General features: G+C 38.4%; 2 protein-coding genes across 3 annotated transcripts; one reads left to right on the top strand and one right to left on the bottom strand.

Moving 5' to 3' along the window:
* Window positions 1-42,020: 42,020 nt before the first annotated feature.
* On the bottom strand, window positions 42,021-58,219 carry CUNH18orf54 (chromosome unknown C18orf54 homolog). 2 transcript variants are annotated; one of them, XM_054583868.1, is made up of 9 exons: window positions 58,033-58,219; window positions 57,273-57,363; window positions 54,525-54,853; window positions 53,214-53,501; window positions 52,274-52,424; window positions 50,012-50,114; window positions 47,362-47,493; window positions 45,137-45,207; window positions 42,021-42,093 (listed from the first exon to the last, which is right to left on the bottom strand). In XM_054583868.1, exons 3-9 carry the CDS (start codon window positions 54,805-54,807, stop codon window positions 42,021-42,023), a joined length of 1,101 nt encoding a protein of 366 aa, XP_054439843.1. In that variant the 5' UTR covers window positions 54,808-54,853; window positions 57,273-57,363; window positions 58,033-58,219. The 2 variants fall into 2 exon arrangements, with proteins under 2 accessions (XP_054439843.1, XP_054439842.1); XM_054583867.1 differs by lacking the exons at window positions 57,273-57,363; window positions 58,033-58,219 and having other exon boundaries at window positions 52,743-53,501; window positions 54,525-54,889.
* A 703-nt stretch (window positions 58,220-58,922) lies between these two features.
* Window positions 58,923-71,807, top strand: STARD6 (StAR related lipid transfer domain containing 6). The gene is given in 6 exon segments (XM_054583373.1): window positions 58,923-58,961; window positions 61,234-61,310; window positions 61,443-61,523; window positions 65,755-65,803; window positions 68,518-68,640; window positions 71,694-71,807. Coding segments are annotated over 6 exon segments (483 nt in total).
* The last annotated feature ends 282 nt before the right edge of the window (window positions 71,808-72,089 follow it).

Here is a 72,089-nt window from a genome sequence, read left to right as displayed (position 1 = left end):
GGAGAAAGTTCAAGCTATCTCACTAGAGGAAAGCTCAAGAGTTCTGTGCCAGCCCTGATCAAGTGATGAATTTTAAAACAAAAACTCAGCTCATAGTTTTACCTTTTGTTTTATGTGCTTTGAGCCTCTCTGTCTTGCACCTGTCTGTAAATTTAAGAGCCCCATCCTACACCTAAGCCAAGTGGGAGCTCCGTACTATAAACTTGTAAATCCATTTCCAGTGGCTTATTTTACAAGCTAGGAGAAAGTGTATTTGAGAGTACATTTCATTGTGGCCAACAGAATTGTTTTCATCTTAGCTATTACTACCAATAACTTCTTATGAACAGAGACAAAACCACCTCCAAGGATAATAATCATCTGGGTAGTGCTAATACTCAATAAAACTAGTAATTATTCCATTTTTTATTGAATTTCTTTGTGATGCTCCTAACACCTACGGCACACTGCATCCTTAACACCAAAACAAAACTTTAAAATCTTATCTCTTAATGACCCAATTTCCTGAATAGAGAGATTTTTTTTAAGTGGTTACTAAATGCTTTGCCATTTATTTGTTCTTGGTAATGATTTAAATTTTTTAAATCTCTGCATCGACCTGATGTTCAAAGTGGGAGTCTTAGATTGCTGATGGCTTGTCTGTTGCTCCCTCCCCCTCCAGCTGGTGTGGTACAACGTCCCATTTAACCTGCACATTGCAGCTTCCTTCCTTCCGGTGTGAGCTTTCTACACTCTGAACAGGGAAGACACTGAATAAAATAATAAAATGATAGATCTACTGCCAGCAGGATTAAGTAGATCTTAATCTGGACCAAGATAAGAGATGTGAAAGACACCTGTTGAGGCTATTTAGGGTCTCTTGTTAATATTTAAAATTTAAAAAAAAAAACCAACAGTTCAAACACACTTATCTGAATGTTTAAACTTTAGGGACTAGGATGAAGTTCCGCCCCAAGCAAAAGCACATTAAAAGAAATTTCTTGAGGGTTGTGAAACATGTGAGGACCAAGGGCTGTTAAGACCCTGGGATGGGAATCACCTAAGGGGCTGTGTGTTACCTTGTCTGGAAACAGGAGAGCTATTGTGACTATGGACATACTCTGAATGAAAAAAACATTCTTTAGAATCCTCACAATAAGGGCTGACTTCATCCTGAGAAGGGGGGAGGAGGGAAGAGAAATACAGAACCATTCACTTAAAGTTAAAATTCTCTGAGGCCACATCTTACGTTTGTTGCATATCCTAGCACAATGCTAAGCACATAGTAAAGGCATCATTTTTAAAAATGAGCAAGGACCTCATAAAAACAATGAGTAATGTTGTATGATTACCCTTACATGAAGTACCTAGAATAGACAAAATCTTAGAGACAGAAAGGAGAAGAGAGGTCACCAGGAGATGATGGGCAGCTAGCGTTCCATGGGTACAGAGTGTCAGTTTGGGATGAGGAAAAAGTTCTAGAGATGGATGATGAGGATGATGGCACAAGAATGTGAATGTACTTAATGCCACCAAATTGTACACTTAAAAATAGTTAAAATGGTAGATTTTGTTATATATATTTCATCACAATAAAAAATTGTGATTAAAAATGTACGAGAAAACACAAGCAGTGAGTACTCGACGAGGTAGGAATAATGACCTGGCTTCTGCTTCGCAGAAGCAGCTGGGATGTGGGTGTCCGGCTGTGGGAGGCCCAGCACAGGGGGAGCAGGCGTGGGCGGCTGCAGAGCTGTAGGTGACAGAAGCCACCTCTCCCACTCGGAGAGAATGCATCGTCTAGGATAGAGTTCTGCTACAAATGGAGGAGTCTTTCATACACTTGAAGACAGTCACCCAAAAAACGCTTCAAGGGAAAGGAGCGCCTCAATCTATCTGGACTTTGGTCTCAGAGAACTTACTTGCAACGTGGGCAACTTGCCTTTTTTGAGTCTCAGTTTCCATTTCTGCAAACTAAAACAATAAAACCAAGTAATACATGGCCTCTACCAGCTCTACAATTCCATGGTGCTACGGCGTCCCTTAACACCCGTTCTAACATAAGTACAATAAAGAAAACAGCCGATCTCACGAGCCATCGCTGTTCTCGGGACCCCCCAGGGTCTCCCTGTCCTTTTCAGAGGAGCCTGAAAAGTGAGCCTGCCAGTTTCACAAAGTTCTGGTGAGTGCAGGGGACGAGTGGGACATCACCTGTGACTTCTAAGTAGAGCATGAAATTGCTGTAGCTTTCTTTTCTTTCTTTTTTTTTTTTTTCGCTTTCTTGTTTTAATATTTTCAGCAATAATATTATACTACTGAATCATTTTCAAGGATTGGGTAAATAAGAGTCATTGGAAACCAAGTTATATAGTACCGGTAACTACATTTCTTTTCCTTATCCGTTGAGTGATAAAAAGGAGCATGATTAATCTTCAACAGGAAAGGATGAGTGTTTAAACAAAGAAACTTTTTATAATTACCTTCCACTACTTAGAAGCAGTAATGAAATCTCAAGGGTTGTTTTCCTACCCTGCAGTTCCTCTGTTCAAACTGATTCATCCTATTCAGTCATTCAAAACTGCTATTAAAAAGACAGTTCTTTTTAAAGATTTTTAAAAACATTTTACGTACCATTCATATCATTTCAAATGAATCAAATGTGGATGTTTTATGCTGTGTGTATAAAATGGTTCAGTTTTAAAGGAGGTTTTTAGTCAAATGTCTGGTGTTTGCCTGAATGAGGAGCAGTAAATAGTCAGTCTGATTGGCAATTCACTCTTCAATCTATTGATTTATTAATAAAAAAAAAAAGTAGATATACCAAAAAGCCAAAAAAACACTTGAGTATTATTAGTGGGTTACCCTAGAGAAAAAAAATGGAATAAAAGCCATAAATCAGCATCCCAAAAGAGAAAAAGGACTGAAATTAGTACAACCAAGTGAAGTTAAGAACATATCTTCCCATAAAATACCAACAATATTCCAATTACATTATCTTCATTAGATTTTTATTTTTAAGATTTTTAAAAAACATAATAACTGGACAAGCCATATTTCAGGGATGCACAGAGGAAGTCCAATAATGCATCAATACATAGAACTATAAGAATAGATTTCATTTAAAATTACAATAGTAAAAAACATATACAAAGATGCATAAAATCTTTATTAAATGACCACACAGTAATCTGATACAATACTTCCTGATACAAGAAAATAGATTCTGAACTGGTTTATAATATATGAAGAAATTCCCAAAGCAAAACTAAATTTGTAGATAAAAGCCTATCTGTACATTTACCTTTTATGACTATTTCCCTCGATCTCATACCTTCCTTCTACACACCCATTGCCCTGTGCTGTCCCTGCACCTTCTCATCCATGTTCCCCCTCCTGGCTGGTGGCCAATTCCCCATAAAGTGCCTTTAGAACAACGCCTCCATCTCCAAATTCCCGTGGCTACCATGCCCTGATCCCTCCTGGCTCTCCCAGAAAAGTGAAATAAAGTGAATACACAGCACAGCGGTTCCAAGAGATAACAGGCAGCTGGTGACGTGACTGTGTACATTCATTATGTAGGTGGCTCTGTCCCCATGCTAAAAGTGAGCCATTCCTGATATCCTCTGAGTTCTGTGCTGGTAGACAACAGAGCTAGAAAGAGAGAGAGGTGGAAAAGGAGAGGAGACAGAGGTGCACATGGATGTGAGACAGATGGAGAGACAGAGGGAGAAAGAGGGAGGGGGGAACATACAGATTATTTTTAGCGTAGGAGGAAACATCCTAAGGCGTCTAAAAAACCCCATTAAGTGTCAGGAGAAAAACTGAAAGGGAGTGGTGGTCAAAAGCATTAAAAATCAGCTATGCTGATTTTATAATTGTACATCGGGTAGCCCATAACTGATGGTAATACCCAAGCACAATGCAGGGGTACCAAACCTGTTAAATAAATTATAAACCAAAGCCAAACACAGGTTAGATATGAATGACTTCTTTTCTACTTAGATAATGATTCCCAAACTTGGAGGTCACCAACCCCTGCCAGTGTGTGAGTGGTAACAAGCAGTCCCCAAATCCATATGCACAGAGCAGTATTGCCAATAGACTAACTAAACCTCTCAAATACAGGGATGGCCATTCCTCAAATGTACAGTTAATGATATGACTAATAAAATCCAAATACATTCAAAGTAGGTACTGACTACATAATTAGTTTATCATTATTTTCTCAGCTAATATCCAGTAAGTAGACAAGTACTGATGTGAGTTAAGACCTTGAAAAATTTGGCATTATAAAAAGTCTCTTCATGCCAACCAAAGGGTTGGGAATCACCAGCCCAAGGCTCTATGATAAACTCTCCAAACAAGGTCTGATGTGCCCAAGTTCCAGTGCCTCAATACGCACACCTATGGGCTGACCTCCTTACTACCTTACACAGTGATGAATAACAAAAATGCATGCATGGTACTAAGATTACTGACATGAATGAAAACAATGGATTTTCATTTGGAGAAATAAATTTGGAGTAACAAAGAGAAAATAAACAAATAGATACACATATACTAAAATCCATACAAAAATATAGTCATTTGATTTAGTGGGTATCCTCTGTAGACCTACTAATCTACACAGAATCTGCTGGCACCTTCCCTCAGTACGAATGGCCCATGATTACTGTCTGCACAGCTAGCCAGACAGGCTTCTTGAAAAACAATAATAACAAATGAAGAAGGAAGAACAGATACGAACTGCTCAGCAAATCTAAGGCAGGTTGATTGCCTGGTCCTCCTTGAATGTGGGGATCTTCTTAAACTCGCTTTGCTTCTTGAAGAACAGCTGGGCCAGGATGTGGTCTGCTGTGGCTTGCATGTAGTCGTCCATGTCAAGAGTTTGTAGCTGACAATGGAAATGAAAGAAAGTATCAGCACTGAACTGCTCAGGTCCCTACAAGAATCTGACGGCCATGGGGACACTTACAGAATTGCAGGGTTCTTAGCTGCATGACTTGACACAGCTGCAAAGTCCTGTGAATGGCCACCTGTGTGGCTGGCCTTCCCTTGCCACGGGGACCTCCCCTTTTCGACTCTGAGAATCAGGCAGGTCTGACCAACAGCCAGGCGTGCTGGGGCATCGGAAGGTTCCCGTGGGAGGGACCTCTGTCCTACTGAGGGATGGTTCTCTTCCACGAGGAAACAGGACTGTCTGTCTTCCTGTCGGCGGGGACTAGTGACCAACAGCTTCCCAGAGCACCATGCCCGGAGGCACAGGAAGGAGGAAACGCCCTGCTCCCCGACCAGGTGAGTGGTTCTTCTGCTCCACGGCCAGACTGGCCTGTCTCTGCTGGGTCGATAATCTCTGCCTGCCTGGCATTCTGTCCTGTCAGCTGGATAGAACTGTCCTCGTCCATTCTCCCTTCCGCCGTCTTTCTTTCTTTCTCTCCCTCTTTCTCTCTCCATGTGCCTCTCTCAATTTCTTGGGGTGGTGTGTGCACGCGCACGGGTGTCTCTGTATCTCACTGTTGTGTTTCCGTCTCTCTCTGCGTCTGTGTGTATGAGTCTGTGCTTGCCTCTGAATCTTTCTCTTGTCTATGTGTATATGTTTATCTCTGTGCCTGTGTATGTATATGCATGTGTCTGTCTTTCTGTGTCCCTCTGTGTATAGACTGTCTGCCTGTGGGTATGTGTCTGTATGTCTCTCCTTTTGTGAGCCCCTCCCCTTCCACGCCTCTGCCTTTCTATGGGTGTCAGTCCTTCTTTATGTGTATATCTATGTGTCCTTTGTGTCTCTGTATTGTTTCTCTCCCCCTACGCTTGTCTCTCTCTCTTTGTAGATCTCTCTCCCTCCCTGCGTGTGTCTGTTTATGTTTCTGTATGTCTCTAAGCGTGTCTTTAGCTCTCTGGTCATCTCTCTTTGTATCTGCCTCTGTGTGCCTCTCTCAGGGTTTCTCCCCGAGCATGCATTTCCCGCTCGCTCTCTGCCTCACTCTCCATCCTTCCTTCCTCCTTCCCTTCACACACTTTATGCAAAACATAACCCCATTGGAAACATTTCTCATGACCACACTCTGATGGGATAGTGGGGGACTGATCCTGCTCAAGAGGATAATCGGACATTCCTCTAGGTGGAGTAGAGGTAAAAAAATTCCTCCCACCCAAAATTTTGATTCATTTCTTTTTTCTCATTGTGGATCACTCCCTTAAATTGTTTCTTTTAATTTTAAAAAAAAAGCACTTTTCATTTCTCTTCTCTTTTTAAAGATTTATATTCCTTAAGTTTTGGCGTGTATTTTGGCAATGTTTTCAATTATCATTTTTACCCTTCTTTCATATTTTAAGTTTTAATTTGTTGGGATTAGCTTTTCTTGTCACATTAACTCTTATTTCCTTTATCTTTCACATTTATTTAATTCTAATTTTTTACCTGTGGAATACTTTCACACTTATACAAAATTTATTTTGTGCTCATTTTTTAAATTCCATTTTCTTATTCTTAACTTTTTAAACTCTAACTTGCTATTTATGACTTGAGGAGGGGTCCTCCTTTTCCTATTTATATTTTACTTGATTTGATTTTGTGCTACGATTCGTTCTTATAATGGCCATAGAGAATGGTGACCCAGGGGGCGGCATATCCGTGAGACCCACACCCAAAGCAGGAGACCCTGGACTCCTTCTCCACCCCACAACAACGTCTGCAGCTGCCGTTCAACTCCATCACGTCCTTGCACTGCTCCCCACAAACCTCACCCCAGGCACCCCCAGGAAGGTCTGGAGCCCCAGGGAAGGAGAGGCTGGACTTTTCCAATCTCTCAAAGAAGGTGTGTGGGTCATCATGGAAACGCGCATGGCTGATCACGCCCCAGGGCAGGCCCTGCCAAGCTCACGCAGCACTGTCCGCTGGAGATCTTGCTGGGTCTCCTTGTGGGAAGAGCCAGGGCCAGGAGGAACATCTGTTGGCTCCTGGACTTGCCCCAAGTTCTGTGCCCAGTCACACTGCTACAGGCCTTGCTGCTGCATGTCTCAGGAGGGGGCCCAGTCCTGAGGGTCTTGGCAAATCTACATTTCAGTGTCTGTTCCTGTTCCTCAAACACATTATATCACCTAATTAAATAATTCCCCTTCACTTATAAATTAACGTATTCATATTAATTTTATAACACAGATCATTATATGTTAGATTTGCTTAAAATAAAGAATGATTAAAAAATACCATTTCTACACAGCAGAACTGTTCAATCATAATGTTACTTAAGTACCCCCAAGGTTTCCTTTCATAGACAAGAGTCAGCCCCTCTCTCTCTCTCCCCCAACCCCCAGGTAAATTCTGGAAAAATAAACTAGACATGCCCAGTTCAGCTTATTCCTCTCTGTCTGAGCTGGCAAAGCTTCAAAGAGCATGGTCTGTTTCTTTATGCCCTAGGACATACAGGGCCTGTCCCAACAGGGAGAGGCCAGCCCAGTTCTGGGGACTGCTATTAGAAACCCATCTGCCCACAGATAGTAGTCACATTCTCTAATATCTGCTTTCTTAGCAAGAACATTGTTTCATGGATCTCTATATATTACTCTTTGGTCTTTTTTTCTCAGTCGGTTTAGAACTTGGTGGATTAAGAGGGACTATGATATATCTATTGGATCTCTTTATAACCAAACGAAAAGATTGTTTGATTCTCCTCTTCACATATTGGTCCTGCCAGTTCACTTATTCATTCATTCAACACCCATGGACGGGGGGCTCCCTCTGGCCCAGAGGCACTGGTTGGCAGAGTATTCTGCACATCGCCGGCACTCGGCAGCCTCTCTGAAGTGAGCTTATTCTCACCTGGTCTCCAGTGCTGAAGGCGAGAATGAAAAGCAAATCCTCATCGCACGCGCTCTTAATGTAATGTTGGGTTCCAACGGGGAAAAATATCACATCTCCAGCATGAATACTAAACTCCAGGGCGCCCTGAGTATTAATAATGCCCACCTAAGGAAGAAAAAAATATCTTGAAGCAAATAAAATCAAATAGTCATTAGCATAAGTATTAATAGTGAAGAAAAGGTGAATAAAAGCGCAAGGTTTTAAAGGGACTTCTTAGTAACGGTAAATAGCAGAAGACAGGAGCCATCCTTCGCCTAAAATTTTCTGTTTCTAAGACACAGTCCCACAAAAATCAAAAGGTATTTTAAGACAGTGTTCCTCAGAACATCATGCAAAAAGAGCCTCGATCACCTTGTCCTAATTAAGGGTTATATATTACCCTTACATAATTACTAATTAGGCAACGGATTTAATTTGGAGTGTTTTGCTCTTCGCATGCCCTCCTCTCTGCTTGTTCGGGAGAATGCAGCCTTCCAGCACAGCAGTATCTGAGGCATCTTCCTTAAAATAGTTGGAGATTAAATGTGCATACACATGTGCACACACAAGCACACCAAAAAAAAAAAAAAAGTGCTCTTGAAATATAATTTGTCAAAGATTACAATGCCTTTTTCCAACTGATTTAAGACTTCACCTCGAGAAACATCAAACAGAACTGTTGCCATGGATGACGCAATAGGTGAAGTTTGAGTCTTTCTGCCAAGACTGAGACAGGTACAGGGTAGAAAAGCCCATTTTCCCGGGGTGTACCATTGTAGATTTCCTATGAAAGTCCAGAACCAAATCACTATGGTAACGTGCTATTCAGTTTGGCTTTTCTTATGGTAACTATATAATGGATCACCCAAGCCAAGACTCTCCAAAGAGTCACAGGGAGTGTTGTTAATAATTTCACCATGACGACAAGTATACATCAGGACGATCCTGAGTAAATGGGGGTATGTGGCCACTCTGCTGGCATTTCTCGCCTCCCCAGCCACCCTGACTCACATTACACTGAGAGGCAAACAGTGACTTCACATTCTCCAGAGGGCAGCACATGAAACCCCTGCACTACCTGAGAATGCAAAACCCTGAAGATGTAAGCAGGGGTTCCAGACCCTCCACCGAGAGCAGTAACCCTTTACCATTCCAGAAATGCTCTCAGCTTCCTTTCATGCTCAGACCAAACTCGGAAGCTATTAAACAGAGCCTGCATCGCGTCCTCTGGAGACTGTGCCCAGAAAGCCATTAGCACCAAGTCCTTTTATGTTGTTACCAACAACTGAACCAAATAAATACCTTCAACTCACTTCTTTCTGCACTAAAAAGGAAAGTGTGAAAAATCGTGCACAGAAAAATTACCTTTGCACATCCACTTATTACATATCCCATTTCATTTGCATTAAAATGAAAGTGTGGCTGTCGCAATCCATTGTTGTAAATTCTGAGTGTACTCAAAGTGAGGGCATTTTGATGCTTCAAAAAAGAGAAAAATGAAATTCAGTTATTTAGCCAACATCCTACTCAGCAAATTACAATTAACTCAATTATAACTGATATTTATGAAGCCCCCACTGAGACATGCCATTTTTATGTCCTTTACATTTATTAGGATGTTACTTGTTCCTTGTGACAGTTGTCTAAGGTTGATAATATTACTCTCCTATTCGCAGGCGATGAAACTAAAATCTAGGTTGGTTGAGTGATTTACCTAGCGTCACACAGTGACAGATCTGGGATTTGAATCAGGGAATTTGACACCATAGCTGTGATATTGGTCATTATGCAATACAGCACTGAACACAAATGAAAAGAGATATGTCCCAAGCATCCAGTCCTTTCATTAATGTAACCATCCGTGCCAAAAAATTAAGTTCCCAAATCCACACTAAGTCTTCAAATAATAGTTTACATTGATCAAATCAACCAGTGTTTGACAAGATCTTTTTTTTTTTCTCCAAAAGAAGGCTAAATCTGATCTAAATTTCAGGTTTCATCCATCTTAATAATCTTCAAAACACTTTCTCAATTACCTGATTCAGGAATTTACTAAAAATTTTCTCATTGTCGCTCAGCCCACTTTCATTTTTCCAATATTGTGCCAGCTGTATTATTCCTCCTGGAAATCGATATTCCTTTGAACCTGCATCAGGTGAAGTTTGAAAAACAAAACATGATAAAATACTCAAAACTGTACTACAAAGGACTTAGCTCTTCTATAGGCACAAAAAATTTATGAGGGGGGAAACTGATCCTATGTACCCCGAAGATATTGACCTGATATGGTCAAATACTATCCTACCTTCCAAGCTCTCCTGAAATCTCTGACAAAGCACTGCCTCTTTAAGATAAACCCTTAGCTCAGGAGACCTGGCTAGGAAACTCGTGAGTCATCCTGAATACCAATCTTACCCTCCGCGCCAGCCCACTAAGTCCTCCCTCTTTAAATCCCCTTTGCTCTGTAACAGTCTTCTCCCTCTCCTGACTGTCACGGTGCAGGCCAGCACCCTCCCCTGTTTCAGTGCCTTTGACAGTCCCTGACTCATCTCTCTGCCTCCCGTTTGACCCCTTTCAATCCATTCTCCACAACTTGGCAGGCTCGGTCATCGCTTCAAAAAACAAAACTAACACTAACTCAGAAAGACATCTGCAGCCCCATGTTCACTGCAGCATTGTTTACAACAGCCCAGGTAGGAAAACAACCGAAGTGTCCATCCACGGATGACGGATAAAGAAGATGTTGTACATGTATACAATGGGACGTTATTCAGCCATAAAAAAAATACAATAAAATCTTGCCGGTTGCCACTGGATGGACTTCGAGGGCATTATGCTAAGTGAAATAAGTCAGAGAAAGAAAGACAAATGCCACATGATCTCATTTAAATGTGAAATCTAAAAGAAAAGGAAAGCTCATAGATGTAAGGAACAGATTGTTGGTTGCCAGAGAGGAGTGACAGGGGCGGAAGGCTCTAGGGGTAGGAGAACGGGTGAAGGGAGTCGAAGGTACACACTGCCAATTATAAAATAAATAAACGGTGGGGCTGTAATGTGCAATATGGCACCTACAGAGTTACTAATGTTGTATTGAATGTCTGCAAGCTGCTAAGAGAGTAGATCTCAAAAGTTCCCATTATAAGAAAAAAAGTTCTGTATGTATGGTGATACTATTAACTGGCTTATTGTGATCATTTCACAATATATACAAATATTGAATCATCATCATGTTGTACACCTGAAACTCATAGAATGTATGTCAATTATATCTCAAGTAAGTAAATAAATAAATAAATGTGTCATTCTTCTATTTTTAAAAAAAACCTAATTGCTCCTCTTTTCCATCAGGATTAAGTATAAACTTGTTCCAATACAATCTGCCTAATTGGACCCCTCCTCTTTCATCAGCCTGTTTTCCTGTAATCCCCACCCCCAGCCTAACACACACCCTCACACTTTGAAATCTTTTGCCACATTTTCTTTTGCCTCCAGGTCTTTGTCACATTTCCTATTCTGTTTAGAAATGTGTTTTTTCAAACTTCTCTTGACTATAACCCATCGTAAAAAAAAAACAAAAAACAAAACCACACACACATCTCAGTCTAATATACCTATATCATCACATATATACATATTTAAGTAAAAAAGACTTCATCAAATAACATACTATACCTTTAAGGTCATAAAAGTATCTCCACACAAGGCTGTCTGGAGACTGGGCATAAGTAGCATTCATAACCAGTTCTGGCAAGTTGGGGGGTAGGTTGACGCCCTGATCCTCTTTTTGCTTTTGGAATGTCCTAATAAAATTAATCCCACCTTCCGGCTGAAACACAGAAGAAACCACATAAGATATCTGTGAGATATTCTACACATTTCCGCAACAGAAGGGCAGGTAGCTGAGGATAGGGTAGTATTGGCCCCAGGGTGGTTCCCAGTGGCCCAGTCAAAAGAGCTGAACCTAAGACTTGTGATATGTATGAAAATCCTCCAAGTTTTCAGTATATTTTGATTTTAAATGTGTTGGCACTTTGTGGTCAGTAAAAACCCCTACAACAACATTCACTAGTTTCCATGTTTACTAATACTCTCCCTAATGATTCATTTCTTCTGCTTCTCCCTATAGCATGAGACCAAGATCTGCTGCAAAATAGATCTCAAAACCTGACTGGAAAGATTTCTCAGCTTCCCATGGGACCCCTTCCAATTGCCAGTCATGAGCCAGCACCAATCCTTCTGATCACCTATTCACAACGTCAGCCTCCCCCTCTGACCGTCTGCACCCGGCGGGAGGGGCAAACCCTGCAGTGATGATACAAATATCTGGAGAGACCAAAAGGAGCTGTTCCTCAGGAAAACTATGGGATCCTCTGCATTAGATTGAGAAAACGCAATACATTATCTGTAGCAAACTTCTCCCTGTATTAGCTTATAGATTCCAGAGCTGTAGATTTTGGCAATTTGTATTAACCATATCAGCCTTTCTACCAAATTTGTCATTGTTTTCTATGGAAGTCCTTCACAAAGGAAAACACAGAGCACTCGATTTCAACACATTTTATCTCCGTAGTGGGAGCTGAGTGGGAAACAAGTTTTATGTCGTTTGGGCCCATCGTCCAGCTATCACACTGTTGATTGCTGCCCTGGAGACAGCACTCGTGCTCTCTTTGTGCCTATGTGATGCATACCCTCGGATGGGATTCAGCTTTCAGTACAGACCTTAAGTGACCTGGAGGCAATGTCCTCGGGTGTAGAAAAAAAGACATCGTCAACATCTAGGGTCTGAAGCTCATCGTGTGTGGAAAAGAAGAGCAAGAAAAAGCAGTCTTCGTTCCCCACGTTCTTTATCCAGTGCAGTGTGTTTTTAGGGAAGAAGATCACTTGGCCAGCTGTAACATTGTACGTGGTAACGACATGACCATCGTCAACCACCCCGATCCATGCTGTGCCCTGAAACATAAACAGAGAAGCACATGCAACGCTGCTGCAGAGCAATTCTCCACCTTTTCCATGACCTCCTTCCCAAGGTACCATTTTAGATGTTTTTCTTTCTCATCACCACCCTATGAAATTTTAATACTATAGATGTATTGTAGATCTATGCACTGTAGACACACACTGCTTATATACTATATGTATACCTAGGCTTTAATACATAAGAAGAGTCAACATTTTTGTCCCTAAGAACCAGTTTATGCCCCTTTGGGGACAACATCACCCCCATTGAGAATATATGCTTTAGAGTTTAAAAAGACTCCAAGCACATGTGTGCTCATATGTGATTGCATAGACATGCATGTTTGTGTGTATGCACACAGAAGTGTATGTATTTTCCAGATAAGGGGTCTGCATGCAATTTTAATAATAATAATAATATTAAATAATAGCACTTCATGCTCTTACGGTGTCCAGTCCAGCTAGTCTTCTTAGCACTTTACCTGATTTAACTCAAGTGTTCCTTACATCAACCCAGAGAAGCAAACACTATTATTGTCACTTTACAGATGAGAAAACTAAATCCAGAGAGACTATGTCATTTTCCCAAGCTTACTCAGCTAGTCAATGGCAAAGCTGGGATCTGCACTTAAGCTGTCCAGTTCCAAAGTCTATACTTTTTTTAAAAATTGTGGTAAGAACACTTGAAATGAGATCTAATCTCTGACAAAGGTTTAAGTGTACAATACGTTATTGTTAATTATAGACACAGTGTTGCATAGCAGATCTCTAAAACTTATTTATCTAGTCAGATTACATAGTTACAATCATTTAATTAAGTTATCTAGAAACAGGGAGTAGAATGGCGGCTGCCAGGGGCAGGGGGAAAGGTCACACTTTTAACCAATGCTGCGCCACACTTTGACTCTGCTCATACCGAACTGCATGCTGTCTCTCATTCTCTGATCTGTTCCTTAGAATGACCCTGTGCAGTAGGTACAGACAGTCCATTGTTTCTATTTTACCAGATACTCATGGTCACGTAATGGAGCATCCACCAGGGCAGATGAAAAGGAGGCCTTTGCGCTGTCTATACAGGCATATGCAACTCACATCCAGATGGGTATTAAAGAAGCAGGGACGAGGTGAACCTCTAAGGAGCTCCCTCCAAGTTCACATGCAGTGAAGAGCAGAAATATGCATCTATTCCAATCAGGGCCTCAGCTACTCCAGACACAGAGCAGAGACAGCACAGTGGCCAATGGGACACCCTGCAGGGCCACTAGCTGCCCACTAGTCAACCCAGCTGTTCAGCTCCTCTCAGGGACGCTCACCCCAAAGCTTTCATGAAGATGCTCAGAAACAAAAGCAATCTCCATGGGTGAGTGTGCAGAGGAGAGACTGCCTTCCCATCTTACTGGCTAGTTCCTTACCCTGAGTGTGAGGGTGAGTGATCCTATAATTTTCCTGGGATCTAGAGAATGTTCTGGCCCACGTTATTTTTTATAGTTGAATTATTTTATATGTTTCAATGAAGATACAATTGACATATAACTTTATATCAGTTTCAGGTGTACAACATAAAGATTCCATAGTTGGTTCTACTGTAAAGTGATCACCACAGTAAGTCTGGTTAGCATCCGTCACCACGCATAGCTATAATTATTTTTCCTGTGATGAAAACTTGTAAGATCTACTCTCTTAGTAGCTTTCAATTAAACAATACAGTATTATTAAATATATCCCATGCTGTACTTTACATCCCCATGACTAATTTATTTATTTTTAGAAAGAGAGGGAGAGAAACTTCAATGTGTGGTTGCCTCTCATGCACCCCCTACTGGGGACCTGGTCTGCAACCCAGACATGTGCCCTGACTGGAAATCAAACCAGTGACCCTTTGGTTCGCAGGCCAGCACTCAATCCAAAGAGCCACACCAGCCAGAACTCATTTATTTATTCTATAACTGGAAGTCCATACCTTTTGACTACCTTCCGGCCCACATTTAGAAGCTCAAGATTATAAACTCTCTCTGGACTTCCAGAACATCCTGCCAAAGCTGAGCTGGATCTCAAGCCTGTTATCTACTGGAACATTCTCCAGACTAATTTCTCTGGCTTGGACTTTGCTTTTTAGGGGGCCGTGGGGCTCCAGGAAAGCTCACTTACCTGCCATTCATTCTGCCTACCACTCTGCCAACTCTCAGCCAGACAATCCTTTGATGATTATCCTCTTTTACATATTTTATACATGTGGAAAGAACAAGAAGTCAAAAAATATGGACTTTGTCCCAGCCTAGCCAACAACTACCATTTTTCTTCTAAAAAGTCACAATCTTTCTGAGCCTCTATTCTTTCACGAGAAATAAAAAGGATTTGGTCTCACACAGGTAAAACCCTAATCTCTCTTCCTGTTGTAAATTATAAAACTGAATGAATTCTCAAAGATTTAAAATAAAATGGAAATAAGTCACATAAAATTGCCTGATCTATTAACAAGATTACCAAGGTACGACCAAATGCTGAATATTCTATGAGGGCTTAGTCACTGCTGCATCCCCAGTGCCTGAAATATAAAGTAAGTGCGCACATTTCACCTCCAGCTCTGCCAATTTCACCTGACTTCCAGAAAATTCTGAAAGGTCTGAACCACAATTGGCCTAATCTTTGGGACTCTAGGCTGAACATCTGCAAACTCATTTGTCATCCTAGTTGCTGCTTTTTTTTTTTTAAGAGGAAAGCTGCACACTCTTTGATCATTAGATCAGAGCCACCAGTTTTAGCTTGGACACAAAGAATGCAACGGTGACCTTATTTTAACGATAGTATATGAAAAATGATTTCATACCAAAGAAAGAAGTTCAAAGTGATGCCAAGAATAATTAGAACAAACATGTGAATGCTTCAAGGCACTGCTGATTAATGTAACTGAATAGGCAGCCAAAGCCTGGAGGTTTGTCTCTCACTTAAGCAGGTTTTGCAACAACTGAAATAAGAGCCAGAGGACACATCAGCGTGAATGTTTTAAGAGCAGAATGGACTAAACTGGTAATACCTGTGCGAGATAGCCATGCTCGTTGGCATTGAAGTGCCAGTGAGGGGCACGGAGGCCATTGCTTTTTATTCTCAGGGTCCCCAGAGTCAGCTGCGACCTCTGACTGTTCAAGCTGCTGCCGAAGGCCTCCTCCTCCACGCTGAGATAGTCCTTGATGTTGTTCCTGTAGCGGGCCCACTGGATTGCACCCCCAGGAAACTCAAACACCTGAAAAGTCACACGCAAATAACCATCAGCACGGGGCCATCGCCTGAGGCACGAGGCCACGAGACCCTATGGAGGAAGAGGGAGGCACACAGAAGGGGCAGTGGTAGCGAGGCGAACAATGGGCTTCGAAAAGGGGAAAGGAAGGACAGGCTGGGAGACTCCAGGAATGACCGCAGCAGTTCAGTCTGTGCCCTAGGTCTAGTCCTTGTCAGACGTGAAAAGAACATTTATCTTGACAGGAGAATAGAGGGCTTTGCATTTGTCCATCTGCAATTTTCCCCTCCAGCAAGAAAGAGAACTATCTGTCTACTAAAGAAGATTTCTGCCTGGGACCAACATCATCAACTCAATGTTCCCTCGCCTCTCTCCCTTCATCCAGGTAGCGCACACCTGGTTCCTTCCCATGAAGAGAGAACTAGGCTGAGTAAAAGCAAAATAAGGCTTTATTTTGAAACAGCCATTTGGACTAGATGATGCCTTTCCTACGAGGTGTGATTCATACCTTGGAGTTAGGTAAATGATTAAGAAACTGGAACTTGGGATCAACAGCTTTCTGCGGAATTGGAATTGTTGTTTGCGCTTCGGGTCCTGAACGGGGCTGTGAGTTGTTGATGTAAACCAAGGAGAGAATCAGGACTCCTATCATTGTGGTGATGGTGCAGGCGAGGAGACACACCAGGAAAACACGCATCAAGGACCACGGCCTCTTCTTCTCCTGGGAGAGGTGATGAAAGATGAAGCCATTACTCTCTACTCTGATGCACTAAAAATACCACCTCCTTTCTCAATTTGATTGATTTTCTCTTTTATTTAAAAAATGTATTTGCGGGATAAATATATTCAGTAAAACAATACATGTGCAAATATGGGTATAAATAAATACACACACACACACACACACACACACACACCTTGCTGACATCCAAATGAACAAGAATAAAAATAAACATATGAAGAGTTGAGGCACATAATAGGTTACTAGAAAGTCAAGTGGCCAGTTAAGTTTGTGTATCAAATGCATTCCAATTCAGTCCGTTAGCCCCACTTACCAGTTTCTTCACCTGAAAATTAAATCAGCTGTGAAGAGTATTTTCCAAGGACATTTTCATTTCAGCATGTTCACTTACATTTGCATGCCCAGGTACATGCATGGGATAAGGAGCACACCTGTAAAGTACCGGCTCGCTGGTCTCAGTTTCTCTCTCTCCCTCCCTGCTCCGTGTGTGACCTACACGAGCGCCCAGCTCCTCTACCAAGTCTGAGCACAGTATCTCTGTGCAATCTATGTTACTATTTCTTGGTTTCACATCACAAACACAGGCCCAAACAACAGTATTATTTCTGTGAGTGACTATGCACTTTACTGAAAGCTGCCAAGACAAAACACTACCTAATCTTTAGACCAACTTGCCCTCATTTCTCAGATCATTAAAATGATATTCATAAGCACTGATGTCATGGTCTCCTGTCCCACTGTGCTCTGCGCTCCTGGCCTTTCTCTCAGAGCAGGCGCAGCTTTGATCACAAATTACTCCAACACAGATGTTCTCAGTACGTTAACATTCTTCAACAGCACATGTTGTAGAGCATAATCATTTATCAACATATTCCATTTAACACTGTGAAAGGGTATTATATGGAACAATAAATAACTCATTAATACTATGAGCAAATGTTCATAGAGAACTGAGCCATTAAAGAGCTAAAGGAGGTGTGAGTGAAGAGGTCATGTGCAAGAAGGTGACAGGAAATACTTAGAGCAGGAGATGCTGTCTAGGTGAAGAAGATCACTTGAGAGATCCTTTCCTGGGCATCACATAAAGGTTTTTGAGAGAAACTAATTTCAAGGTGTGAATCCCCAACTTACCATTCTGGGCATGGTGTTCATCGTCCCCATATATGGAACCTTTTGTGTTGCCTCTTCATGCATTTCAAATGCTGAGTTGTCCATTGGCAAAAAGGAGAAAGCAGTTCACCAAAAAAGAAAAATGGAGAAATGTAGCTTTGGGAAATGGGGAGATCCCAGAGATCCCTGAGATCCCCAAGAAGAGGAGAATGATAATTCTTAAGTAAGGAAGTACTTATATACAGCTGTAAGTCAAGGAAATGAAATCAGGAAGCTGCCTCTTAAACTATTATCTTGATTTAAAAAAAAAAAAAACCCACTCTGGAAACAATTGGCAAATTAGAGGCCAATAAAACCATTCTTATGTTCACCAGTTCTGTCCATTGATGACGCATAGGAGATAATAGTAAGAGCTAACACTTATTTCCTCCTCTCACTTGGTGCTGAGTGCTTTACATACCTTATATAACTTAATTCTTACAGTGATCCTAGCAGGTACTGCTCTTATTCCCATTTTGTACATAGGAAACCAAGGCATGAAGAGGTATGGTAACAGCCCCCAAATCCCACAGCCAGTTTTTGTGTTGGAGCCACATGCCCTTTACTAAAAGATTCTCCCAAAACACTGGTTCTCTGCAGTTTCCTGGTAGGTGCTTAGTCTAGCACAGTCTTTTTTTACCCAAATCAGTCCTGCCTCTAAATAAGGGGACTGATTTTTCCTATGCTGTTTATTGAATAATTCTTGTATCTGAAAGTTAAATTCTTATTCAAAACTCATTTGCATTATACTGCCTAGCGATAAGTAGCAGCCTGACTAATCTCAAAACTACAGGAATCCACAAGGCAGTCACCCATCCTTCTTTCCTGTCCAGCTTCCTCCTTTATTCCTTCAGTAAACATGGTTGGATGCCTACTGTCATCCGGGCTGCATGCCCTTCCTGTACAACAGGAAGAGGCCTTTGAGTAGCTTATAGTCTAGTAGGAAAAACAGACAGCAAGTCATTACCCCCAGATGTGCTGCGTTATGATAGGCTTGCGAGGTCCTGCCAGGGAGAGAAAAGTGACGGAGCCTGAGGCGGGAAGAAAAGGCAAGGCTTCTGTGCAGTCGACACTGGGAATGGGCTTTCTGAGTCCTAACACAGCCTCACTAGGTAGGTGCACTCAGTCAGTTCCATTTCATTCCATATTTCTGGCTTGTCTATCAGCAGCTCTGGAACAGACCCCCTGTGGTAAAAATGTAGACACTCTCTGAGCCAAGCAGCTCGGGTGCTGACAAGGCTCCAGGTTACTCTAGGCTCAGATGATAGGGGGTTAACTTAGTGTCCTTCCTACCATATCTCATGAAATCCAAGACATCAGTGCATCTATTCAGTCTTTTCCCACAAAGACCTGGAATTTACATGTATGGCATTGATTTTCAGGTAGAGTCCTTATCTATGCGGCCAGTAAGGTGATGATTTTTCTCACCTTGTTATCAAGGTACCACCAAACACAATGTTCCTGTTGAATTTTCCTTGTACATTTGTTGGCTGGAATGTGTTTTACAATGAGTCGTCTCTAAGGCTCAATGAAATATAGTTTGCCACTTTTCTTCAGTCTTAGCAACAAATGGAACTACGTGAGTTTCCAAAGCACATTTTAACAATGTTGTGCTTTCCTTGCAGGTATGAAAGCTCAGCCCTCTGCCAACAGCATTATCTGGTAGCTATGTTGAGCATTTATTTAAATGACAAGACAAGCAAAGCATTACCCAAACTCTACTGAAACTCACTGGAGCAATGAATCAAAGACTGTTGCAGCTGTGTAAGGTTCTTTTGATCTTCTCAGAGAAGAAAGAGGAGGGGCAAAGAGTCTATTTTCCCCCAAAGTCACCTGTGGAGCCAAAACAAAAGTCCAACTCTCCCACTTTCATTAGACATTTTCCTACAACTATTTGCTGCAGGAGAACCTCATGCAAGGTGGACTCAAGAGGTGCCACTCCAATACACATCATAATTAAAATGGCAAAGATTAAAAACAGGTGAGAATCTTAAAAGTGGCAAGAGAAAAGTAGTTAGTTACCTACAAGAGATGAAAGAGGAGAAATAACTCTAACACCAAAGAAATACAAAGGATTGGAAGAAAATGTTACAAACAACTATATACCAAGAAATTAGACAACCTGTAGAAAATGAATAAATTCCTAGAAACATTCAATCTTCTATGACTAAATCAGGAAGAATAAGAGAATCTGAATAGACAGATTACACCTAGTGAAATTGAAGCAATAATCAAAAAACTCTCAACAAACAAAATCCCTGGACCAGATAGCTTCATATGTAAATATCACCAAACATTCCAAGAAGAACTTACATCTCTCCTTCTCAGACTATTTCAAAAAAGTCAAGAGGAGGAAAGACTCCCAGGCTCATTTTATTAGACCAGCATTATCCTAATTCCAAAACCAGGTAAAAACACTAAAAAAAAGAAAATTCCAGGCCAATATCCCTGATGAATATAGGTGCTAAAATCCTCAACAAAATATTTACAGACTGAATACAGCAAACATCAAAATGATCATACACCATGATCAAGTGGGATTTATTCCAGGAATGTAGGGTTGGTACAACATTCTCAAATCAACATGTGATTCACCACATAAACAGAATTGTCACTGGAGTGCACAGGTAACCAGGTTCTTAGTAATCATGAACAAATTGGATGAATCACACAGACTGAGTAAAGTGAAGAAAGCAAGCTTTATTAAGGACAGTATACTGCACAGAATATGGGGGTGGGCCGATGACCTGAATGGAGGAAGGCCCCCTGTTGTCTGAGGGGTTATAATTTCATAAATCTTTTTACTTCCCTATTCTTAATTTACTTTGTACTATACTTGCATTTGGAGTTATATACTTTTTCTGCAACAGCACATGCAATTACCCATAGTTCCCTCTGACTGCCCACTCAGGAGGTGGAAACCACAATGCAAATTTATTACAGTCAGGTTATAATGATGCTAAAGTGTACTATAGGTTGTTCAAGATCAATGTTCACAGGCCTGGCTGTGGTTTTAAGTATTATTATGAAATTACAAGGCTACTTTCAGAATTCAGGATTTTGGTAAGTGTTGATGTCAGCTACTTACGTTGATGTCAGCCTTCCAGGACTTCCTCATTTTTATTTCATCGACTGTCTTCAAACTAGGTGCCTCAAGTCTAGCTACTTGTAGGGAATGAAGTTACTATTTCAGGAACTCAGGATGTTTGGCTTACCTTTCTTTAGCATGTTTTGCATTTGCTGCAGATGCCTTTGGAACTTCCTCATTTCTAACTATCTGCCTGACTCAAAATGAAGGATAAAAGCCACATGATCTTATCAATAGATACAGAAAATGCATTTGATAAAATCCAGCACCCACTCATGATAAAAAAAACTCTCAGCAAAGTGGGCATAGAGGGAACATATCTAAACATAACAAAACCCATAGATGGTAAACCAACTATCAGCATCATACTCAATGGGCAAAAACCACAAGCATTCCCTTAAGATTGGGAACAAGACAGGGATGTCCACTTTCACATCTCTTATACAACACAGTACTAGAAGTCCTAGCCACAGCAATCAGACAAGAAGAAGAAATATAAGGCATCCAAATTGGAAAGGAAGAAGTAAAACTGCTTTTATTTGCAGATGACATGATACTGTACATAGAGATCCTCACAGGTTCCACTAAGAAATTATTAGAACTGATCAATGAATTTAGCAAAGTAGCAGGATACAAAATTAATATCCAGAAATGAGTTGCATTTTTATATGCTGATAACAAACTAACAAAAAGGGAAATCAAGAAAAAAATCCCAGTCACAGTTGCTTCAAAAAGAATAATATACCAAGGAATAAATCTAACCAAGGATGTAAAGGACGCGTACTTGGAAAATTATAAGATACTAAAGAAAGAAATTGAAGAAGATACAAGTAGGTGGAAGCAAATGCCATTTTTATTGATAGGAAGAATTAACATCATTAAAAGGTCTATACTACCCAAAGCTATCTATTGATTCAATGCAATTTCTATCAAGATACCAATAACATAATTCACAGAACTAGAACAAATATTTCAAAAATTATTATATGGATCCACAGAAGGCCCCAAACAGCAACAGTAATCTTGAGAAAGAAAAACAAAGTTGGAGGAATCACACTACCTAATATCAAACTATATTATAAGGCCAGAGTAATCAAAACAAGAACATACAAGCATAAAAACAGACATTTAAATCAATGGAACAGAATACAGAGCCCATAAAATAGCCCACACCTTTGTAGTCAGTTAACATTGGACAAAGGAAGCAAGCACATATAATAGGCTAAAGATAGTTTATTCAATAAATGGTATTGGAATAATTGGACAGATACATGTAGAAAAATAAAACCAGACCACCTTCTTATACCACATGCGAAAATAAATTCAAAATGGATTAAAGAGTTAAATGTTAGACCAAAAACCATAAAAATCCTGGAAGAAAACATAGGCAATAAAATCTCAGACATTGCTTGTAGCAATATTTTATCTCATATATCTCCTCAGGCAAGGGAAAAAAAAGAAAAAAATTAACAAATGTGACTACATCAAACTAAAAAGTTTTTGCACAAAGGAAAACATCAACAAAATAAAAAGAAAACCCATTGAATGGTAGAACATATCCGCTGATATATCTGATAAGGGGTCAATATCCAAAATTTATAAAATACTTATAAAATTCAACACCAAAAAATCCAATTAAAAAATGGGCAAGGACTGAATAGACACTTCTCCAAAAAGGACATACAGATGGTCAATAAACATATGAAAAGATGCTCAATATCATCAGAGAAATGCAAATTAAAACCACAATGAGATATCACCTCATATTGGTCAGAATGGTTATCATCAATAAGTCAACAAACATCAAGTGCTGGTGAGGATTTAGAGAAAGGGGAACCCTTTTACATTGTTTGTGGGGATGAAGATTGGTGCAGTCACTGTGTAAAGCAGTATGGAGATACCTCAAAAAATTAAAAATGGGACTGCCTTATGACCCAGTGAGTCCACTTCTGGGAATTTATCTGAAGAAACCCAAAATACTAATTCAAAAGAACATAAGCACCCCTATGTTCATTGCAGCATTACAATCACCAAGATATGGAAGCTGTGCAAGGGTCCATCAGTAGATGAGTGGATAAAACAACTATGAAATATTTACACAATGGAATACTACTCAGCTGTAGAAAGAAGGAAACCTCAACCTTTGAGACAGCATGGATGGACCTGGAGAACATTATGCTAAGTGAAATAAGGCAGTCAGAGAAGACAAATAAAATACCATATGATTTCACTCATATGTGTAATCTAATGAACAAACTGAACTAACAAACAAAATAGAGATAAACTCATAGATAAAGAGCAGGCTGATAGCTCTCGAGGGAGGGGGAGTTAGGGGGTGAAAAAATCCAGCAAGAAGGAAAAAGGGCGCATGGACATGGACAAGTGTGGTCATTGAGGGGAGAAGGGCATGTAAGGGGGACAAATTGTAATGAAAAAAAACAATGAGAATAATATTAAAAATATATATATATATTAAGACATGTCTATTAAATCACTTGAGTTTATTTTCCTGGAACATAGCCTAAATTGTTTTGCTTAGAAAAACTGAGCCAACTAACTCCTTTCTCTATGCCATGTTGGTAGAGGGAGAAGGTGGTGTTTCTATGTTCCAGTAAGAATATTTCCCCAGCTGCTTCCATCTCTAAGTTATCTGCCTCCTATAATCATTCAGATGGAAAGGCTTGTAAGACAATGTTGGGCAATTCTTTCTGATTATTTCCTTTTACATGTCTACGAGTAACAAGACTGATCAATGTTCTCATACAAACGTTTTTTATCTATTGCTCAACTTTCAGACTACCACTGGATATCCAAAAGTTATATAAGAAAGTACTATATACCAGACACTGGCGAGGGTTGTTGAAATCATAGAAGACATGGAACCTTAGCTCAAAGACTTTACAATATAGTGATTCATTCCAGTTAACACATGCACAAGGAAAATCGTGCAGGAAAAATATTATTTTATGGTACCTGGATCACAAAAGGGGAAATCCCCGCAGATAAAATTTAAACGATTATTTTTAAATATTTGTTATATCAAAATCAATGCCATACATTTAAATTCCAGACATTTGTAGGCAAAGTCTCAGTAAATATTCCCTCTGCTCCTATATCCCACCATTACGTATTCCGGACTGTCCTCAGGAAAAACTCTAACACTACAGGTATTATGTGGGTATGGGCTTCTAAAATAAGTGTCTAAAATAAGTGAAAACCCCAGGAACGAGCTCTGAACTATGCAGTTAAGAAAATGGAAATATCCTATTGATCTAGCTCTACTTAGCAATCTGATCTTGGACCATCTCCTTGACCTTGCTAGGCCAGTTTCCTCATGTGTATAAAATTAAGGCTAGATTAAATGATCCACTTGAACTGGGGATACAACTATTTTAAGAAATAACATTCAACTGCTAGCTTCCCAACAATCTTGTTTTTTTCAAGATTTCATTGACATAAGTCTAGATATTCAATATTCTGGCTATTTTGTTCCCCACAATAAGTGCTTCCTATGTTTCTTATAGTGCCAATCTAACAGCATATTAGGAGAGAAAGGTAACTCAAGGAAGGCGGCTGAATGATGATATGAACAACAAAAATAGCTGAGTCCAACTGCAGAAAATTTCTGCTATTGCTTCCATGCATTCATTCAACAAACATTGACTGAATGCCCACTATGCACCAGGCACTTGGTTCTAGGTACTTGGGATATACGAGTATCAGTAAATGCAGTAGACAAAAATCCCTACCCATGTGCAGCTTACACTTTAGTGAAGAGTCAGAACAAACAAACAAATAAATAAAAAGTGGTAACAAATACTAAACTAGAAAGTGATGTGCTCTGGGGGGAAAAAAATTAGCAGAAGGAGGTAGGGGGCTGTGGTATGGGAAGGAGCAACTTTAATGTGATAAGAATAGGCCTTGTCTGGAGTTTGGTAAAATTTACTAGAGAAGGGAGTTTTATGCTACTTCCACCTTTATTGGTGACCAACTTTGTGTCTGTAGGTGAGAAATATAAATGCTTTTATTTTTGTCTTACTTACTCTTTTGGTAAATGGGTAAAGTCATTAGGCCTTTCCAACAATCCACCTCAGAAAGTTTTAGTAAAAATTTTAAAAGATATAGAAAAACATGCTTTAGAAAATTCTTAAACTCACCATAAAATTCAAGGGTTTAGCAGTCATCTGGTCTTCCCCCTTCAGAGAGAAATAAATATACACCTATATTTCTCATAATCCTGACAAGGCTTCCACGTCATTCTTCCTTCCAGTCTTCACCCATTCTAATATCTGCTGTTGGTCCACTCCAGAGAGATGTGTTAAGATCTGTCCTTTGAATAAAATGAAGAGAGTTCGCGGAGACTACCAGAAGGTATACACCATGATTCGTACCCTCAGTAAGTAAATTTTCCACTTTCTTAGCAGCTGCCCTGAGGAAAAGCCAAACATGCCCAGAAAACCTTTGTACCATTCCGACGCCTTGTCGACTGATGAACCACGTGTGTGATGTGAGACTGGGATAATAGATGCTGAATCTCTGCGTGTTTGCCAACAAACACTGACATTAGGCCTGCCAGTCACCAGGGTGGCCCATTCCCACCTCTTTTGCATTCTTAGTCTAAACTAACAGTTGGTAAATTCTGAGCCTTTGATTCCCCTTTCTTTATTTTTGTTCACAAAGCTTTGGGAAAATATAATAAATTATTTCTTTAAAAACAACAAAGCCTTCATTTGCTACAATTTCATCTCCTGTGTGTATGGGCCCTTTAATGTCTCCAAATATAACAACTTCCTAGTGAACATGGTTCACTGGACTTTCCCATCCACCTGCCAAATGCCATTTCCTTGCTCCCTTCTGCCCAAACGCTCTCACGCTCCAGATGAGGTTAACGGCTCCTATAATGCATTCTCAGGACACCCTGTACATTTCACTTGAAGTCCTCATTTCAGTGGTTGTACGTGAATGTCTCCATTGCCAGATTATAGTCTGCACAGGGCAGAGACATCATCATTAAAGCTTAGGATAGTGCCTGGCACTTAATAGGCTGAAATGAACAAATGATTATCACATGATCTTTATATTCATTACAACCACATCCCTCCCCCCAAACCATTACCAGTTAGTGATCTATGGATCCAGCCTCCATTGGTCTTCCTTTATCTTACCCTTTCTAGAATGCCATTAAAAAAGAAAAAAAATCTAAGTGGTTGATGAGATCATATACAGAAGTTTTTTTTTTTTAAGTTTCCATATAGCAATACAATGAGCTAAATAAAAAATATCCATGGGAATTTGTGTAGGCATTTCAAATTTGTGTAGTAGCTGTGTCAGTACTAAAAACAGAACCCACAGCAGCTGCCCCTTTGCCCTCTGTCCTCTCTCATGTGCTTCTCCAGTGTCCAGGCTATGTTCTCCAGCACAGGCCGCTGGTATGAGGAACAAGATCTCCTGGTTTATTGGAAGTGTAACAGTAAAAAACTTTGTGGGGAATTTCAATCCACCCCACTGTTCTTCTGACATGGTTTCTGTAAGTGCTGACTCTGATTCATAGGTAGCATGTAGATAAACAGCATGTTTGTATAAGAATCCTAGGAACTAGCTTCAGGAGATACAGACTCTGACCTCCAGACATCCCAGCTCTGGGAGGTTTGATTACCTTCGACCGTGGACTCAGGATGATGTAAAGGCAGGATGATGTGAAGCCAGGATGATGTGAAGCCAGGATGAGTAAACCGGGATCATGCACCCTGCACCACCGCCTGTCTTATTGGAATGGACTGTGCTCACCTGCACATAGAGAACTTTCCAACCCCATCCCTAGATTTCTTTTTTTGTTCTGTTCCCTTCTCCCTCCTCATAAAAACCTCTGCCTCCGCTGAGAGGTAGAGATGGGCTTTGAAATGTGAGTGCCCCATCTTCCAGGTGGCCAGCAGCTGAAAATAAACCACTACCCTTTCCATCAGTCCCCGCCCCTGTTGTGTTGGCTTTTGTAGCGGCAGGCAGCCAGACCTGCGTTTGGTTGCAGAAGGATGTCATGGCTGTTTTATGGCAGAAAAAAACCAGAAGGGTTTGGAACAGCCTACTATCTCCAGGAAGCAATGATGCTTTCAAGAATGTCAACACCAATGAAACTTTCGAAGGCCCCCAACAAGCCAAAATGTGATCTTTTGAGCTTTAAACAATACTTTTATTGTGGTTAATTGGAACTCATTGAAAAAGGCTCTACATCCATAAAGGCACTCAAAAGAGAAAATTGCCTTTATAAACTATTGATAAAGGCAATATGAAAGGATAACTATAACAGAATATATTCTATATTTTAATAAGTAGAGAGTCTTAATGTATAGGTATTAATGATGTATGTGATCATCAATTACAGATACACACTGATTTCTAGGTAGGCAGCACAGTGAACACAGGGAAGGGAACGGTGAGTAAGCTGAGTAACCCATGGGAACTCAGACACTGCACCCACACCAGGAAGTGCTGCGGAGCACCAAAGGTCACATACAATAACTGGAAGGAGACAAACTCGGCAGTTAATCGTCACCTGTTGGCACACATGATTACTAACTAAAGGAGAGCTCAACTGTGTCCCAAAAGGATAGATTAGCTACATTTCTAAAGGGAAAGCATAATTACAGAGCCCATTCTCATCCCGCAGGAGAAAAGACATCTAGATGGTCTTACTAATTCTGACAAAATTCTTTAAGAAAAGCATGTGTTTTAAAAATGCCAGCCCACCCGGGCAATAAAATATAATAGAAGAATGGCTCAGGCACTGCTGGTTGTGGTAAATTTACATGTTAAATTATTTCTGGGAAAAATGACAAGTTTCAAAAGTTGAAATCTGGATGAAAGATAAGCACCTATAGTCTCATGATATAAAAAGTAAAACTCATAATGCAATTGTAAAACAAAAGACAAACAAAAAAAAGGTACTCCATCTAATACTCCTAAAAGGAGGTCCAATATCTCACTCAATAATTAACTGTTGGTACTCAGTTTCTGCAACATCACATGAAACTGATAAAACCTAGGTGAGAATAAAAATATTACAACCCTAGGAAGCTATCAAATGAAGTATAACAATAACCCTTGGCAAGTATAGGCTCTAACACAGAAATAATGAATTAAACAGTGTTGATGTTTTATGGTTTAACCATAACTCTAAAAATACTTTTTAAATCACTGTATTTATATACAAGTATATTTTATCTATTTGAAATTGTCAAAGAATCAGATATACTAGTTTGAAATTGCAGTTCAAATTACTTCAAGGAATTTAATTAGTCAGCTTGCAATCATTTAAACACTTGGTGTTCCTATCCTTGTTCGGAGATTTCTGGGATAAAGGATCTATCAATAAGAATTTAAAATACACAGAAAACTTCAGGCTGCAGGCTGCACTTGAGTTCCTGACAGCTATAGGTATTTGGAGTATATCGTTATAGATATTCAATATGTATATCTTTAGGTATATGATATGTATTTTGGCCATGTACTTAGACAGTTACTCTTCAATCCTATGTTCCAAGAACATTCCTCTTGAGCAGAGTGTCAATAAAATTTTCCTGTAAAGGACCAGATAGTGAATAATTCAGTCTTTGTGGTCTAAGAAGCAAAATCAAAGATATTGCATCAGCATTCTATATCAAGAAAGAAAATCAATTTCCACAAATGTTTTCATAAAATTCAAAACAATAATAATTACAATATTTTTGTAATGCAAGTCTAAGTAGAAAAAACTTGAATTCTTTTGGGGAAGGTAATATTTTCCTTAATTGAGATTCAAAGTTAGTGTTCCTCCTCATCAAAACTAATTACAAACATTCGCCTGTTAATGCTCACCCATACACAATTTTATACATTTCAACTTTGAAAAAGTATTTTCATACAGACAGTTATTGACAAACACTGATACCATTCTGTATTATTTTAGTTGAGCACATTCATCATTTGGGAAACATGTATAGAATTCTACTGGATTCTTTTCTTGATATCTTCCTTTTTAAATACATCATCATGTTAATCACTTCCAACTGAAGGTAAGAAGAAAACTCTTCAATCCATCAAAAGGATTTTTAAATTTAGAAACTCCTTTATACTTGCATGGAGGTCCAAAAAATACACTGGAGCAAGCCTGAACTTGGAAAATATATGCACTTCATGAGAAGTGTTTGACTTAGCTGAAGGTTCAAGCAAAATTGATTGTCATCAAAATGACCACTGCAGTTTAATATGTAGATATAGTTGATATTTTGCCTTGCAACTTTGGGTTCAGTTCATAGGGGAACGTTACGTCTGCCTCAAGAGCTAATTTCCAAAGCCATTCAGTATTCCATTATAGTTAAGGCTGGTTCTTCTCCTTAGGAAAAATTTCCATTTTGGATAAGAAAATTCACAATGAAATTTTGCTATTGGCAAGCTATCAAACTGATATGTGGTAGGGCAAGAGGGAAATTCATGACAGAAATTCACAAAACCGATGAAGGTTATATGCACAAAAGCAGATGAAGTTCACTCTTGACACTACTGTTTCAGTAATGCATGGTAGACTCAAGTATTTTCTGCAAAGCACCTGCTAGTGAATAATACCATGAATGAGCTTTAAGAATCTTACATTTTTACAAGATTGGTAAAGTTGTGAACTAAGATTTTTTTTCTGCTTCACACATTTTTATAGCTGTAAGTTATCATACATCTTAGCAGACTCCCCTTCATGTTTACTGATTAATTTTTCCCAACTTCTTTGCAATGTTTCCCCTTTAGTTATAACACACAGACTATTTATAGACGCTAACTCTTTTTTCACTTGAAAGTCGGCATTGACCTTTGGAACTAAAAACAACATGGGCAGTCAAGATGGAGGCATAGGGGAACATGGCTCGTCTCCTCACACAACCATAGCAAAAATTACAACTAAAATACAGAACAACTATCACCCAGAATCACCAGAAAATTATGCTGTATGGAAGTCTGACAACCAAGGAATTAAAGGGGTCACATTTATCCAGATAGGTAGCAGGGGCAGAGGTGCGGAGACATGGAGACAGGAAACGGGCAGTCTACACCCATGTGTGGCGGATAAAATTCAGGAAAGAAGGACACCTCGGGAGCCAGGATCCCAGCCCCAGTCCAGACCACCCATCCCAGGGTTCCGGTGCCAGGAAGCTAAGTCCTCATCACTTTTGGCTGTAAAAGCCAGTGTGGTGCGGGACAGAAGAAACTGCAGGATTCTCAGGCGTCTCCTCCCAAAAGGCCCAAAATGGACTTAGGACTTAGGGCAGACTCATTCCCTCTGGACTCTAGGACTGGGGCAGAAGCTGGAAGGGCACCAGTGGCACATGGGGAGAAAATGAAGTGTCTGGCATCAGGGTGAGTGCTGGTGGACAGCTTCCTCCTGGGCAAAACCCAGAGGCCAGACAGCCGTTGTCCCTTTTCTGAGCTCTCCCCTGACAGAGCCACAGAGCAGAGACACCATATCGGAGTCTCCATCGACCTGGTTCACACGGGTTGCTCTGCCGTGGCAAGAACCTAAGGTTCTGCCCCATCCAACCTATGGGTGTGCTTTTCTACTATAGGCCACGCTACTAAGACAGGGAGTCAAAGCAGCTCTACCTAATACATCAGAACAAATGTAGAGAGGCTGCCAAAATGAGGAGACAAAGAAATATGGCCCAAAGGAAAGAACAGAACAAAATTCTAGAAAAAGAACTAAACAGAATGGAGATAAGCAATCTATCAGATGCAGAGATCAAAACCCTGGTTATTAGGATGGTCAAGGAGCGCCTTTGTTTCAACAACATAAAAAAGACCCAGGCAGAAATAAAGATTGCATTAAGTGAAATAAAGAAAATCTTATAGGGAATCAGCAGTGGAGTGGATGAAGCCAAGAATTAAATCAATGATTTGGAACATAACAGAAAAAAAAATCATTCAATTAAACAGCAAGAAGAAAAAAGAATTTTTAAAAAACATGGTAGGCTAAGGAGCCTCTGGGACAACTTCAAATGTACCAACATTCGAACTATAGCAGAGCCAGAAAGAGAAGAGAAAGAGCAAGAAACTGAAAACTTATTTGAAACAATAATGGAAGGTAACTTCCCTGATTTGGTGAAGGAAATAGACATACAAGTCCAGGAAGTACAGAGAGTCCTAAACAAGCTGGACACAAAGAGGACCACACCAAGACATGTAATAATTAAAATGCCAAAGGTTAAAGATAGAAAGAGAATCTTAAAAGAAGCAAGAGAGAAGCAGAGTGTTAACCTACAAAGGAGTTCCCATAAGACTGTCAGCTGATTTCTCAAAAGAAATTTTGCAGGCTAGAAGGGACCGGAAAAGCAAGGACCTACTACCTAGATTACTCTATCCCTCAAAGCTATCATTTAGAATAGAAGGGCAGATAAAGTGCTTCCCAGACAAGGTAAAGTTAAAGGAGTTCATCATCACAAAGCCATTATCATATGAAATGTTAAAGGGAGTTATTTAAGAAAAAGAAGATCAAAACTATGAAAATTAAAATGGCAATAAATTCACAACGATCAGCAATTGAATCCAAAAAACAAACTGAGCAAACAAGCAGAGCAGAAACACAATCATAGATATGGAGCTCATTTGGAGGCTTGTCAGTTTGGGGGGAGAAGGGGGAGAATGGGAGGAAAGGTGCAGGGATTCAGAAGTACAAATTGGTAGGTAAAGAATAGACAGGGGGAAGCTAAGAACAGTATAGGAAATGGAGTAGCCAAAGAACTTATATGTATGACCCATGGACATGAACTACCGGGGTGGGGGGAATGCCAAAGGGAATGGGGGGGGGGTAGCAGGTCCGGGGAGACAAAGGTGGAAAAGTTGGGACACCTGTAACAGCATAATCGATAAAATATATTTTTTAAAACTTAGTATAAGTAACATCTTTTGGATTCCTCAAGAATCAAGAAAAACCATTGAAATAATTCACCCTGGTTTTAAATTAACTATTAATGTTGATCTTCATGTTGGCAACTCTTTGGTTAATTACTCTCCCCAAAAGGCTAATAGTCTTAAACAAGTTTATTTTCTCTGAACATGTTTCTTTACTTGCTGCAATCAATCACTATTTAATTAACACATTATCAGTAGCCTCCCTTATGTGGCTAACAAATAAGCCACTCAAAACATACTGTGGTTTCGGCCTCATTTTCACTTTTTACTTGTCAAGAAATTCTGCTGTGATGATTTAAAAGATTTTTTTTCTAGTTGTCAGTTTGCTGTGAGTGGGAAAACTGTGATGAGTGACGCGTCCAGTAATGTTGCTGTAGATTTATTTTATTTTATTTTGCTGTCATAAATTATTCACCTTTTGAATTCAACCATTTAGACATGTAAAAACATTCTTAGCTTGAGGGCTGTGCAAGGACAAGCAGCAGCCTAGGTTTGGCCTGTGGGTCATTGTTTGCCCACCCCTGGTCTAGAATGCATTTCTCTCCACTCCCAGATCCAGGACCTAGGATCATCCAGAAAAAAAAAGTGATAAGAATCAGTTAATTACCATTTATTGCCTTCCATTAGAGGGTAGGGTGGATACTGCTGTGCTGAAAGTGTGATTATTTCTAGGATCGTTTATCATCAAGTTCCTGTAGAACTCAGGATTCGTAATGTGTAATTATATCAGTGGCCTTGGGGAAACCCCTTCATAATCTCTAATTTCACCCTTTATTTCAACTCTGCCAACATTAAAAACATTTATACGCTTCCCCCATTTTATTGGAAGTCAGGACATGTGGTCAGTGCAAAGATACTGCAGGCCCCTGATACACGGTTAATGCTGAGAGTTTAGACTTGATTTGCATATGAAACTGTGGGTCACAGGGAATACTGTGAACAATCTGCACTATAAAACAGACATTTCTAGAGCTAAAAACTGGGGTCCTAGGGATCCAGGTCCTAGATTTAGAATTCAGAATTCTACCAACACAACTCAGAGGGGAGCCCCGTAGTGTCCCCAATGGGCATGAGAGAATCCCTGGCACTCAGTCATCCTGGCAGATTTTCCACTCTACTCCTCGCCCCTTAGCTCTGTATCCTACGCAGCCCTTCAGGCTTGGGTGCTCCCCTTCGTGGCCATGCTAAACGGAGGCCTGCCAGTAACGGGGCCCTCACAGACTCTCCACTGACACAGACTGAAACAAAGCAGAAAGCAGTAAGTCACAGGCGCACAGGGATGTGTCTATTACAACATCCCCTGCAAAGTTACTCTGTAGGCACGGCCACTAGGTAGGAATTGGAAGCTTCTACTAATCCATGAAAAGGTTAACCTAAACAGAATCTATTAGTTCCAAATAGTGATGTCATCCATTTCTATTTCACCTTTTCTTTCCCCACTTTACACTTTCTATTTTCTTCCTGACTGAAAATAAGAGATATTGGGGAGACTACAGCCACTGGTTTAATCTATTAAACTTGCCTTACAAATGGATGGAAAAGAGGCCTCAAGGATGAGCAATAACAAGGGTACTTCCATTGAATCTCCACTCCCAGGTGAAGACCCAAAACTAATTATTATTCTTTGAAGCCTATCCCTTTACAATGGCAAAGCATGTGCCAAGGCCCAAGCACTCTTTTTTCATGTGAGTATGGGGAGGGGAACAAGGGGGAGAGACCTGGCACAATGCAAGTCTGTGAGTGGTCTAAACACACCTGGGGCTGAAGCATGCTGAAGAGAATGGAATTGGGGTCCAAACCTGTTTTACAGGACGGAGAGAGATGATTCTCCCTCCTCAAAACAAAATACAGTTCTACCTCGGCGTGGGAAGGGAGGGCAGGATAAGAGTACTGTTTTAAAAAGTTTTTTAATTGACTTTAGAAAGAAGAAGGGAGAGAAACGTCAACTTGTTATTTCTTTTATACATTCATTGGTTGATTCTCACATGTGCCCTGACCAGGGATCCAATCTGCAACCTTAGGGTATCTGGACGATGCTAACCAACTGAGCCACCTGGCCAGGATGAAGAGCATTTCTTAACATATTCCAGCACAGCCTTCAGACTTGTAACAGAGTCCGAGTTCGAAGCCAGATTAAGGGATAGTAAACCAATCAGGCAGTTTCTGATTTTGTTACTGCCAAAGTTGATGGTGCCCTCTAGTGGGAAAATTTTAAACAGTCCTTACAGTGATCTACACCTATTTCTACAAAATATCCACACACAGTCAGATAAGTGGCAACAATTATGTATAATCAACTGAAATTCTAAAAACAAGTTGACACGATTGTATTTACCAATCACAGCTAACACTGGGCACTTGCTATTCATGAGGCAGTGTGCTAAGCAAGCACTTTACAAGCATTGCGTCCTTTAGTCCTTACAGCTGTGTGAGGGAGATGCTCAAAGCTGCAACTTACCCAAAGGCACCCAGTTAACAAATGTGATATTTAAATTTTAAACCCTCCTAAGAAACCTGACTCAAAACCACACACACACACACACACACACACACACACACACACACACACACACTACAGCAAAAATCTGGAAAACATTGGCTACACTTTGCTCATTTTCAAAATACTGATTCTGCTTTAACTCGCAGTAATGAAGTAAATCTGTTTTTCAATAAAATTTTGTATATTTCCCCTAAGTCTCTTTAGAAAAAAACAAACAGAAGACTGAAATGATTTGAAAGGGTGCTGAACTACTAGAGTTAGGAACGTGATCGTGTTTCCTTCAGCCGGGCTGAGCCAGCGATGCACAATGTCCACTCACTCCTCGAGGATTCTGAATCCCCACCCTGCCAGGAGACATCAATGTGCCTGTGTGTTGTCTTCTTGTATCCTTTTCCAAAAACCCAAGGTGACCATTCACTAAATCAAGCAGCATCTATCACTGCAACCTAAGACAAATCAGTAGCGCTCTAAACATTTAAAAAAATAAAAACTATATTCTGGCAAATTATTGCACACTAAACCATGATATGAACCTCAGTAAAAGTAGTACTAGACCTCTGAACAGAAACTAAATGAGGTCTGCCTTCTAACTTTCTTTATTCCCCAAAGAAATGACTAATCTAGTTATGCCACGGTATCAGTTTATAAGGAGAAACTACTGAAAAGAAGGAAATGATTAGTTTCAATATGCAGTAAAAAGTTCAACTTAACAAAAAAAAAAGTTCCCCTTTTGCCTGCAGAATAAAATCTTAAATTCTTAGCTGAACATATTAAGTGGCCCTCAGGCCATTTTCTCAGCCTCACTCTGAAAACAAATATTTATGTAGCACTTTAAGTTCCTGCTAGGCACTTTTCCAGTTTTAGGGGCAGAAAGCCCTGCCCTCAAAATGAAGAAAAATAAACTTGGAGTAAAGGGGCATGAGGATTAGTGAGGATCAGGGTAGGCTTCTCTGATGTGAGGAAGTGAACCGTGCGGAGTTCCGCTGCCCAGGAGGAGGAAAGCGCAAAGGCCCGGAGGCAGACGCATGTTTGTAGTGGAGGCCCCCAAGGTCAACGTGGCTGCCTTACAGCAAGCGGATTGGGAGGACGTGTTCTGGTTTTGTCACGGTCGGGACAGAGGTGTTGGCACACCACACAGGGCTCTCTAGGCTATGGTAAGAAATTCACATTTACTGAGATGGGAGGCCACTGAAGATTTTGAGAAAAGGTGTAACATCATGGGACATGTTTGTAGAGGATAATTCTTGCCACAGTATGGAGATTTGAATGCAGAGGCAGAAGGGTGAAGCAGCCCCCTTATTCCTAGTGCCTCCCCCAACCAGCTGTATTACCATATTAGTAGCTAGTATCTACTGAGGTCTCAGGTGCCACACTTACTGTTTAACCCTCAGAACTAACTACAAAGCAGCTATTTCAAATGGGAAGGAAAAAAAAAGACTCAGGCAAGCTCAAGGAGCCTGTTCACAATCGAGAGCTACGAAGTGGTGGAACCATAAAATCTGCCAGATGCTAGAGCGCATGTTTCTTCCACAACACACAGCACACCCTCGCAAGGCAATCAATTCTGTACCAGGCCTTTTTACCACTCAAGTCTTTGCACGTAGTCCCCTCTGCCTAGAATAGATAATCTCGTTGATGGTGAACATCTTTGTTTTTCTAGATCAACTCAAGTTTCCCCTCCTGAGTGAAATTGTTCCTGATTTTTCCCAGGCCACTTTGCTCCATCTTCATCTCTCCAAAACTACTTACCGGGTTGCAGTGACTCTGTATCCGTCTCTGTACTTCCACCACTGAGTGCATGATAGGCGTGCCTTCTACTGGTCATCACCTCTCCCGCCCCGCGCTCCCCTCTCCTCCATCCACCTCCACACACATCTAGCCCAGTGCCAGGCGCCAACTAAATGCTGGCCGAATAGAACAGTAAGTTACTAAAGAAGTAACTGTAGAGACCCAGTCTACCGTATGCACCTGGAACACCTGGTGCCACATTTAAAAAAAAAATGAAAAATGCTCACCAAAAAAGAGAGATAAATATGTGGTGATGGATGTATTAATAGGGGGAATATTTTCATCATGTGTGTGTATATCAAATCATCACAATGTATACTTTAAATATCTTAGAATTTTGTCCATCATACCTCAACAAAACTGAAAAATTACCTACAGATAGCAATATGGAAAACTAAAGTAGATGTATGTTAACTCGACTTATTTGATCATTTCACAACATACAAAATAGCAAATCATTATGCTGTACACCTGACACATTTTCATAATATCTCAATTTTAAAAACAAAAGTGTATACTCCAGCTATGCTGTTAAGTAGGACTCTGGATCATTTCTAAAATATAGACATTTAAACAACAAAACACTAAAAGCTAAAGAGAATCCAAAAAAAAGGAAAAACAATGAAGAAACATAAGACTTTGTCCAAATAAATAATTTAGAAACCAGAAACATAACCTGAAAGATGGAAGGCACATCACTTTTGTTGGCTTTAATATCAGAAAGATTGAAATCCATGTGAGATTATCTTTTTTTAAAAAAATCTACTTGTTGATTTTACAGGAGGAAAGGTGGGGAGAGTGACAAACATCAGTTCTTCCACCTACTTATGCATTCATTCGTTAATTCTTTATGTGTCCTGACCGGGGATCAAACCCACAACCTTGCCATATCGCAACAATATTCTATCCAAATGAGCTACCTGGTCTCTTCAAAGGCAATATAAGAGCACTATGTGGAAGACTCAGAAAAACAAACTGTGGCTTAATGGAAACAAGAATTGTGCATGCAATCAAAGCATTCCAATTGCAGGGAACATTCCTATAAAAGCAAGGGACTACCTTAATGAAAAGTACTGGAAGCAACTGCACTCTTTCTGATATTCTGACTATCAGTCCTGTAATTCCAAAAACACTTATAATAGTCCCAGCTTCCTAGTTCAGAACTATTTTTTTTCTAAGTTATCAAATGCCTTAGATTGTGAAAATAATGGCCAGAGGTTTCTCAGTGTTTTCTTGGATTTTGGAAAGTGCACGAGGGAGAGAAACATTGATGTACCAAAGAAACATCCATCGGTTGCCTCTCGCTCGCCCGCAACGGGGGACCCGGCGCGCAGCCCAAGCCTGCGTCGTGACCAGGAATGGAGGCAGCACCCTTCGGGTCTGCAGGAGGATGCCCACCCACTGAGCCACACCAGCCACGGCTGCGTCTGTTTTCTACATGAACTAACATTTGCTGTCTTGCCTTTAAGCTCACTTCTTGGTTTGGACTGGCTAAGTAATATATCGCAAAACAGGGAAGGGCCGAGGAGGACAGGTGAGGCATTTTTTATTCCCCTGATGATGGTCTTTCCCACCAAAACCTTTCTAGAACCTGATCGGTTTCTCTGCCAGTTGCCAATTCACGATCTCTCAGCACCATCAATAAGAAGGTGGGTATGAAGACATGCCGCACAGAATCAGGTCAGAATCCTAGAATGTATGATCCTCCTCGGCGACCCCCCGGCCCGGGCCCAGGGCTGGCGATCACTTCCCTTCACCCCTTCCAAGCCACACCCCGAGGGCCGGGTGAGCCGCCAGCATTGGGGCCGCTCCCTCCCTCCAGCACCCACAGAGGCAGTCACCAGCTACAGCGTCCCTGAACCTTGGAGGGTCGCTTCCTGCTTGCCAACTGGAAGCCACACCCTCCGGTCTGGTCTGCCAGACCAGTCAACTTCTGTCATCCTGTTGAACAAGGCCTGAACCCACATCTCAAGACCTCTCTGCCAAGTCTGTCTTCCTTCAAGTACCTTCCCTCAGCCCTCGGGTACCAAACCAAGTTCTCTTCTCTCTTGTCGCAGTTTGAAATGTTTTAACATTAAATTTCCCCTGCTTAAAATTATTGTGTGGTTTCGGTTTCAGACTGGGCCCAATGCAACAGTCTGCCCTCAAGCCAGGCTCAAAGAAGCAACGCAAGGAAAACCATCACTGCAAGTTTTCCTAGACTCAGTTCTACATCTGTAAAACAGCTGATACCTGATGGAATGCGGGATATATGCAAATTCAAAAATCTTCAAGTTTTGAGGGCTCGAGGAGTTAGAAAGCTCACAGCCAAGTCACCCAAAATACTTACCTGAATGTTGCTCTTATTTGATAAACAGCAGCAGCAACATTGAAAAAATAACTTCCAAAATAAAACAAGATATATATGTAAGTGATGGAGAAAGGAAAATAGAAAGCCAACCTACCAGAGTTTGGAAGGAGGTTAGAATGTTTGGAAGAGGAAAACCAAGGCTTGGTCAGAGCTTTAAAGAAACAGCAGAGAAAGTTTTAGATAGCCTGAATGAAAGAAAACTGAGTGTTTCAAGTATGGGAAATAATATGCCCGAAGGTGAGAACATTGCACAGAAAGTTTGGGGGAATCTGAGTAAAGCCATTCCATTGCAGCAAACTTGCTGAAATAAACGATGAGGTTACAGTGCTGGTGTACAGCAGCGTCTTCAAAGACAAGTCTGTCTTCAGTGTAAGAACTGAAGTGTGAATGTTTAAGGCTGAAATAGGTATTAGGACGGACAATCGTTGTTACACTGCGGTAAAAGCTGTTACATGGTGCAGGTGGTTAACAGACAAGCCAAGTCTAGGGTAAGGACGGTGCAGAATAAGCTAGGAGGGTAAAAAGCTAAGATTTTGTTATAAAAAAAAAAAAGCTCTTAACCACAGATAGGACTGAAAGGAAGGAAAGAAAAGAAACAGAAGTAGGAAAGGAATAGCTTCAAATATCACAGGAAAAATATCTAACAATTATTGCTATACAGTGTGTTCAGGTTTAGGCCTTGGTTTGCCCCAACCACTGGGATAGGCACTGTGACCCAAACCAACCTAAAGGCATTTAGGAAACACCCAACTGATAGGTGGAATGGAAGAGCACAGCCTCTCACATTTGAAGAAAGCCGAGTTGTTCAGAATTATCAATTTTATTGGCCTATTACTTCTTTTGTCTCCTTTGATGCCACTTGCCTTTTGGCAAATTCACTTCTTCATGATAGCACTTCCACCAAATAGGTTTTGAGACACAATGAAAAGTGTGACAGGAAAATGAAACGCAACTCCATGTCTATGAGTGATTGCATATATATTCAAAATGCAAGTGCAGGAAGGGGAATTTCTCATGATTTATCTTCAGGCAGCATTTTGGTATAACTATATGTAATTTAACAAGACATTATCATAAACATTAAATACATACTACCAAAAATATCCACATACATAAATTTCAACAAGAAATAACATAGAAAGACATATAACTAAAACAAACCCAAGACAGTGTTCCTCAATTTGGTCGGAAATCTCCGTGAAGCTGAAATGAACTACCACAGAAAAAAACTGAAAGTAGAGTTCTTACTGATAACAAAGAAAATACAGTTGAGTTTTGTCTTCATATATGCATCACACTTTTATCCCTTGATCTCAAATAACTTTTAGATTTAGGTTAAATATTTTTCATACTCAATTAAAAAAGTTAATGTCTTATTTAACATGTTTCAGTATATCTAAAAGAAAGAAAAAGATTTATATAATTTTGTATTTGGAATGTAATTTTAAAAATCTAATTGTTCTCATTATCTGCTTCAAACTCCTAACTCAGCAGTCTTAATACTGCAATCTCCTCTTTTTCCCCAGGAAATCTCAAAATAAAAAATCCTGAAATATTTAACATGTAATAAACTAAATTAATTCTTTTCTTGAACAATTTATCATTTAGATTTTTTCTTAGTTGACTATCTTACATATTTTTTAAAAGGTTGGAACTAATCATTTTGATGTTTTTTAGGTAAAAGACTAAATTTCATATTTAACAAAAGGAAAATACTCTTTTGGTACATATCATCGAGTTTCTTAAAACATTAGTTATAACACAGAATTTTAGAACAGGCTCATTTACTGGAGATGTGCTCTTGCAAATGGAAACACTGACCAAATCAGTGCCGTTCAGAGCCATTACAGCATAAACCCTTCGTAGGTGCTTTCTAAGTGTATTATATATTGTCTGATCAAGATACACTATGCAATTAGAAGTTTATTACAGGATATCTTTATCTTCTCTGCCTTCAGAATTTGTCTAATAGCGGATTTCACTAAGCCCGGAGCATTATCAACCCAGATCCACCTGATGTTCACCCGCTTAAAATCTGCAGTTGCTAGGCCACATTTTTAATCATCAAAGTAATCCCTTGTTTGGTTGAAGCAAACTACTGTGAGCTGTGAAGCGGGAGACCATACTCGGACAATGGACTGTCACTGGCAGATACTGCCACAGGGTAAACAAAACAAACTTACTGAGGCCAGGGGCCCTCAAACTGGGCAAAAAGAACAGCAGGGTGTCTGACTCACTGGCCAAGACAAAACAGACAGGATTCACTCTACGCCTTTGACATGTAAGTTTTAAAGCAAAGGTTTTATATAATACGTTAAGTGTGGATAAAATAAAAAGCAAATATTCTGACCTAATGTACTTAGAAATTCCTATTTGACAATAAAGCTACTTAGCAAATATGCTGCCATTTGGGTAATGTGTTAATTTGTAGTATTTGTAGACATAGGCAGATATTCTTTAATTTCCTCAGGCTTTTTAACATGCTTCCTTAGTCACGCTTTATAAGTTAATTCTTAGCTTTGCTGGTAAGGAATACAGTTCTGCCCACTTGCAGGTAGAGACAAACTAAAGACTGCAGAGTGCTTTAGAGAAAGTTCTCACAAAAGGGCTTTGAAACAGAGTATTGTTTTCTAATTGCCCATATTTGTCTTCTTTAAATTTAATCATGAAATTTCATAAAGCAACTGGTTACTGATCTCATAGTTTTTACTAATTTGAGGTAACCCTAAAACTAAAATCTAAGAAATAATCTAATATCAAAATAGTAAAATTCTAAAATATCTGCCCAATAATGTTTTGTAAACTCTCAAGTATTATCAAGATTATCTTACAGAGAATCAAAATCAAAGCATTAATTAAATAAAGTTCTCTTGGATTTCACAACATAAAACAATATTCCTTTTAGCACTAAACCACCCCATTATTAAAGTTATTTGTAAACACAACATATCTTAAATATTTGATTTATAAGACTTAAAAGTAACATACTTCCATATGAATAAAATACACCACAATTTTGATATTCCTATAAGCTCCTTAAAAGTGGATGTTAATTGTATCAAAAAAAGTCTATTCCACTTAAGAGATTTTAACTAGAAACCGGGAAGTTTCTTAATAATCCAGAAACAGATGATAAAATGATGATGCTGAAGAAGGTTAAGTCCACGTGAGCTTCAAGAACGGAAATCATCCATCTTTGAATATAAGACATTTGCTGGCCTGAAGACCAAAGTCAGACTACAGGACATAGCATGGGTCCTTCCAGTTCACATTCTGGTATTTTGATACAAAATGAGGATAAGTCACAAAAGCTGTAGACATTTTCAAGTTTGTTTTTTAAATATATAATAATTGAACCAATCTGAAGAGTGTATGGCTTATAATTACTCTGCCCGTTTAAGCAACAGGAAAATAATACATTTTTGTTTTCTGGTGACTATTTATTGGTTAGACTTTTATTTTCCTCTTCACATTTTCGGTGACTGTTTCCCACTGGTATCATCAACCAGGTCTCTCAGGCGAGATAAATGGTGCAAAGCCCTTCATCAAAAAGTATAAAACATATTATAAACCAATATTAAAGACTGAATAGAAACACAAACAGCAACAAATCGTGATTACATTGTTTATTAACTTCAAAATTAGTATGAGGAATTTAGAGAATAACTTAAATATCAAACTGTGATAAAGTTTCCTTATAAAATTTTGACATCTGAATAATTAATGTTTAAATAATTCCTCTAAAATTCTATAACAACACTTTTTAAAATTTTTATTTTTGGTGTTCAAGGGTTTTTGTTTTTCTTTTTTCTTTTCTTTTTTTGGCAAGCATGCCAAGTAATTTTAGTAAGAAACAATAATGGGTATCATTTGTTATCACACTTAAAACATTTTTTTCATGTAATTTTCACAATAGGTCTGTGAAATAAAATTTTTTGGTATACTGTGTATATCTTCAGAAACCATTTATTTTTAACATACACTCAAGATAGCTAAAATTAAAAAAAATAAAGGATCAGTTACACTTCCAAGAAAAACTCATTTTTATTGAGCATGGAGGAAACAAGAGACAATTATGTTGAATAATGTAATATTTTACCAGCAACCTGGTTTTTGCAAGAATAAAGCTAAGGTTATAGTATCAGTGGAGAAAACTCAATCATCCCTCAAACAAACCAGGAAGAGAGAGTCCCTTCACTTTCCAATCTTCCTCTAAAATACTGTCCCAGTTTTTCCTCCCCTATCCTACAGATCCGATGGCTACTGAGAAAATATCAGCCATATTAATCAACCATATTTTCGATCTCTGATACATAAGAGACCAAGGAAAACAGAAATAACACAGCAACGTGTGCAGTAATCTCTAGTGGTTACTAAGGTCAGCTAAAGGTGGTAACTACAACACCCTATTCTACAGTCTCTAACATAGATTCAATTAATGTATATTAAATAAAACACATCTTCTACTTTACCCAAGATGAAGAGGTGGAAGAAACTACCAGTGTTAATTACTGCACTATATCTATTTCCCATTTCTCTTTTTTGGACACTTACTCAAATATAATTAATAAGAGAAGAATCTGGATTCTGCTACCCTTTTGGCAACTTCAGTTATTTTTCGAGATTCTCATCTTCTTTAACTAAATGACAATAACGCACCCAAAGTTACTAAGCAATTAGGTAAAATTAACTAGACACTATCATTTCTACATCTTATGATAATACTTCTCTATCTAAAGAATTATTTTCTTCCTAGAGATGTAGAGTTATGAGAAAAAAGATAATTTGTAAATATACTTGAGACTTATCTTCCTTTTTCTTTCCAGGCTTGTTATTTAACTACCAGTGATTCAAGTGAAAGAAAAAGGCAAATGACGAGAGTCTTATCTTACTTACTGTTCACAACCCCAATGGCCACAGATCCCTTGAATTTAAAGGGCTTATGAGACTGGATTGGGGAAAAATCCTCATCTTTATTTTCACTAAATATTATCCATAAATTAGAATCTTTCCATTATGCATGTAAGCAAGAGACCAAAATCTGTGACCTTATATGCCACAGGAAAAGGAAATATTTTCATTTCACATTATAGTTATTACAGGAATCTAAAAATCTTTTAAATTTATTGCTATTTCAAAATTATAATAGCTATATGATGGTTATAAAATTACAATAGGTATCAAAGCCATTGCCAGGACATATGTTATCTAAGTCTTTCTGGTTATAGTCCAAAAGTTCATATGACATAACTGGCCAACTATAAGACAATTTTAAGCCTAGTTGTTTATCCACTGAATAGTGAGGTCTCACTAATAACCCAGAAATCAAGGCTTTCCAAAATTCCCTTTCTCTGTTTGCTGGTCATCACACGGAAGCTCAGTAAAAGCATGCCACAATTTAATGCTTTTATTCAAGCTATGCAAAAGGTCTTCAAACTATGTTTTACAAAATGAATTTTAACTTACCTATATTTTTAATGTAGTCTTATTTTAAATGTATTAATTAATAATCACACATTACTAACTAGAAATTTAATATTTTCATAACGATAATTCAATATAACTGTTTCCTTTATAATCATATGTAGTTTGTTTTACACTGTTAAAAAACAATGTCAGGGAGAAAGGAAGAGAGGGGAGTAGAGGGAAGAGGTACAGTGTGATGGGAAAGAATAAAAAAGCTAAGTAGAAAGAAAGTCTTCAGTTTCCCTAGCTCAGCTACACAGTCCCCTGGCAGTTCCTTTTATTTAACTTGTATCTGCCCTGCTGAGAATAAAACAATCTAATTAGAGAAAAGGCTATCAAAAGTGTATGTGTAGGGAGAAGTGGGAGATAAAGTTGTATAAGAATATTATTCTTTTTTTTTCTAAAAAAGTGAAAATACACACTAAAGGGGAAACATCGATTAAGGGTTATGATACAACACCAAGTACACCCGAGTGAAATGATGTTACAAAAGTAAAAAATTTTAACCTTAGCACTTCTTAAACTCAGTACATCATCTTCTGAGGACACTTTATACTCACACAACCAAACCCATAAATAAATACTTTTCCCTTCTGCCAATAAGGAAAGACTTGTATTCTTCCCAACTTTTAAATTTAAGATAATGCAAATGAGAAACTAGGGGGATTAACACCTTTAGGGCATTTCAACCTTTTTATCCAGGATATTGTATCTACTTTGGATTTCTGTGGCTATAGGTCAAATAATGATACGGTTGGAATATATGAAAATACATGCCATGAACAGGTTGTTCTTCCAGGATATCCACACCAATACTAATCTCAAATTTTTGCTATTGTTCAGAAATGAAAGAGCACCAATTTAGGCCGTTCACATTCCTTATATTATAGGTGTCTAAGGTTATCTCATTTGGTTCTAAGGACATTTTAAATAGGAAATAGCACAGGATTAAGAGAAAATTTCTGTATTAAACAGTATGCTCCAAGAAGCTTAACTATACTTACCACATCCTTAAAACTACTTATTTCCATCCTGTAACCTTCTGATTTCAATCCAAGAGATGGTTAAAATGGATTTGTATCCATAACATATTCATAAATTAGTAGAGAATACTTACTTTTGAAGTGACCTAGTAATAGGAACCATACTTTCCTTCAATTGTAATTCAGAGAAATCATCTTCTGAAACCTATTGTTAAAAACATCAAATGCAACAAAATACTGAAAATATTATATTATAAACTTAAATGCTATTTAATGTGATTAAAACAAATAGTAAAAAATATTGTCTTTATTTCCAATGAAATTTTTCTAGCAAATAACTTTTAGTAAATTATTTTTATTTCCTCTTTATTCTAAAAATACAACTACTACTTAGATTCATCTTTCAATTGTCCTAAAGCATGCTTCTAAATGTATGCCCAATAAAAATCAAATCTTGGCTTGAAATTATGACTTCTATGAACTCGGTAGTGTCTCAATATGTTTAAAAGGGGATCGAAAACAAAGATTATGCTCTGTATGTTAATGTTGTGATCATTAGAAATGAAAAGGAAATACTAAGAAATAAACTCAAAAGAGCACACTGTACTAGTTCCCAAGAGTGATCCACTCATTTTTAACAAAAACTGAATTTCAGAGAGCTCTACTGTATAACAATAGCAATATAACAATGACAATAAAAACATTTATTATCTAAAGGTATTATTATCTGTAACTAATTTAAGTACTATTATTTAAGTTTTTATAACTTTTTATTTTTTATTATTATTTTTAGTATTTTTTAAAAATTCTCACTGGAGGACTTTCTTTTTATTGCTTTTATAAAGAGGAAGGGAGAGAGGAAAGGAGAGGGAGAAACATCCCTCCCAAGCCAGGGACTGTAGGCGCCTGGACAGGGTATTGTACACACCTGGACCAGGGACCGAACCCACAACCAGGGTATGTGCCCTGATGAGGAATCGAACCCACAACCATTCAGTTACGGGACAGCGCTCCAACTGGCTCCACACAGGCCAGGGCATTATTTAAGTTTTTAAAGGTTTTTATTATTTGGGTAAGTATTTTATTAATAAAGTATTCATTAAGTTTTTAATCAGGTGCCAAGTTCTATAATGAATACTTTATATAATCTGTCTTTATTTCTCAATTTCATTTTACAAAAGAGAAAACTGAAACTAAAGAGGTACAAATATTGTACTTGCTAATAAGTGGCAGAATTAGAATTTATAATCAGACTTGGGATTATATAAACATTCTCCTTAGTTATAAATAATAATATATTCATAAACACTATACTACTGTAAAGAAAATTCAATTCCTACAGAATAGTAGACTAAAGCAGAAACAGATTTCCAAATTCCTAGAAAATACATAAAAATTCAATGGTTTTAAAATAAAACTCCAGCCCTGGCCAGCGCGGCTCACTGGGTTGGAGCATTGTCCTATAAACAAAAAGACTGGCGCATTTGATTCCTGGCCAGGGCACATGCCTGAGTTCTGAGTTCAGTCCAGGTTGGCGTATATACAAGAGGCAACCAATCAATGTTTCTCTCTCACATTGATGATTCTCTCCCTCCCTCCCTTCCCCTCTCTCTAAAAATCAGTGTGTCCTCAGATTAGGAAAGAAAAGTAAAACTTTATATAACTGTCTTCAGAAGTCAATAAATACATAGCACCACAATTAAATTTCAGATGACAAAGGTATGTGGAGAAGTCCAATGTTGAAAAGGTTTTCTAGATCTCCCCAATTTATAAATACGTCGGACTATACAGAAGAATTTTGCGGGGCATTAAGAAAACTCCTCTTACAAACCTTTCATACTATAGTTGTGATACCATCATACCTAAAGAGGATGTTGAATTTATTACCATAAACTAAATAAAACAATCCATTCAGGAATATACAACTGCAGAAATTTAATAGTATCGAATTTGAATAGGTCACTTTCTCCATATAGATATTGTGTATGCTGTTACGGTTGCCCCACTGTTTCCCCCTGCGCCCCCCTCCACCCAGCCCGGCCCTCATTTCCATAATCAGTCCCCTCACCACTGGCCAATCCATGGGGCCTTCATCTATGTTGACTAATCCCGTCACCCTATTGCAACCATTCCCCACCTCCCCCCCTCCCTCTTACAGCTGTCAGTCTAGTCCATGATTCCATCCCTCTGGTTCTATTTTGCCCATTAGTCACTTTCTGAAAATAAGACTAATACAACTCTACAACATATGTTACATGGCATGTTTATTAACATACAACTAAAGGTCAAACTAAAAAAGATCTAGGAAGAAATCTCATCTCTTCACAGATCCCAATTCATAAATCAAGTTTGTGCGTACTTGCTTAACCTCTCCTTTCGGCTCTGTAGTTTTGTTCTGGTTAAAACTTTCTTGTACAGCCTGAAGATTAAATAACATTTGTTTCAGGGCTTCAACAGGGCCATGATGCTTCCCTCCGGAAAGGGTACAGCTCTGAAAGTTAAAACCGATGAACAATTAACCACCCAAATTCAGGGGGAAAAAGTTACATTTTGTATTACTCTTTCCCAATACAAAATTAATGCAAAAATCCAAACAATAAATGTCAATAAAGTGTTTTAAAAATTGTAACTTTTCGCCTCTCCGTACCCAGTTCCCAGATGAAGTTACTTAGTGACAATCATCATTAGCAGTTTGGCATTGCCTTTCTAGTCTTTGCTCTTTTAAAATGAAGAGTACCTGTTTACATTTGCAACGCATTCATTTAGTACGTTTAAAATCACAGACTTTTAGAACTGTAAGTTCCCCAGAGAGCAAGTAAGCCAACCTGCTCCTTTCATGTGTGTAAACTGAGACTCAGATTCAAGGACTAGAATTCTAAATACAGTATTCTCTACACACATTTAAATATGGTTTGACACACAGAATATTGGTTTTCTACCTCTTCATGGGCCACAAGCTCCTTGCTACCCAAAAGAACACTCATAACTCAATTATCACTAATCTTACCTGCATCCAAAGAAGGCAACAGCACTTAGCCATGTAAGTGCTCAGGATTCTTTTAAGAGACTCTGTAAGGGATATTTTTGAACTTCTTTTTAAAACTTTTAGCAACCTATTATTTTTACATTATTCATGTGAGTTGCTGTGTCCTGAAAACTATCCACAAAGTGGCAATTGGCCTCTTAAGATGTCTGTAATTTAACGTTATTTCAACATAGACAATATAATGTATGTACAATTTAAACTTCAACTCTAGAGGAAGTTGTTGACAAACATAAGAATATTAGAAGTGGGCTCTCACTGGTGAAGAGGGTCAAAGTTAAGCATAACAGCTAAGAAGATTTTAAAGACACTCTCCACAGCTATATGAACATGGTGTTAAGAACCCAATGTTGTACGTCTGAAACTATTAATACAGAATAATATTAAATGTGAACTGCAATTGGGGGAAAAAAAAAAGAAACAATTTGAGAAGGTAAAAATGATGCAGCTGCTATGGAAAATGGTATGGCAATTCCTCGAAAAAATAAGCACAGAATTACCATACAATCTGCAATTCTCCTTCTGGTTTTACACCCAAAGAAGTGAAAACAGACTCAAACAGATACTTGTGCACCCATGTCATAGAAGCATTATTCACATAACAGAACACTGAGAGCAGCCCATGATTCCAGCAGATGACTGGATAAATAAAACATGGTACATACAAGGCAATATTATTCAGGTTAAGAAGGGAATTTTGACACATGACACAACATGTGAAGTAAGCCAGTCACAGAGGACAAATATATGATTCGTTTTATATGATGCTATGGATTGAATTGTGTCCCAGAATTCATGTTAAAGCCCTAATCTTGAATTCAGCAGTATCTGGAGATGGGGTTATGAGGAGGTAATTAAGGTTAAATGAGGTCCTAAATGGCCTGGCTCCTCATTACCTGTCCATCTTACCTCTTAGCATTCTTTCCCTTGTTCCTGCTGACTGAGCTACCCTGACTGGACTCTGATGTTCCTTGAACATGCCAAACACATTTCTATCTCGGGTCCCAGCATTTACGATTACCTCTACCTGTAAAAAGTCATTTGCCCACAGGCATTTGGGTTATTCACTCATACCAGGTTTTCGTTCATTAGAAAGGCCATTCCTGCCTACCCTATTTAAAACTGTAGTCTCATTTCTCTTTCCCAGTTAAATTTTCTTTATAACACTTTTAGTACTCCCTTATATATTACATATTAAATTTTTGATTAGTCTGTCTCTTCAGCTAGAATAAAAAAACTGAGAGACAATGATTTCCTTTCTTTTTCACTACTAGGAATACAGTTCCCAAAAAAGTGCTTGGTACTCAAATACTTACCAAGTATTTGACAATTAAGCTTCACTTACCCAGTACCTGCTATACTATCTTACATAGAGTGCTAAGGTCTGTAGTAAATTTTGCTGGAGGAAAAAAGACATTTTATTAAATTTTTTAGCTAATTTTTCAACCTCTCAAATCTTCTAGAATGTTAAAAACCCAAAAGTATTATTTCAATATTTAACACCATGTCTTGTGTTTCTAAATCAAATTGTACATCCTTACTTATGTGCACATATACACATAATTTATTTTGGGGTTACCTGCAAGATGAACATAATGCTGACTTAGTAAAATTAGATAATAATTTTCCTATTTTAAAAATTAGAGATTTATAATTATATCTTAGAAACACAACTCTCAATAATCAGCTGCCCTATAAGAAAATATAATGGTTGGTTTTATGTTTTCCAGGAAAAAAAATTATAATTAACAATTTAGGCACTCTGTAGGAGTTCGATCTCAGGTCCCTTTGCTGTAGAATACTCAAATAAATTATCAATAATTCTAGGAATGATGGTTTCATGGATGTGTGTTTGGGAAGAGAGGATATAGGTCATTTTTTGTCTTTTAATATCTAAATAACTTAGAAATTAATATCTACACATTAGTAATCTTTTAATAAGTGAAAAAGATTTACCTTCACTCACCTGATTGTCATTATTTAAAAAGTCTTCAAGGAACCCGTTATCACACTTGGCCCTTGAAGCCTGTTGAGGACTATCTTCAGAGGTAACAGGAACAGGAGATTTGCTAAATAGAATTTAAGGTACAAGATAGTAATTAGGTTCCAAATTTATAAAAATTAGACAGTATATAATTCAATGGTTATCATTTAAATATAAATGGTCACCAAGAAATAACCGTTATAGATATGATTCATGTTGATTTTGCTTGGTAATTTTCTTATCTTTTCCCTTAACTGATACCAGAATCTAACCCTCCCTTTCTCCTTGCTTCTCCTTTAAAGCTTTAAGGAAAAAAAGTACAAAAAAAATTGAAGATGGTAGCTTTCAACTAATCAAATAAGCCTTCAACTACAGGCTATGCTCTAAAAGCTCACTTGTCTGAAATAAGCAATATATTTTTCCAGTTAAACACTGTTAGCTACCCAATGATAATACACAAAACTCCCACAAATTTACAAGATTTTTTACTGGGATGGCAATTACATGCCCTGCCACGTCAAAGCAATAGGATGGACATCCCCCTCCAGAACTGGCATTAACAAAGAAGACAGATTAGATCAATTTTGAAATTATAATTCTTGAGTTCAAATTCCAATCCCACTCACTACATGACTTTACATAATTTATTTATCTGAATTTCATTATCTACATTTATAGTCCCATTTATTTCACATAAATACTGCATAAATTAACTCTATGTACCTGGTACATTTATAAATGCTCAATAAGTATTAATTTCTTTCTTGATATAAGGGGTAACAGAAAAAAAGGGCATCCCCAGCAAAAGTATTAATTATCCCAAAACCAAATTCTATTCAAATTCAAAAGAGAAGAACTCTTTCTTTCACTTAAATATCAGTAGGAGATGAGCTTCTAACTCAAGTATTCAGATATATCTAAGCCTTTTTATAACACGTAAATGTCACAATGCTAATTTTTCTTAATTAGCAGCATTTATTATTGATTCATTTGATTTGTAATTCACTCTGAGGTTTTTATTGCTCTCAAGTAGTCTTTTCTCCCATTCTTTATCAAAAGAGTTTGTACATCCACCCACCATTATCAAAAGCATTTACCTGATTATTGACGATGGGGGCTAGGTACATAAGGATTCATTGTGCTATTCTTCCACTTTTGTATTTATTTGAAATTTTCCATCATAAAAACTTAAACAAAAAAGCAATTATCTGGTTGTAGTGGTAGTTGATCTTTTAATATATTACTTTGAGTACATCCAGGTCAATTTTGTTTTTTATGACAAATTGAGAATAATCTGTCAATGTGATATGGAGGCCAGGTCTATATCCCTTCTTCTCACAATCCATCGTTAATTTTATATACAAAATATGCCCATCACTATATGAATTCAATCTTCTACACATCAACTACTGTATGCAAGGTACTGGGCCACACCATAGATGATAATAATTATACTGGTCAGAAATTACATTATCTATTTACAAAATACACTAAAAATTTTTACACTTAAATATCTCTGATATTATTTGCTCACCCATTTTGGTTCCAACTGAAAGCAAAGTATAGCAGCTATTATACTTTACAAATACAGAAAGAACTGATAGTAAGAAATTAAAAAATAAGAAACATAAAATTAAAAATTAAATGAGATCATTATTAACCCATTTTTTAAAAGATATTATTGAACCAACAATTGAGAAATCAAACTAAGAAAAATATATTCTGAATAATCTCCACCACAATTACAATTTACGAGATCATCACAATGTCCTGACTTAAGTACCTTTATTTACTTTCTAATCAATTGAATCTTTACAAAAATGCCAAAGTAAAATAACTTGTACAAGACCCTGTACAAAGTTGAGTTGCACAAAATAGACATAATTTATGCAAGGTCTCAGTGAGGAAGTGACAGAGTTGGGATTCCAGACCAGTATCATAATCAGTGTCCACATTTAAAAAAAGAAAAAGAAAAAGAAAAAAAGCCCTGGCTGGTGTGGCTCAGTGGGTTGAGTGCTGGCCTGCAAATCAAAGGGTTGCCGGTTCAATTTCCAGTCAGGGCACATGCCTACATTGCAAGCCAGGTCCCCAGTAGGAGATGCATGAGAGGCAAACACACATTGATGTTTCTCTCTCTTTCTCCTTCCCCACCGTAAAAATAAATAAAATCTTAAAAAAAAGAAAAAAAAAGAGTACCAAAAAACCTAATGACCTTATATGACTTTTTCATTATAACGTACTTACAAAGTAACAGGAATATTTTCCCATGATCTTTCTGCTTCAAGTTTATCTAATGAACAAGGACTGTCTTCTTGTTTCATAGACTTCGGTAATTCTTCAGTACAACGCTCTAGATTTCTCTTGGCTTTAAGGATAAGCAATTCAATTTTGTCACCTGTTTAAAAGATTACATTAATTCTTTTTTAAAAATGCAAAGCACAAAAAAAATCTCACAAAAGCAACAAGAATTCAGAGCGCTTGGAATATATACATATCTATAACAGCAGATGTCAAAATGTGACATTTCAAACAAACAAAAGGGAGAAAAGACATTTTCTAGTTACAAAATGATACATAATAAATGAAAGCCAGAACTCAAAAAAACTCATAGCACCTGATCATTACATCAAGAATGTTAACATAAAAGTTCCTAGATAGTAGGTCAAATTACAGTATTTTCTTCTGTTCTTAAAAACAAACAAAAAACAATTACCATTGAATGGCTTTTTGGATTGTCCTGGAAGAAGTGGATTTTCACATTGACATTGGCTATGTTCAGAATCACATTTAAATTCATTAACTAATCCTTTATCACCACTCAAGAAATCTGGAATATTTGAGGGTTCAAAAGAATATTCAAAGCAATCTAATTTATTCATAAGTCGTGAAGTTCTTTGTGCCTGATAACTATGTCTTGGGGAACACTGCTCTTCTTTAAATCTTTGGCTATTTGTGTCAGGTAGTAAGTCTTGATTGTGCAGCCAGACTGGGTATTTGAAGTCAGGTATACTAGTTATCCCTGAAATATTAAGATCAGATTTCTGGCCTGTGAGCCATCTTGGATAATTCTTTTCAAGATTGTGTTCTGAACTTTCCTTGAAAGATGATTTCTTGGAAAAAGATAAAGATGGTTCAGAAGTGTATTTATTTGTCTTATCTACAAGTTTTACGTTTTTTAGCCTACGAGACTGCTTTCCATGTACATTTGTGTATATTAAGTTATCCTTGTTCATGGCAGTAGAGGGTCCTTGAGAATTTTGATTCTTTTCCATGTCCAATGAACTCCGTCTTCCATTGACTTTCTTGGTTTTCTTGCTAATTCTGTGACCTGGTCCAACACAAGTAAAAGGAAATGATCCATCCGCTGGAAGCTTTAGTAGATCATCAGTTGTTAGGCTAACAGAGTCTATGTCATTAATAGTCCGTCTTCTAGAAGATAAGGAGCTTCTTTTGTGATCAAAATTTTCAAAAGCTAAAAAACAAAGCATAGCTGTTTATCTTCCTGTATCACATATAAAAATACTTTAAAATACTCAAAAGTAAATGAGAATTAAGAATTTAAGAACCATTTTTACCACTTTCATCTTCATTAAAGTTCTGATTAAAAGCATAAAAGATATAGGTTGATGAAATAGGATGTGCTTTTTTACCTCACATCTCAATTTGTTTGAGTTAATTTCTACCCATTTCTCTCCAACCTCTTGAATTTTCCCATGTTAATTTATTTCTTCAACTTTTTTTCATCTAGACCTACCCAACGCAATAATACCCTCACAATAATACTGGTCACTCACTACTGGCTCCAACACAGGAAAAAAATATGCGATTAGGTGGAAAAAATATTGTTTTCTTGCCTACTAATTCTGCCAATAGCATTAACACACAGTAAAGAGCTGTTCTAATGCTCCTCTTCTGGAATAGTGTCCACAACCTTCTAAGAATTGAATGCAAATTTTTTCCATACTAAGGCTATTCCATAAGTGCTCCGTAATCGGGTTATCAACTGATGCATTTTCCAAATTTGTCTTCATAAAAGCCTTACCAAGTAAAAACTCTTAATGCATTATGAATATTATTTTCCCATAGAATACTGATCAGGAAGACTAATATAATACTATGCCATCAATTGGAATTGATGAAGTGTAACTAAGAAAAGCTGATACTCATTTAAAGTCATCAGGTAATAAAAGAAAACTAGAACCACCAAGTCAATGCTCTTTCCATTATGCTATGATAAAATGACTTAAGGATTTAGGATCAGCCACCTGCTATAATTCATCAGCTTCCCCCGACCAAGGTCACAAGGAGATCTTAGCTGAAAATTCCTGAGAACCAAATATTTACAGAATCTTTTAAGAAAAATATCTAGACCTCAACATTACAAAAGTCATTTTTATCCCAAAGAAAAAAAGAAGTATCTGGTTTTCAAAGACTACAATACATCTCTCAAATTTAAATCAGTACACCAAAAAAAAAAAGGAGAAGAAAAGCATACCACTGTTTGGTTTATAAATATAGCTGGAGAATTCTGGCATATTAGCAGGACATTTGTAAACGTTAATCTTTCCAGTGGTTACACCAGGATGCATCCGGCTTAGATCAAAATCGTCAATATAGGCCTGCAGAGCCTGTGATGCAGAACTGTACAGTTTATCCTTGTACTGAAAAGAGCCATCAGGGTTAGAGGAGCGACTACCACCCAGGCTGCAGCTTGCTAACAGAGAAGACACTGAGGATTCCCGGGAACAAACTCTGTGTTTTGCATTGGATTTTGCCATGCCTTCCTCAATACGGGTTATTTCTGTTCATTTCTCTTAGAAATAACTGCAATAGAAAAACAAAAGATTAAGGTTCAAAGAAAAAGGAATAATAGTCATATCCAGAGAAATTACTAAATACATAAACTTTTTATAATTTTCTTCAAAGAATAATATCTATTATCTGTAAATCCTTTTTAAGCAATATACATTATAGATTTTCTATTAATTATTGTTGAGTTCCTTCATCATTTATTTAGAAAACACTTACTAAGTACCTACTATGTGCCTAGCATTATGTATAGTAAAATTATCTGAGAACATGCATGGAAAGTACCAAGTAAAGAGGACTCACTTTTTTTTAATTCCTAAAAACTACTGAAGTACAGTCTTTTCTTATGTTGATATATTTTATGACATCACAATATCTAACATTCCCCTGTACATAATATTTTTTAATTCCTAAGCCTACCCACCATGCACTACAGAATAGTAGGTACTCAATAATTTTTAATTACATTTTTTTTTATTGATTTTAAAGAGAGAGAAGAAGGGAGAGAAAGAGGAGGGAGAGAGACAAAGAGAAAGAAAGTGAGAGAGAGACATCGATTTGTCTTCCCACTTATTTACATATTCATTGGTTGATTCTTGTATGTGCCGTGACTGGGGATAGAACCTGCAATCTTGGCATATCAGGACAACACTCTGACCAACCTAGCTGCCAGCCAGGGCTTGCTCAATAAATTTTTAAAGGCATCAAATGAAGTATTAAAAACAAGAAGGAACATGGAAGAAGAATTTTATAAATGCCAATACGTAACTTGATCCAACCCCTTCACCTGAAAAGGAGTTGAGAGAACAAAATACAAAGAAACTACAAGTCATATCATAAAATGAACATGCAAAATATTCTTTTCCTAAAACAACACTGTTAGTAATAATTTCCTGACCTTCATTTTTGGTATTACCCTCACTATTTTTGATACTTATATTAAACTTATTCAGCTCACTTCTCTTTTTTAGGAGACTTAAATAATTAGAAAATTGACAATATATTCATCTTACTGTTTTTCCATTATTTAAATTGACGGAATTCCTGTCTACCTTAGTATAGCAATAATAGGACCTATATTTGAAAACCTAAAAAATAACAGAATGGACAGGCACTACTTCGGTGCATTATTTAAAATTAAATCAATGAATTTTCTGTACTAAAAACAAGACTAATATCTAAGACTTAACATATGCTATGATGTTATAAAGCTAATATGTTTAACTTTTGGCTGCATTTTGGAATATTTCAGTTATAACAACACTTAATGTAATCTCTACTGTTAAAAGTGACTTTAAAATACTGAAAGTTTTCCATCTAAGAAAGAAAAGACATATTAAAACGTCATCCTGACTCTCAGTCTTACAATATGTAACTGCCTTTGCAAGAGGGCTGATAGCAGAGTGGCAGCAGCAACAGAACATAAAATAATGTTTAGCTTCTTTGATTTCCCTGAATGCTTCGATTTTGTTATACTAAGAAGGAAAGGCTAGATTGTTACCCATGGTGGCCAAGAGATGGAAAAAACCTAAGTGCCCGTCAGTGGAGAACTGGATACAGATGATGTGGTACATATGTACAATGGAACGCTCCTCAGCCGTAAGGAAGGATGAACTACTGCCATTTGCAACAACATGGATGAACCTCTAGAGTATCACCCTTAGAGAAGTCAGTCAGAAAAGAAAAAGAATGACATGATTTCACCCACATGCAGGGTATCAACAGAAAGCAACAAACGAACAAACAAAACAAACTCATAGATACAGACAATTGTATGGCAGTTACCACAGGGGAAGGGGGTGGGAGCGTAGTGAAAGGGGGTCAGATACATGGCGCAGGAGACGACTAGACTTCAGGTGGAGAGCACAGAAAGCAATATACAGATAATGTACTATAGAATTGTACACCTCAAACTTACATGTTTCTAATAAATGTTACCTCAATAAATTCAATAATTATATATTTTTTTTAAAAAAAAAAAGAATGGCTAGACTAAATCAGCTTTGCTCTCTTTACCCTACTCATCAATGATGTTTAAATGTTCTGAAATGAATGCTGCTTGGATATTAAGCTTGACTGAACATTTTCTCCCTTGTTAGAACATAGGATGTGTAGGTTACTGGTTTTAATTTTACAAAACCTCAAAAACAAAACAAAATCCTAAAAGGCAAAGTTGATGGGTTATAGTTCTCAGTAAGTAGGTTATACCATTTATTTTAATTCACAGGGGGAAGAACAAAAACAAAAACAAAAACTCCACAATTGAACTTTCATTGTGGAGAGTCTCCAAAAGTATACAAAAGTACGAAATAATAATAATAATAATAATCCCCTATACAGCTATCATCCTTCTTCAAACAATTACCAACATACCCAAACACAGTATCTCCCCACTTCTCCCACAGGAATTGGAAGCAAATCCCAAATATCTTACCATTTCTTCCATAAACACCCGTTCGTATCTGCATAAGGAAATCCCTCATTCCGAACAGAATGTTATACGAATGGCGAGAAATTTCAACTACCTTTGATTCAAAAACAGAATATTCCGAGTTAAATAACCAACGGGAGGAGCTCACAAGAAATTAACCGATCTTAGAAATAACAGCTCTTGGAGGGAGGGGGTAAAAGGGGACTAAATGGTAATGGAAAAAACTATAATAAAGAAAAAAAAAAGAAATAACAGCTCTGGGATTTCTGTAATGAAACCGAACATGCGTTTATAACTACAGCAAAAAAATAAACCCAGAAAGCCAGGATTGCTGGCGCCCCTGCACCAGAGCATCCTGTCCGCTCCCAGCGTTCAGTTCAAACCGGCGCCCCGCATCTAGGAAACGCCCTCCCTGCGGGATCCCAGCAATCACAGGCTCCTCTGAAACCATCGGGGGTCTGCGACAGTTAGCGCCAGGGGTACGGACTGTATTCCTCGAGGCGCCGGCCCCAAATGCCTAACACCCTCCCCCGACTCCGGCTTCAATCGACGCCTCCAGTCCCCCGAGGCCCACGTCAGGTCCCCACTGTCCAGTTCCGCCACCCTCCCCGGCCGGGGGCCCTCCCCCTAAAGTTGCCCCCTACCCGCAGGGCTCTCAGCAGACTCCCTCCCGCAAGACACATTTTCCCCCTTTCCTCCCCGCCACCTTCCTTTAGCCTTTCCCTCGGGCTGTCAAAGGATGGGACGCCCCTCGAAAACACACCCCCTTTTCGGGTCGAACTCCCAGACGAAGGTCCAGAAAGAAAGAAAAAAGCACACTTCCACAACTCCCAGCAGAAAGCCGAGGCCTGTAACCGGACTGGAGACGCGACAAAGCATCCCCAGCACAATCACAGCCGCGCAAGAACCGCTCGCTCGCAGCATCCTCAGCCGTCACAGCGGAGCGCACCGCCCGCGCAGGCTTTCAAACTGACCCAACATGTCTCCGGCTTGCCGTGCGCATGCGCAGTGCTGGGGCGCCGGCGGCGGAGCCGGGGCTGCGAGCCGCGCGAGGGGCGGGGAGCCGGAGGGCAAGGGGACGCCGCGGGGCTTCAGGTCGCACTGCCTGCTGGGGAGTGTAGTTTCTCCCTCCTCATCTCCCTGGGGCGGGAGTTCTGGACTACTCTGTCCACCGTTCACGGCCACTCTGCGCGGATGACAGCTGAGCCTCCTTCGGCCGGCTTCCGGAGCTGAGTCAGGAGACTCGATAGGGGACACTTGGGCGCTTACGGCTGACAGTTCGGTCTCCGAGAGCCAGCTCCACCTCCCCAAGTGAGCTCGGCTCTCCGCCTTCAGAGCACCCCTTCCCAGGATAAGACATCATCTCGGCTTGGGGCAGCTCTCGAGACCACTCACTGCCTTTCCTCCCTTCCTGGTGCCTTCCCCATTTTATTTGTCCCCGAGCCCGACCCTCCTGGGCTTCTGTCCAGCTCCTCACATTCAAAGCAGATGCGGGACGGAAGGGAGTTTGTTTAGGAACGGGATTTAATTAACTCCTTGGGGAACCTTGATTCCCAGGAAACATGGCAGTGACCCAGCACGGGTTGGGGACCCAGTCAGGCAGCGCAGAACGAGGCAGGTGATACAAACAGATGTAAAGACCCACTTAAAAGTATGCGTGAGCCTGTCTACAAATCTGGCTCCAGATACGAGGTGCGAAGAATCCAGTTTCAACCAAGTGGTGTATCAAAAAAGGATGCTATCTCAATATTGGTTTATGTTTATTTTCCACTTATCCTGTGGGCGAAGATATCCTTGATGAATCCACCTGAATTATGTGCCAGCTCATCCGATGTTACATCACCAGGTGGTACAGCTGTAGTCTTGCTGCGGGCTCCTTCGTGTTTTCACTCTCCCTAGCCCACCGAACTTAATCCTCCCTATTTTCTTGGCAAGGGAAAAAACCCAGAAGCTGTAACATTCAGTTGACTGGTTCAAATAGACACATGTTCACCTTGGCAATAAGTGCTAGGTGATCTGACAGTGAATAAGACTGAGTCCCTGCAGGAGTTTACACTCCGTTGGTATGTTCCAATGCTCTGTGCATTTCCTAAATAAGTCAGTATCCAGTATGTTGCTGATAGGAAATAGAGAACTGCGATATCGGTGCTGGAACAAGACCAGATCAGAGACTAGCCAAGGATAGCTAATGGCATGTGCTTAAAGAGTTAGATGTTTAAAATCCACATTCCAACTAAATGTCTTTTTAACCAGATCTTCTTTAAAATAATTTCTTAGTAGTTCTTTCCATAGACAGTATCTTTAATGTTTCTCTTACTACCATTTTCTTCCATCTTGGGGTATGTATAATGTGCAAATGTTTACTGATGAGGATATAAAGTGTAATACGTGAAGGATGCTGAGAAAATATAAAAGAATTTATCAAATAAACTAACGTAATTCATGGATCAAAATAATTTTATTTCCACTTTGTTCCTCCACAGGTTAAGAGATATGGACATCTCCAGGAGGATTTGAATAAAAGTTTCAAAAGTTACTAAAATTCTGGACTAGGTCTGTTAGGAAAAGTAAAGAAACCAAGAATCTACTAGGAAAGGAGTTATAATGGTTTACAAAAGCTTTTCAGATAGAAATGTCAACTAGGTGTCATGCCTTGCTGGAGAACTAAGCAGGAGAAAATAGATTCATTCATGTTCCAACCTAAAGAGCTTTAGGTGAGAGCTAAGGAAGACGTGTTCTGATCATTAAACTTTAAGAAGTTTTATTGAGGCAGCTCTTTGGAGAATTTTTTAAAAGCCAGCTTTAGATGTATCCATTTTAAGAACAGAAACTAACCATTTTGATCACCAAAAAGGGGCCCCACATGGTTTCAATCACTTTTACAAATATTATTTCAATCCTTATGATGACCCCATGAGATAGGCATTATTATTCCTAATTTATAAATATGGAAAAAGATATAGATAAGAAAATTGAGGTTCAAAAGTTAAGCAGTGAATCCAAAATAATAGAGTTGGCGTGAGTGGCAAAGGCAGGATTTGAATCCAGCTCTCTGTTGTTACAATCTTTCCCCCACACCAGCCAGCTTCTCCTAACTGAAAACTGGATGAGGGGCCAAAGGACCAATGAGACGCCAGCTCCTGAACTCATTCACAGCAGAAACAATTCTTAGTCAACTGTATTTGCCACACCTAACACGGTACCTACCCCCTACTGAATTGATTCAAACTTGATATTCTGTCTGAAGAAGTGACATTTAAACAAAGACACCAACGAAGAGGAGTCAGTCATTCATATTGGGCAAGAACATTACAAGCGGAAGGAACAGCAAGTACAAAGAGGTAGAAAGATGCTTGGTTTTATCTGAGGAACAGCCAGGAGGTCCATATGATTGCAGCCAAGTGGGAGAGTTGAAGACAGATGGTACCTTTGGAGAGGAAGCCAGGGGTCCGGTCATTTAGTGCCACTGCCATTCTCTTTAAAAAGATCAATTCCCAAGAAAACGCGATCAACAGATTATGATGCTTTACAAGAGAAAGAAAACACGATTAAGCTGTTAGAAATAATAATGGTTTACTGAATAACTGTTATGTGCCAAGCAATAGAGTAGGGCATTTAAGTGCATTATCTCTTTTAATCCTCGTGTTAATTCTACAGGATTAGGTATTATCCCAGTTTTAAAACTTTGGAGAAACAGAAATATTAAATAATGTGGTTCATGATTAGTCAATGGCAAAGACAGGAATTGACCAAGGGTCTCTTTGACTCCAAAGCCTACTCTGTATACTACACCGCACTTTCTCATTGTGGATAGGGAGAAAGGGATTCCTGCATACGGGCATTTGACAAGTAAATATTGTTCATTTTTATGCGAGAGGCACTGTAGAAATAGTATTAAAATATAATACAACATTTTAGAACTTTTTGTATGATCACAGTCTTACCCATCATTTGTTTTTAAAAGGACTATAAGGCACTTGCTCAAGGTATTTTATAGTACAGTCATGGTACATCAGGCTGGAAAGTGGTTAAAACTTTAATATGTTTAAGAGGTTTTTTATTAATGAGAAACAATTGTAAAAACATTTTTTACAATTGTTTACAAATGAAATACATTTTTACTTTTGCTTCATTTTGTTTTTTGTTTTTCATTTTTTCTGTACTTGACATCTAATGTATCTGTGGATTTTTATTCGCCTTTGAGAAAAAAACAATTATTTCTAGCAAGGCTTGTAAAAAATTCCATGGAAATCTGTAAGTACAATGTCCTATTTACAATATTGTTTTGGATACAGTGGCATTTATGTATCTAAGATTTAATGGTACTTCTTTAGTGATAACACATTATTTGATAATAATGAGGAAATAGAAATTGATAAAGTAGGTTGAAATGTTATATTAATAAAATACAGCAATTTTGTACCATCTAATCATTTTCAAACCTCAAGACAATTAGAAAAATAAATTCCTTCTAGTGAATCACTAAGATAAGAAATTTCCACTTCAAGAAATAGTTATATAAAAGCAGATTGGTGTTTTCTTGCCATTAATAGTATTTTGTGATCTTTTAAATACTTCACCTATCCATTAAATGAACCACTAAAAATAGTTTATTTCCTCAATTTATTTCTTTGTCTGGTAAATGTAATTTTTTCTGCAAGATGTTCTAATGATATTTTTGAGGATTCTGTTATTTCAAATACAAGTACACTAAAGGAAATTGTGCAGACATTTTTAACCTTATTTTTAAGAGTTGTTCATTTATTTATTGCTCATGATAGCCCATTAATGCCATGAAATTATCATGTTATTGAGAAATCCAAATTGCATTCAATTTCTTTTTTTCTCCAAGAGTCCACTCCTTCTTTCAACTACTTCATTTTGTGCATTTTGCCCTTTTTTCATATGACTAAAATTTAACTATCTTTGTTTCAATCAAATTTTTACTATAGGGCAAAGCTGCTATACTTTCTCCTATTCATTTTAATAATTCCCAGGAAGATCATCCCTTCCTTTGTTATCTAAATAATTAATGGTTCTGATAGTGGCCCTTTTAAAAATAGACCCAGCAGGAATAGGTAAGGTCAAGCTCAAGCAAACAAGGAGAATAAACTTTTGGATATTACAGGGTTTTTTGGTGCCTTGTAGACGAGTGTAGACAGCAACCTATGCATCAAAGAAAACTTGGAAGTTATTTATTTATATTCTGCAGATATTTCCTGGGTGTTTATATGCAAGATGCTATATGAAATGCTAAGAGCCACCCAAAGAATAGCTTCAAGTAAGCTGTTTTAAAGCTTTATTGAATTTTTTATCAGAGAGATTTTACTCTTGCATGCAAACGAGACGAAGAAAAATCCTGGAACTTTCTGCATTCACATTTTAAGTGAAATTTACATAAACTGTGTACTAGTTATTTATAGATGCACAACATCTTACCCCATAGCTTAGTGACTCACCCCATGTCTTTGTGACTTAACAGACATTTATTATGTCATGGCTTCTGTGGGTCTGGAATTGAGGTGTAGCTTAGCCTGGTGCCCTGCCACCATCATTCTCACAAGGCTGCATTCAAGGCATTCGCTGGAATTGAGCTCCATTTGAAGGCAATTCTGCTCTCACACTCACGTGGTGGGCAGGATTCAGTGATCCGTGGGCCTGTTGGACTGAGGGCTTCGGTTCCTTGACCCAAGTGCCTCTCCATAAGACTCTTCACAGCAAGCACTGTGCTACCTCAGAGCGAGGGCTCTGGGAGAGGGCAAGAAAAAGAGGGCGCAATCAAGACAGAAGCCAAAGGCGTGCTGCATCCTAATGCTGGAAGTGATTTCCTGTCACTTCTGCAATATTCAGTGTATTAGAAGTGAATCGCACAAGATCCAGCCCTGACTCAGGGGGAGGCGATTACACAAGTACACGAACACCAGGAAGTGGATATCAATGGGAGACTGGGTTTGAGGCTGCCTATCACATCCAATTTTGGCAAACTATTTTTTTTAACAGTGGAGCTATAGTCCAATGAGTATCAAACATGGTTTTGATTTAGATGTAAGGCACATGAAATTCAATTTTTCATGCTTGTTTTCTCAAGCACAACCTACTGATTCCAAGTTTGTCTTATTTATTTACAGAAGGAGAGAATGATTGGGACCATTTGTCTTTTTCAAAATATCAGTATTATTCTCAATCAACTGTAGCATTTAGGTTCTTACAAAGGAATTTGATCATGTTGGTGAGGTTGGTCTATCCAGTTGAAGTTTACCTCTCCCAGCCTAGAGCTAGACTGAGAGGTGAGACTATGGTCAGATGAATGGGAAAAAACTAGGGAAGCTTAAATTTTTTGCAATACTTCAAGGCTTCAGTTTTATTTAAAGAGTTGCAAGTAATTAAAGCAAGGAACAGATGCATATGAAAGTAGAATGGGCAACTGAGTGTAAGCATTGTACACTTTGGGGTGTATAGTATAGTCTAATGCACTTTGCCAAACTAGCATGTGAGAAATACAACCCTTCAAAATGTATGGGGAAAATGGAATGAATTGTCAAATAAGTTTTTCAAAATACTCCAGACTATATTCTCCTCTTGGAGATTCACTCTAGAGTTCAGAGCAGTCCTAAAGTACAGAAACTTGTTTAGCTTTAATTAAAGCTTTTCCAAATGTTTTAGATGATTGTAAAATACTGGCCTACGTGATGGATCACTTACCTCAGATTTGGATTCTAATAGAAGCTCTAATATGTATGTAGATATGTAGACTAGATATGTACAGAGAGAAGTGATTTGTCCTTCATTGTCTCCCTGCCACCATCCTACTGGAGGCCACCATCATGTCAACTGGATCATCTCCGTACCTCCTGATGGCTTCCACGTGTACTTTCTTACTCAGCTACATCCCATTCTTCCCACAATAGCCTAAGAGATTTTTGAAATACAGTTCAGATTGTGTCACTTCCCTGCTGAAAATGTTCTAAAAGCTTCCCATTGCATCTAAAATATAATGCACATCATTTATCATACTCTACAAGGCACCCTCGGGTCCCTGCCTACCTCTCTGGAGACTGTTTTCACAGTTCAGCGAGTGTTATGGTTTTGCCCTTCAGTTAGTCAGGGACTGGCAGCTCGAAGTTGTGTTGCCAGTCATTGCTCAGAGGGCCCAGCCTTGAGCATACACATTCTTCCAGGCTACCGCCATGAGTATAATTTTAACTTACAGTTGTCAAATAGCTTACTGTTCAGTTGATGATGGCTCAGAGATTACACTTAGGTCTTTTGTGCCAGTAAGACTTCAGCCCTTTGCTAATTAACCAATTTGTGGCTTGGGGGTAATACTTGCAAGTTAGCCAAGCCACATCTGAAGGAAGGAAATCATGCATACTAAGAAAATTTGAGGCTGTCTCAAAGAGAAAGTTAGGAACCAACTGAGCCTTTAAAAAGAAATTAACAAATAGTCTAATGATTTCCCTATTTATTTACCAAATCATAAAAACAAAGGTTCAGAGGAAGAACTCTTCATAAGTATGACAACTATTTTCTGCAATGATAGCACCTGGTTTTCATCTCACTTCCTCCAGAAACTTTAACTTTTTAGAGGCTTGAAAATTTGATTTTAGTTAAATCTATTCCCTTAGTTTAGAAACTATGATTAACAAGGAGAGACAATAAAACCAATATTGGTCAGACTTAATTTTTATTTGCCAGCCTTCTGCTACATAGTAGATTTTAGTCCAGTTTTCTTAATTTCACTGATGGATAAGAAAACCCAATTTTATTGATGGATAAACAAAAATGTTGGTTGCTTGCCCAAATCCTGACATGTGAAAATAAATGAAATTCAAAAGTCACTGTCTTTAAATAAAGTTTAATTGGAACACATACATGCCCATTCATTATACATTGTCTACACTAGCAGGGTTGAATAGTTGCAACACAGACCATGTGGCCCACAAAGTCTAAATTGTGTACTATCTGGCCCTCTACTGAAAAGTTTGCTGACCGCTGATTTAGACCATATTTCATTCTTAAATTAAGAATTGGGCCCACAAGGTACTGTATAACCACACACGCTTCTCGTTGATTACTGTTGGCTTATTATAAATACAGCAAGTAAATGTTGATAAGGAAGATTTTAGAAAAATACTAAGTGAAAGTAGCCTTTTAAAAAGGGCAACCATAGGAACATTACACATAAATTTGTAAAAAAAATGAATTTTTAAATAATTTATATTAATTATTGTAATATATAATAGACCTTGCTACTTCTAATTGAGCAACAGTGTTTTGAACTGCTGATATTTCCTTCAAGTTTTCTTTACCATTGATTGCTAAATTAGTCTGTTATACTGTGATAACATATTTCCAACTTACACTAAACATGTTAAATTTTGAATTTTTAAAATGTTGTTAACTATAAATATCATGTTGAAGGAATAATTCCAGAATCAACACTAAACTATCTGATTTTTTTTTATAAACCTGAAAATAGAACTTAATGGGATAAATCATTAAAAGTATACAATATGATACACAAGATTGATTTGGTAATTTGTTTAATATTAGACTTTTTCAGTATTAATATAGTTTTAGTTTAATATCTTAAGGATTTGAGTTTATTACACCTATATTATGTAGACACTTCATATTTTATCGATTCACATTAATTTTAAATCTTTATAAAAGCCTTAAAACTTTCCTCTTTATTACTCAAGAGTTTAATTCCAGTTAGCTTCTATCTGTTTTAAATGCATACCGCACACTGAATCTGGTTAGCTATCTCAAAGATGTGTGCCTTCGGTTATGAGGGGACAAACTCATGGAGTCTGCAACAATAGGTGGAAAAAAAGATTAAGCATGCCTTGTTAAAGGGAAGTAGTAAATTTATAATAGTGACAATACATCAGATAACAGGAAGAAGGCAGACACACACTGTAGGGACTTAAGAACAGCATGTAACTTTTCTTTAAAGGATAATATGCTAAATAGCATACATGGTTATGATTTTAGGAACACCTTTAAATACGTTATCTCAGTTAAACAGAAAGAGGGAGAATATAAACAAAGAGAAAAGAACAGGTGATTGGTGTAAAAAGTGTGTCATAGAGGCAAGTATGGCTTAGAAGGGGGAAGAAGAAGAGATCACTATGAGGTGAAGGTAGGGTGAAAACTCATGAGGACATGAAAATGAACTAAATGAGGGCACTAATGGGACATAAAAGGAGATGGAAACAAGAAGAGAGGAGTGGGGTAAGGGATTCTGAACTTTGGTGCAGCATACCATAGGTCTCTTATTGACTGCTATACTTAACGGTATGTAGATTATAGCTCAGTAGGCTATTTTTAAACGTGAGTTGTGCCTTTTTGGCTAATGAGTATTAGAAAGAGGTGATAAATGTGAATGTTGGAGTAAAGCAAACTTTTATGATTTTTCACAAACAATTGCATTTATAAAATTCCACATCACTGGATCTTTGGTTCTTTGAGTCTCCAAATCACATTTCACTCATCAAACAAATGTCCCACAAATAAATCTGCCACCATCTTATCATTTATTTAGAACTCTGTGGGTTAACTTTATCTGCTTTTATTAAACTGATTTTAAAGTCTGGGAGTGGGGAGAAATTATAGAAAAGCCTAGGAAGGTAAGTCAGGTCACAGAAAACACATGCCCTCTTTGGATTTGGATGTTCAGTTTGGGAAACATGGCCCATCACAAAGGCAAATCCAAACACATTGGATTGTTTCATTCATAACTGTATTAGACTAATTATATAGTTCATTAGCATATCAGGTCTTTCTGCTGTCGCTGCAACACAGCTGTCATAATGGAAAGAATACTAAACTTGCATCAAAAAAACCTGACAACAGAGTCAGAGAAAATATGTGACTTGCTCAATGTCAGCACAGCCAATACATGGTAGAACCAGGACTTCCACCTGATTTCCTGGTCTAAATTTCGGGCCCTTTCCAGGAGTCCACAATATCTCTGAATAGCATTACCCTATAGGAAGGATTAATTTGTCTTCCTATGAATATTTATCATGTCCATTTTCAGGGGATGTGTTTTAACCCATTCATCCCTTGGTGAGGGTGGGATTTCTGCTCTACGGTTACAGGGGTAGTAAAACAAATGACACCTGCCACTAGACAGATAAGATCAACATTGGTTTATTAATAATTAGTCTCAACCCAGGGAAGGACTGTTACCACTTCGTTAAGATTTAAATAGAGTGCAGGATGCTGGGTGGTGAGCCATGTTTCAACAAAAGACCACAAGAGAAATTGAAATAGAGAAGTTTATCACTCACGGGTCCTGGAGGAAGTACACAGCAAGCCTCGAGGGGCCACCCAGGGAGGTCAAGGTAGGGTACAGGTAGCGGCAGAGGCAGGACCTGAGGAACGCGTCTTCGCTAGGCTCTGTGGGTGGAGCGCATCATTGGGGTTCCCAGGCTGACATGATTGCCCGATTCAAACCAAGAAGAGCAGGATTTGATAAGCTCCACAGTGGGGATTTTCTAAGGGGCTCTCAAAGGGGAACGCCCCGGGAGGCTGGGGAGACTGTTGGACACGGGACTATTGGGAAAGTCATATTAGGAACTTGGATTTGTTTGTGAATGTGGGCTGTTTTCTAGGGCATGCACTTGGTGTGAGGGGGGCTAGCGTCCGTTTAAGGGCCCTGCAGGGCCCTTACCAAAGTGGATGCTGAGGCAATACCATGGAGTAGCTTGGCTAAACTCTCAAGGATGCATCATGCCGCTCAGTGGGACATGGGAGTGGTGCTCAGGAACAGAGTGAATACCAGGAGGCAGGCTTTGTAGTATCGACAGGCTGAGGTGACCCCCAATTCCTGTGGGAAGACGCGATTGGCCAGCAGGGAGCTGAAAGCCACTACTCAGGGGTAGGGAGGAACTGTGCCTGATCCTGTTGATTGGAGGGGTGTTTGGCTAAGGGTCCTTATCTGCGGGGATACTCCGGAGAGGGATTTGCAGTTAGGACATTCAAGACCCTGTTTTCATCAGATGTTTTGTCAGCACATAATATAGGTCGTTTCATTTTAGGCTTTACACTATAGGCGCTAAATCAATATACTCTTCATAATATATTACCTGGCCAATGTGGAGTAGTAGGAATAGTCCTGTACTGGAAGTCAGGAAATCTGGGTTCTAGTTCTGTCTTCCGCAGTGAAATTCTTTGGGGAGCAGTACAAAGAATAGATCTTAAATAATTGTTGCAATCTTCATGGTTTGATGTGTTTCAGGACACGTTCGTATGTCGTGCCATTACACAAAGTTTTGCCAGGGGTTCAATTTCCCCCCGGGACTTTATTGATGTGGTGTACTGCAAGCGCTGTGAGTGAAATATGAATGCTATCGGTTGTAAGGTGGGACATTTTGCCCATATTTTAGAATTACTATGAGTTAATAATTTTTTCCTTTAACTCATGTTTTGGAAGAAATATATTTTCAATTCTTTATTTTCTATTGAGTTGGTGAAGCTAATAAATACATGTATAATGCAGATAAGCCTGATGTTTTTACCCAACTCTAGAGCCGACATTTACATCATGGTCAATGATTAATGGCATGTCCTGGCCTTTTTGCAGCATATATATAACATTAAGCACTGAGGACAGATAGATACCTCTAGGGTGAAACTTCATGGCATATATTTTAAAACTACTAAGAAACAAAATTAATTTTAAATATATCATTTTTATATTTGAATTGTGTAGAATGGGCATATCCAGTAACTGATAAAACTCCTGAAGACAACTCTTAACCTAAATGTGCTTACATTTCTTTTAGAAGGCGAGGGTTTTGGGGGTAGCCTTAGCCCCTAAAATGTCACTCACAATGTGTAATCATTTCCTAACTAGCTTTATTCACTTGAAACATACCAGTTCTTACCGTGAAGATCTTTGGAGCCAGACAACTCAGGGTAAGTCATGGCGAAGGGACTTTGGCAGGACAGTGGCCTAGAACCCTGTTTCTCTCCATAATTCTATTTAATCTGACCACTACTCTCTGAATAGACTTCCCTACTATAAACTACTTGGGAATATGGGCATTTAAGTGTTGTAATTATTATTTTCCAACAAGGTTTCTGATATATCTGAAGTGCTAAGTTTCAGAGTCCAGACTGAACCGTAGCTGCGTTAACAGTACCCACCCAGTTAGCTCCATTGCAGCATATACCACTAAGGACTGGTCTTCATCATTCTCATACAGCTGTCATTGAGTTATCTCATTTTTTAAATGAGGGCAGATAAAAATTTACTCATTGCATATAACACAAAATGCTGCCTGAATCATAGATCTGCCATTTTCTGTGTTTTGAAAGCAGACCATATCCATCTCATTTTTAGTGGTAAAAAAGAAGTGTGGGAGTTAAAATCAACAAAAAGTTGTAATCGGTCATTCCGTGATCAGTGCTGAATTTTCTTTAACCAATTTCTTTGAATGTATCAATTCATACTGATAGTTTTCTTAACATTTCTCCTGCTCTTGTTTAGTGTACTGTGCTTTGAGCTATTTTGCATGCTTTATCTGACCAGTAAGGAAACTGAAATTCAGAGAAAATAAGTTAGAGAGCAATAAGCTGCTGAACCCCAATTAAAACTCAAGTCTTTCTGATTCTCCAAAACCTGGGCTAACTACCACCCCAATATCCTTCACAAAAGACCCATATTTGCTCATGGACTATAACAAATTTTCTTTTAACAACAAGCATAATCTCCTTATTTTCAACAAGGAAAATATGTTAATGTCATTCTGGCATTACCTCTATTATGTCAGCATAATAGACTCTGTGAGATGATGGAACAGGTCATTACAATGGAAAATTCATTCCACCACATTTGTCTCCTAGCCTAGACCTAAGCTAGTGCTTAACACTGTACTGCCCACAGAATTATTTGGAAAATAATATTTTCCAACTTAGTGGCTCTGGCTCTCTATAACACCTTTAACTTCTGCTTACAACCTAACCAGATTTTTTGTTTGTTTTTGTTTAAAAGCTCAACTTTCTGTAGTCCTTCAGCCTATGCAGCTACAAGCCACCAGGTGGCACTTTCCGCATTTTACCTAGAGATGTCCTTGCCCAAAGCCAAAGTTCATTAGGTATATTTTCTGTTTTCCAAGGTACACAGGCAACTATTTTAGCAAATGTTTCATAACAGCTTCTTCATAGTTTCTTCACCATGATTCCATCCTCTGCTAACAGTCTTCTAAACTCCCTACTGCTCAAAAGCCAATACACCATTTTTTGTTGCATAGCTCTCCACTTTCAAGTACCAACTTTTATAGCAGTTACCTATTACCAAAATAATCCCCCCCGACACACACACACACACACACACACACACAAATACATTTTTTTTACTCGAAAAGAATATATGGTCATCATAAAGTTATCAAGCATTTACTCTCAATATTCATATCAACTATTTATTTCCCTATTCAATAATGTTAATCATTGTTTTCTACATAGTGTTCACAATCATTAATGAACATTTTACTTTGAAACAATTTAATTTGACTGATGGGATTATTAGAGAAAACTCATGAGATTTTATTTGGCCAAATCTGAAAGGCTTACCTCTATTTGAAAATGAATATCCAGATGCTAATGATAAATCTAAATGCCTTATTTTTATGACTGGATTTATTAACACTGATTAGATATGATGGTAACCTACATAATCACATAATTTCATATGCAATTTTAGTAATGCCACGAATGATCCTGAACTAGTTGACTATTCAGCTACTCAGTGGGCAAATAACTGAAATTGACTGAATACTAAGGCTAAAGCTAAACTTTGGTGTTATCCATAGTTAAATATTCAGGTATTAGGAGTGTGTACCTCCCAATTTTTTTTTACTCTTAGGGTGTTACAACAAAAAAATTTACAATGAACTAGAATATGATAGTTTGGCTAAATTTAAAGATGGAATATTCTATTAATACCTCTAATTTTTCTATCTCAGTATATCTATATCCAATTAGTTTCCAAAAATCAACTGCAGGCTGAATTTTATTACAGTACAATTTTGTAATATGGGACAAAAAGAAATTGCCACTGACACAAATACACTGTAGTAACCACTTTTAAAATTTTTAACAGATATTTTACATATATGTGCATATGCAGACACAAACACACCTGCTTAGAGTTGGCAGATTCTGTGCATTGGCCTGCTTACCTCCATTCTACCTTGCTTCTAATTAGAGAGGATGGAAAACTGAGAAAAACATGCATCCCAGGGGTTGATTGTACCTAGTCTTCTGTTTGCAAATGAGGTTACACTCATTGGCTGAAGTCTTGTGAGAGTTGAGGCAGAGACCATTGTTCTTTTGTTGTTGTTTCTGCTAGCTATCAAAGACAAGGAAAAGTGGAGCTTTTTTCTCTCTGTTCCACTGTCCACCTGCCAGATTCTTGTGTGCCAAGAGGCGGGCGCATCAAAGACAGAGGGAGCAGCAGCTTCCCAAGTCTTGGTTCCTGATTACCAGGCGACAGTTGTGGGTACCTGCTCTCCAGGCTTCTAAATGTCAAGCAGCAGTGTCAGTGGTGATCATATACTGACTCCAGCTTCTTGCATCCATAGTTCTGCTGATGGTTTCAAAAGAGACAGTTTAACTGGTGGACTACTTCTGTCTAGTTCCCAGATTTGGTTCTGGAGTCCAAGCCTAGAAACCATATCGTCAGCTTCCACATGATTTTGTAAACATTTAATTCACTACATTAAATTTCTCATGGCTTAAAATATCTATAGAAGTTTCTCTTTCCTGACCAAAACAGCATTTGAAAGTTTATAGTTTTCTCAGAGG

The sequence above is a fragment of the Pteronotus mesoamericanus genome, unplaced genomic scaffold, assembly GCF_021234165.1.
Source record: "Pteronotus mesoamericanus isolate MK-2021 breed Mesoamerican mustached bat unplaced genomic scaffold, CSHL_Meso_final contig_74, whole genome shotgun sequence".
Lineage (NCBI taxonomy): Eukaryota > Metazoa > Chordata > Mammalia > Chiroptera > Mormoopidae > Pteronotus > Pteronotus mesoamericanus.
The sequence above is the reverse complement of the archived record's forward strand: the minus strand, read 5'-3'. Positions and strand labels throughout refer to the sequence as shown.

Excerpts from the sequence above, each read along its gene's own strand:
- CUNH18orf54 (XM_054583867.1), bottom strand. The coding sequence starts at position 54,807 with ATGGCAAAATCCAATGCAAAACACAGAGTTTGTTCCCGGGAATCCTCA. Across the intron at positions 52,425-52,742 it reads ATCCAAAAAGCCATTCAATG|GTGACAAAATTGAATTGCTT; the intron begins GTAATTGTTTTT and ends TCTTTTAAACAG. Across the intron at positions 45,208-47,361 it reads CGAAAGGAGAGGTTAAGCAA|GTTTCAGAAGATGATTTCTC; the intron begins GTACGCACAAAC and ends TTTTAACAATAG.